Genomic DNA, 72,089 nt, shown 5'->3' with positions numbered 1-72,089 from the left:
ACTAATCCATCCAAGATTATCAACAAGCTTCCAAATATGTGCGGGGGACGGGAATTCTGCCTCATTATCTCCTTTCCTATAAGACATACAAAATGCACTAGGAAAGCAAAATAGGAAGGAATTGATGGATAAAATGGCCATCAAATGCTATATTAGTATGCAAAATAGGTTGAATTAAGGGACTAAATGTGTGCAATTAAGAGTCACATCAAACATCCCTAAACCGAACCTTTACTCGTCTCGAGTAAAGAGATGACTAGAACTAGACCTTTATTTAAACTATTCTAATAATATAACCGATGTGAGACAATTAGCGGGTCCCATTCCGCCCCTTCAACTCACAACAAGACATCTATGAGGTAAGATGCCTTCTTGCAAGGCAAGGTGGGGCTTGCCAAAATGGCGATACATCCAAGCATTAAGCACACAAAACAAGTAATGGATGCATCTACAAAAGAATAGGCACTTTCCTCATCTAAGTGGTGGAAATCATCTACAAGGGAAGCAATTTAAAGGTACACGCTCCATCATAGATATCATTTCTCTAAGCTACTAAGTCTAAGAGGATATCAACAAATCACCTCCAAGTTGTGTCAAACTAGGGTACTTTTATGCTCAATTGCTAAATGCTTTTGTTAAGAGTAGACTCCATATGGTGTTAAAAACATTGTAGGATCGTAGAATTCCCCCTCTTTCCTAGACAAGAAGAAGGGTCGTCCCCTCTCCACCATGCAACAAATAAGATCAATGGATAAAAGGGATCAAGATGTTTTTGAGTTTTACATTGGTAGTTTGCTTTTTGATTTGTTTTTCGCCCCTAATTTCTTGTGGTATTTGACTTTTGGGAACATTTCTTGCCATTTATTTTATGTTTGGCATTTTGATACTTGAAATTTTTTTTTCAATTTTGCATTTTTGAACATTTGTCAAAGTCACCCCAATGTGTAACGAGGGTGCTTTTATTGAAGCATAGGAGTTTATTTTTGTACTCCTCTTTTTCTTGATGCAATTTGTGCAAACTTTTTGACTTTCATTTTGGTACTTGAACTCAATTTGGAGATTTTTGTGCCCATTCCCTTTTTGTTAACAAAATATGATGATAGAAGTGTAAGAATGGTTTCATGGTTTCAAAGGTCACCTTGGAATAAACGGTAGCCAAGGAGTTATCACACCACAAGGTACTCTTGACTAGGCCTTAGTCCATGGGTCAAAAGATACTAGTATGACACATCCTAGGGTGTCTTGAGGGTATTCTAGCAAACAAAGTCTCAAGGAGAAAAATTATCTACAGGAGCCTTATATACACTTGTCAAGCTTCCCAAATAGGCATTTTCACAAAATTTTCTAACCATGCAACTACATGACATGATGCAACTAACATATATACAACTCTAATGCATATGATTCTATCAACTATTATGCTATATGAACTAAATGCAACTCCTAACAACACATAGGTACACAAACCGCAACAACAAAATACACCACATCCTCCTTGACATGTATGCCCATCCTCCTCATATGAATAATGAAAATAAATGGAAGGGAAATAGAGATTAGAGCGATCATACCAAGCGATCTTCACATTCCCTTGACAATGCCTCAAATGTAGTGTTGTATCTATATGAGAAGAGAACAAAAACACAAGTATATACAATTCTACACTACTAAATTAAAGAACATGTTTTTGGTTTTTGAAATTTTCAAATTTTTATAGATTTTGTTTTAATGAAATTAAAGAACATATTTTTGGGATTTTTCAAAATTTTTAAATTTTTATGTATTTTGGAATATAAATTCTCATCCCCCACTTTATTTTGGACATTGTCCTCAATGTACATATAAGAGTAGGAATGAAAAAGAAATTACATGTTTTTTGGATTTTTGAATTTATGGAAATAAATGCAATGATATGAATGAATGCATGCTCTAACTAAATGCAATTCTATATGACATATATAACAAATGAATGCAATCTAAACTATGCTATATGATGCATGTTTAAGTAACCTATGATCAAACCTCCCCAAACCGATTTAAGCACTATTTCTAGTGTAGAAAGAAATAGATTTGGTCATTAGTGGCTATGCATGAATGCAACTATACTATATAAGCTAACTAATGTGGATGCAATATAATACAAATTCAAGTGGGGTGTAAGCTAAATGCAAGATAATTTAAAATGCAATGCAACTATACATGAGAGAAAGGAAAAGAGAGAGTATCATACAAATGGAGGTGGTGTGGTAGACACCTCTTGCCCTTTCACTCGTCATCATCATCATCATTGCGGTATCCACGCCTACTAGAACCTCCTTGGTCATATCCTCATCCTTGGCCAAAGAATCCTCCACCTTGGCCGCCAAAGTTCTCGTCTTGGTTCCCTTGATTAGGGAATAAAAGGTGCGGTTGAGCCCAAGATGGGTGAGGGCCTCTAGGGTCGATGTACCCTTGTTGAGCCATGTTGTAGTAAGAGGGATATTGAGCCAAGTAGTTGTCAATCCTCCCATCGTAAACTCCAAGATCGACACATTGCATGAGCTTCATTAAATCGTTCATGTTTGGAGCTCTTGGATCTTGGGGAGCGAATGGCACATGTTGTGTTGGGTAGGGCGGAATGGGTACATAGGATGGTGGTGCATTACCCCGTTCCGGCAACTCACGAGGTTGATGAGGTTGACGAGGTGATTCTTCTCTTTGTGGTGGGTTGGGGTGAATCTCAATGGGGAGGAGGTAGTTCGGTGTAGGTGAGTACCGACTCAACCGTGGCTCGGTAGGTGGTACGTTCCACCCCATGGGACAATTGAAGAGCATCCCTTTGTGAACCACTCCATACTTCCGGCTTAATTATAAGTGCACCACTGGTGGTGGTTGAAGATATCATCTTTGTCAATCAAGGTGCTCCCTTGGAGTTTTTCATAGGCCCCATGAAGGTTAAACCCGGGCAAAGTTCATTAGCCATTATTATGATTATGCCTCCCATCACAAAGGTCTTAATGTTAGAATTCCCTTGAGCATAATCAAAGAGCCTTGTAAGCATCTTAAGGGGCATGTTGAAATTGTAAGCCCTCATTCCATGTACATTCAAGTAAGACTCTAAGAAGGTCAAGTCAAGAAGGGTGCACCTATCTTGTTCTAGCCTCCCATTGACGGTTCCAGCTATAAAGCACTCGGTGATCCGAATCACCGAATGTTGGATGACAAAGGTGTAGCATTGTTTGAAGGAATGAAGTTCCCTCCCGGAGATGGCTCTCAAAATGTGGTTAACGGTGAAGTCGGAGGGCTTATCGTTGTTTTCCCTCGGCTCTTCAAGACCAAAAATGTTTGCAAATTGGTCAAGGGTTAACCTATGGTCTTGATTACAAAGTAGGAACTCCAAACAAACATTTCTCCATGTATTAGTAACAATGCGGAGACTACACAAAAACTCGAGGGTAAGACTCAAATAGGTATCCTCATGAGCATAGAATAACTTCCCAAGACCCAAAACATCGAAGAACATTTCGGTTTGATACCTTATGACTAAAACTTCTAAAACTTCGATATCAATAAATTGAGTGGGCTCGTAATGCTTACCTAGCAAATGTTCAAATTTTTGGCGGTGTTCATCGCTAGTGAAGATTACCTCGGGAAAGTGTTCGAGTTGTGTGTGGACAGCGGGCCGCCCACGGGGGCGCTTGGTGAGTAGCGAAGACAAGCGTTTGCATTTTGTATGGAGTCGCCACCAATTTTTATGGGAAATTGGAACCGTTCGAGTACCTCGTGTCATGTCAAGACACAAAGTAGAGACATGAACACTAAGCGATCGTTACCCTTAGAATTCTATGTCTAGAATGACTCTCGTGGATGCCAATGAACACGGGTGTTCACAGATATCTGGAGTAAGGGGTGAGGGTACGTATTAGGAAACTCTTTTGATCGAACACCTAATCCCGCCCGCCTCGATAGCGGCCTCTACTAATGATTAGGGAAGTTATTTATACTCGATATATCGTCGGCTATATGCATGCAATGCAACATCCAATATATTAATCCTAGCATGTGAGAATTAATACTAAGTCGGTTGACAATTAATTTAGCAAACAATTGGGTCGAAATAGGATTTAATATTGATTTACATGTGAAAACATACAAACGATAAAAAAAACACAATAATTATAAATTACAATAATGAAAATTACATTAATTACATTGGATTAGGCGATTTATGTCGAAAATACCTTTAAAACGTATAATTTGATAAAAAGGAATAAAAGAATAAAAGGATAAAATTAAATAAACCAAACGAACAGGAATTAGCGTGATAATACGAATAATAGTCAGTTAATTACGAAAGCTAATTAATTAGGTCAAGGCAGAAACGGAGTTCAGGGACAGAACTCAGCCAGGAACAGGCGCAGCAGAGCTGCGTCCTTTGGAATAGGCGCAGCAGACGCTGCGTCTATTCCCTGGCTCAGTTCTGGCTGTGAAGCCGTAATTGCAAGCCGTTAATGTCGATTGGTGATTTTAATGATGGATTCAATTATTTACTCGGATGGAAGTGATTTAATGTAGTATTTAAATATGAAGGTGTCATAAAAGCAGTAAAACATGGATGAGACGGATGCAAACAGATTAATTACGTGATGGAATAATGACAAAAGTGAAAAATATTAATGAGTCCTCTGTTGAAATAAATCAATTAGGCTAAATACGACGGATATACAACGAATATACAAACAAACAGATGAAAATTATATCAATGGCGAATTCCAGAAACTCAATATTGACGAATTGAACCTCTAAAACCCGGGTTTGAATTTAATGACGAAAAACCCGCAAATATTGATTACTTGGGATTTAAGTCGAATTTATGATGAATTATATGAATTAAACATATTAATGAATGATGAATTATATATGCATGTGAATTATATGCTATGATGACGAGTTAACAAACAAACATATGAAAACAAATAAGAAAGACGGAATACAGAGGACGAAGAAGAAGAAAAGAAGCAGGAACTGCGGCAGCCTCACGAAGAGGCGCAGCAGGAACTGCGCTCCTTCGAAGAGGCGCAGCAGTTGCTGCGTCTTTTCTCGACGTCTGTCTACTGGAAATCCGCAAAAACAGAGTTTTAAAGCACGGTTTTAGAAATCAGTTTTAATGGTGTTTTCGACATAAATCTTACAATGGTGATACGATAAATAAAATACAGTAAATAAATAAGCAATTAACACCCTCAGACTTACATGTTGACGAAACGAGATGAACTAAGATATCGACTAGTGAATGCTCGACGCGAATGCAAAGAGAGTGCCCTCGTAAGAGGAAAACGATTGAAACAAATTGATTAATTAGATTGATTATTGGTGTAGTTGGTCAAATTGGTCGGTCATGCAACGGAGAGGCTGGTACCCGGAAGGATCCGAGCTTACGTGGTCGAAAGTTCAAGCACGTAGGCGCCAATTAGTAAGAACAAAGTCTAGAATGCAAAGGGAGAAGAGAAGGGCGGACACTCGCGTGAGAAATATGAGGAGCGAAGGCTCCTATTTATACTAATCACGTGAAGGAATAGGGTTTCGGAGACTCTTTGGAAGTGAATCTCGGAAAGATATGAAAAAGATACGTGGAACATGCAGAGAAGGGCCTGGGAAGAGGCGCAGCAGCCACTGCGTCTCTTGGAAGAGGCGCAGCACCTGCTGCGTCTATTCCCAGGAGGTTTCCTCCTGCTGAAGAAAGATTTCCGCGTTTGAGTTATGGTAGGACGGAAATAATTCGATTATCTTATGAATATTACGGGATATTATTTGCCAAAAGATAAAATTTGTAAAATATGGAATAGAAATATCCGAAACATTCCAGAACATTCCGACTCGGGATTTAACAGTTATCAGAAAATGGTTTTTGACCCGGACTCCGAATGTACTCTAATTACTGCCAAAACGACCGTATCGGAACGTAGATGACAACTATGAGGTCGACATTAATATTTGAGCAATCACTTGACGATAATCTTACGAACTGTCACAAATCATTCCGCGAATCAAACATGCGGCCCAATCATCACCGGGTGGTTTGCGGGAGGTGCAGAAATGAGGTGTCTACAGAGCCCCCACTTTGACTGAGGCTTGGACAAGGCGAAAGTCAAAGTATAGCCATCAGGTCAATCGAAGATTACAACCTGACGACTATGGCGACGCGAGGCGGCTCAAAGGGGTCTGAACCAAGGACCTGTCGTCGGGAACATTTTAGAGTCTGTCGACTATCGGGGAGGGTCGTTTAAAGTCCATTAGACTACGTAAGGAAGCTCGCCAGCTATAAGAAGAGACCATACCTGAGACTTCTTCTCGAGAACGACACCCTGGTCGATCTCCGCGGGGAAACAAGAAATATTGAAAGGGAGCAGGACGTCGGTAGAAACTGCTGGGGAATCCGCTTGCGTTAGTCTCAAGCGAACTCTGGCAAAACTTGAGGTTGAATCTGCTTCCGTCGGTCTCAAACAAACTCTTGTTGGGGAATATTTTGACGACTAGGAACATCTAGATCGCCATGGAGAAGTCTTGAGTGAGCAATACTACAAAATATCTTCTGCTTTTGGATATAAGGATTTGAGCAATCGCAAAATTTCGCGCGCTAGATAAAAGGATTTGAGCAATACTGCAAAATACTGCTGCGCTAGATAAAACGCGGGCCGGAACGAAAGAGAATCGTCGAAACGGACCAAAAGAATATAACAGCGTCAAGGAAGAGGCGCACCAAAGATGGGCCCACAAATAACGAACTTATAACGAATTTTTGAAAATCCGTATGGATGGAACACAAGGAAGAGGCGCAGCAAGAGCTGCGTCTCTTGGAAGAGGCGCAGCGCCTGCTGCGTCTTTTCCCCAATTTGGCTTTTCTGCGTAAAAACGCGAAATCAGACGGATTGTATTTCATTATTTCGAAACACAATTCTTGCGATTTCTCTCTCAAATCTTCACCATTTCCGTCGAGGTTTGATCCAAAAGCTTGCCTTAAACATGACTAATCGAGGTATGTGTTCCAATCTTGCATTAATCATCTATATTTGTTGAATTTTGAGCCGCGAAATTTAGGGTTTTCGACCCTTTTGATCGAAAATTTGGGGCTTTTCCCCCAAATGGATTTGCCTTGCCAAATTGATGCTAGAAATGGATAGTAGGTGATGTTAGAAACATAACCATGTATTTGTTTCGAATTTTCATCGAGTTTTGAGCCTTTGAATGAATTTTGAGACGGTTTTACAGCTAAACCGTAAATTGCTTCGAAAATAGCCTTAGGATTGCCCATTGGCGATGAAACTTGATATTTGGGATCCTTGGATGATGGGTAAACTTTCTACCATCTCGGATTTTTGGTTTGTGACAACTTTTTCAGGACACCTTTCTAGGGCATAATCGCCGTTATGGCGGAATGCTGCCGAATTTTTGACTCGAACCTGGAACTAGGCTTCGACTTGGACTTGACTTGACCCAATTTATCACATGAGTTATTGGGTTGGCGGGAATATGGCCAAAGATGGCATGGAAAGGGCGTTTTCAGGGCTTTGAAGGCTTGAAAACTCCTTAACAAAGGCTTGTCGTCATGTGACGCGGCCTGAATTTACTTTAACGTTGCAGGTGATGATGCTTCCACTTCTGGGAGGACTCCCATGGAGATAGACGCTACTACTGTTGAGGAGGCTTTAGAGCAGGCCTTCACCGCTGCGATGATGGCTGCTGAGGTTCACGAGGAGGAGGCTGTCGAAGAGGAGGAGATCCCGAGACGAGCCAACGTTGGGCGAGGAGGTCGTCAGCTGAGGGGAGCTCCTGCGTGGGCCGAGACCTGGGAGAGTAGGCACCTCGTGTGGGCTGCAGAGGGTCACCTGTCCTACAGGACGGTGAAGAGTCTAGTAAATAGGAATTCACTACTCACTACCTGTCCTCTTTCATTCTTTTAGTTCAAATTTCTTTCAAATTTCAGCCAAAACTAAATATAGCTTTGTTTCAAACCATTATAGGAGGCCGGGAACATCAGGTCGTTCTCGGGTTACACGACAGCGATAGAGCATTACGAGCGGCTGTCGGCGGAGGAGAGGGCCATGATCGAGCGTGGAGCGTTCGGTCCTCTGGTTCAGGTCTGGAGGGATATCGTGAAGAGGAAGTTGCGGGCTAACCTTAGCCTGGTCCGCGCTTTCTTGGATCGATCTGGGATACGACTCCCACGTTTCACCTACCTTTTGGTGAGGTGGGAGTCACTTTGGAGGATTACGGCATGATTTCTGGTCTGCTGTGTAGGACCGAGGAGGTGGTGTGGCCGGAGACTGCTATGAGGGCGGACTCGGCCGAGGCGAGGAGATTGATCGGCTGGAACTTGTCGCCGAAGGCTGTTGCAGTGCCGGGTTTGGTACCCAGTACTTACGTTCGAGACTACTTTGCGGGGAAGACCCCGGCGCTGGTGACGATCGATGGGAGGGAGACAGCTCCTCCTCCTTGTACAGCTGAGCAGAGGGCTCGTCTGTGGCTTTGGTGGTTTCTGTCTTCGATTTATCTCGGAGACAAGGGCGAGAGGCTGTCGACGAAGCTTCTTCCCTTCCTTTCTGACCTGAGTTCCCTAGGGCGCTGGGACTGGGTTACTGCTGGTTTTGCGGTCCTCATCCGCTTCATGAGGGCCATGGTTCGTCCAGAGCTGATGGAGAAGGGGACTTCTCCAGGTGCTGTCGGACCTGGACTACTGTTGGAGGTATGAACCTTCCTTTTAATAGCAAATTCCTTTCTTTATCGAATTACGAAGGATCGTTCTTGATTATTCTGTTTTACAGGCGTGGGTGTACTCCTACTTCCCGAGTCTCGCGCCGAAGAGGACGGAGCCGCTGGAGAAGGCCTATCCCGTGGTGAGGGATTGGGTGATGTGCCCGACGAAGAGCAAGCGTTCTTCGCACAATGTCTATCGGCGGGACGTGAACGCCCTTCAGCTGAGCAGCGTGAGTATCCCTACTCGTATTCGTTTATATTTCTTATCCTTTGCCTTTACTTGATCATAGGAATGATCTTTGCTTTATCTTGTCGCAGTGGGTGCCCAGACCTTGGGCGGAGTACGCTGGAGCGCCTCCTTTTGTTGTTGAGGTCCTCCGACCTAGAAGCCCGAGTCGGCTGCTGTTGTGGACGTCGATGGGTCCTGTGTGGTATCTGGGCGAGCGTTTGGCTCGTCAGTGCTCTCGGGACGCGTTGACGGTTCCCGTTGATCCTCCGAGGACGATGTTCAGGGAGCCTACTGAGGCTGAGAGGGAGGCGGACCTGGCTGGTGACAGTGGCGACGACCTTCTCCTCCCTGGCGAGGACTACTCGGTGTTCCTTTACGGGAGGTTGGCGTACTGGCCAGTAGTGGTGAGTATCTTTTACTTTTCCTTGATTTGATTTTGAGAATTACGACGAAAGATCATCGATTAATGAGAGCTATTTGTCCTTGCAGGAGGTCGAGGCGGCGGGCATCGAGCCCCCAGTGTACCCCGAGACTCTTGAGTACACCGACGCGACCGGGAGGACGACGATCTCCGAGCTGCGTGACTTTGACGTAGCTGTGACGGATGCTGGCCTAGACGATTGGCAACATCTGATTCGGAGGGTGAGCCTCCAGCTTATATACCTTTCGTGTAAGAACACATTTGATTGAACTTGTTCAATTTACTGAGAATTTCTTTTGAAATGCAGGTCGCGCCGTCTCGGTTTGTGGCACTATGGAGGGTGGCCAACCGGCTACGAGCTACCGCCATCGAGGCACTCGTCGGTGGTCGAGGTCGTCAGGTATGAACCTCATTTGATTTCTTTTGATTTTTGATTTTCCAGTTTTGTTTGAATTGATTGACATGAGCCAATTTACTTCTGTTTACAGGTTGGCCGTGAGTCAGAGCGAGAGTTGGCCCAGTCTCGGGAGGAGACAGCTCGCTTGTTGAGGGAGCTCGAGTTTCGGGATGCCGAGATCGCCGCTCTTACGGCAAGAGTTGCTGAGTTGGAGGGTGCCCAGTAGTAGTTTTGTGTAGTTTTGTAGATTTGTACATTTGGACATCTGATTTTGAACATTTTTTGGACTTTGTTTGGGGCGCAAGCCCCCAGTTTGCTTGTACATTTGCTTCATTTGGTGTATATACGACGGCCTGAGTGCCTTTGTTGTTGGGGTTGTGTTGCTTGTACCTGCAGGTTAGTTCTTGAACAGGTTTGGTAGATAACGGTTTATGCCGTCATGCTGCCGAAATTTATATGGAAATCACGCAAAACACACATTTTATACATATGGCCTTAATTAGCGCAAAAAGACTCAAAAGAACAAAAAAAGCAAAAATTTTGCCGGGAAATGACCTGACGGTAGGGAGGGTTACCCCCTTAAAAAAAGAAAAAAGAGAAATTTATAAGTGTAGAAATGAAATGTTGAAAACAAAAGAGAATTATTTCCCAAAAAGAAGATGAAATTTATTTCCTAAAAAGAAAAGGGATTAAGTGTGACGAAATGGCGAAGGTGTCGATGTCGCCTCGAAATGCGTGCCCGCGAATTTAGGAAACTCGAAACATGGCAATCTTCCCGTATTTACCAAAATAAAACCTCGCAGGAATAGGAAATCATGCGTTATAGAATTAGGAAAGATCCAACGCGGAAATCACAGAAGTGAGACTGGGGAAGAGGCGCAGCATGAGCTGCGTCCCTTTGAAGAGGCGCAGCAGGTGCTGCGCCTGTTCCCAAGCTGGTTCGTTCTGGCGGATTTTTGGAAACAGCAATTATTATAAATAGAAGCGTCGATGGAGTTTTAATTCACATAAATCTTCCGTCTTTTCTACGTCTATTCACAAAAAATTCCCAAAATAAATTTTCAAAAGAAAATTATCATCATGAATACTTTGGAGATCCGCTTGAAGGAATGGACTAATGAAGTTTCGAATATGGAGAAGCATGACATGAGTGCTTATAACCTTGGGTCTTTGTTGAGTTTGAAACTCATTAAGATTGTAAAACCATTCTTGGATGCTTGCCTTGACTATTGGGACCCGAATTATCATGTTTTCGCGTTCCCAGGAGGTGACATTTGCCCATTTCCTGAAGAAATAGCTGCTATTGGTGGATGGGATCCTGAACATTTACCTGCCATTCCTTCTACTTCACAAGGGTATAAGAGCAAATTCAGAGACTTGCTTGGACTGACCAGACTTGAGGTGGATCGTCTAGTTACCCCGAAAGGCGTGAGAATGTTGGACTTTATTGATCGGTTCATCAACAGGGCTGACCCTACTGTCTCTCATGTTGCTAGGAGGAGAGCATTTGGCTTTTGTTTGTTGCATGTGTATGTCTTCCAAGGGCATGTTGATGAAGACTTGAGAGGTGGTCCTCGTCTCTTGTGCCTTATCGAGCAAATGGAGCTGCGCAGGAGCCCAGCTTGCTTATGCTTAGGAGAGATTATTTTGGGTTTGGATAATAGGAAATCCAACCGCGATCTGCCGTTTTTGGGGAGTCCCGTCATTCTACAGGTAAAAGACACCTTTTTGTCTTTTTTTTTCTTTTCGTTTTTTTTTTTTTTTTTTTTTTTTTTTTTTTTTGGTGTCTAATACCTGCTTTTGGTAGGTTTGGCTTATGGAACGGCTCCGATTGATCGAGCCCCCAGTTCATGCACTTTCCTATCATTCCCGTATGATTGCGATGAGGACGCGGTTGTACATGGTGGACTTCACCCGGGTCTGCGATTATTGGAAGAACAAGCTGAAAAGTGATGATGGCCCGTTGATTAGGTGGGTCGTACCGTGGTGGCACCTCAAGTCATCCACCGGAGTGTCTTCTTTGGATCCTACTAGGTCCGTGCGCATTCCGGGATTGGAGTTCATGGTATGCATCTTTCCGGAAAGGTTGATGAGGCAAGTTGGGCTGAAGCAGACGATCCCGAGGCTTGACACCGTCCCGCAGACTGCTGTGGCGCTTGCTACAGAGAGCCGAAGAGAGTGGGCTATCAAATGGGCCCAAAGAAACATGTGGTTCTTGAGTTTCTCCGCCAATGCTTTGTGGGTGTCGGACTCTTATCTGAGGTGGAGAAAGGCTGCGACTTCGGAAGAGCGCGAGAGACTAAGGAAACGCGAACCTGTTGACTACAAGGTGCGCGAGGGAGAGAAAGAGAAGGAGAAGCATCTGACAGAGGGAGAAGAAGAAGCCGGGCTTCAGGTCATTCGTCCTTCAAAGAAATCAAAGACTACTCCTGTCGCAGAGATGGTGGTTGGCAAGAATGGAAGAGTCAGGCCTCGAGAAAGACCGTTGGTGATTAGGTCTGAAGTGGTGCACGAGCGCCCAGCTCGAGGTCGTGACAAGAAGTATAAGAAGAATGACAAGGGCAAAGGGAAGATGGAAGAATAGCCCGAGTCTTTATTTATTATTTGATTATTATTATTGTTGTAATAAAAAGGAGGGATTTTTAGAATCCTAGCCTATTCTATTTTTATTATGTGACGTACTATTATTATTAGAAAGCGAATGGAATAAAAAAGGTCAAACGGTTATGAAACCGTTGTGATTTTCTTTTATTATTCTTGTCGAATTTCAAATGCAATGCAAATGTCCTTCTATTTACATTTTAGGTATAATGGGTTGAATCCTGTGAAGGATTGCCTACGTATTCACTTAAAAAAAGCGAAATCAAACCCTTGCGCGTAGTTCGAGTAAATGTAAAAGAATAACTGTTCTAAGCAAGAGCTTGTAATGAACATAGAAAATAAGCATGAGCTTTTGCTTGTTCTCAAGGTGCGAATTTAGTTTATTTGATGATATGAGGATGACAAATTTGTCAAAATACAAGAGCACAGTGACACTTAGCTTATTTCAGCTTGGCCAGGGGCCGTTTATTTAGTGCCACAAGAGCGACACATGGGTTTACGCGAGGCGCGTGTTTGGTCCTATTCTAGGCATAGTATCGTTTCAGTTGGTCAAGGTTTGTGGGGTTTGAAAACTCATTCCCATCTAGGGTCGTGATTCTAACCGCACCCACCGGGAGTATGGATTTGACTAGATATGGTCCGGCCCAATTAGGTTTGAATTTTCCCCTTGGGTCGACAGGTAAAAGAGCTCTAACCGATTTGAGTACTAAGTCTCCTTCTTTGATGTTTCTTGGCCTAACCCTTTTGTTGAAAGCTCGTTTGATACGTGCTTGATATGTTTGGACATTATGCAAGGCGCGTAGCTGACGTTCATCCAGGAGGATGAGTTCTTCATATCTATCCCTCTTCCAATCGGCTTCAGGGATTTGGCTTTCGAGTAGAATACGCAAGGATGGTATTTCTAGTTCGACTGGTTGTACGGCTTCCATGCCGTAGGTCAAATAGAAAGGAGTAGCCCCAGTGGGCGTCCTAACTGATGTACGATACCCCCATAAAGCAAAGGGTATCTTGCTTGGCCAATCTCTATAGTTATCAGTCATTTTCTTGAGGATTGTGACAACATTCTTGTTTGCTGCCTCTACCGCGCCGTTAGTCTGCGGTCTATAGGGCGAAGAGTGGTGATGCTTAATCTTATATTTGACTAGAAATTGCTCGGTTTCAGCTTGGAAGTGTGACCCATTATCGCTAATGATCTCATGTGGGCAACCATATCGATAGATGATGTTGTTTTGTATGAACTTTGCCACATTTTTAGCTGTAAGACCAGTGTAGGAAGCCGCTTCTACCCATTTGGTGAAATAGTCAATTGCCACTAGAATGAAACAGTGACCTCTGTTAAATTTTGGGGTTATTTTCCCGATTATGTCAATTCCCCATGCGGAAAATGGCCAAGGAGACGTCATCGTGTATATCAACGAAGGAGGGACATGTTGTACATTCCCGAAGATTTGGCAATTGTGGCAATGTCTCACGTATTTGATGCAATCGGACTTCATGGTGGTCCAATAATATCCCAAACGTGTGATTTGCTTTGCCATCATAGGCCCACTCATGTGGGGACCGCATTCTCCATCATGGACTTCTTCCATCACCTTTCGTGCCTGTGAATGATCAAGGCAACGTAGGACTACACCAAGAGGTGTTCGTTTGTATAATTCTCCTTGCATCAGAATGTATTGGGAAGCTAGTAGGCGTATAGCGCGTTGTCCCCTCTTGTCCATATCTGGTGGGTAGGTACCATTGAGCTTAAAATTCAAAATTGCTTGGAACCAGGGTTCCTGCGCGATTTCCTCTTCATCGGTGATTTGGTGGACATAAGCCGGTTCTGACCGTCGTTCGATGCACAAGGGCATTTCCACCATGTGATCTGGCATATTTATTAGAGATGCAAGTTTTGCAAGAGCGTCTACAAATTGATTTTCCTCCCGAGGTAGGTGTAGGTATGTTACATGATCAAAGAATTGAGCGACTTGGTCTATCCTAGCCTGATAGGGCGCAAGGCTTTCACTTCGGATTTTCCAAGATCCTGTAACTTGGTTGATGATCAGTGATGAATCCCCATGTACTCGGAGGTTTTTGATGCCTAAGCTTACTGCCGCTTGTAGTCCAATGAGACAAGCTTCATATTCTGCAGCGTTGTTTGTCACCTCGAAGTCGAGTTTGACAAAGATTGGTGTATGCTCACCTTCAGGAGAAATGAGCAACACTCCTATTCCGAATCCTCTTAAGTTTGATGCTCCGTCAAAGTATAGATCCCAGGAGTCTACATCTGTCTGAAGTATATCCTCGTCGGGAAATGACAAAGTATCTATGGTTTGTACGTCGTTGATAGGATTTTCTGCAAAGAATTCGGCGACGGCGCGACCTTTTATGACTTTCAGTGGTACGTATTTAAGGTCGAATTCTGAGATCATCATGGTCCATCTTGCCAGACGTCCGTTGAGGACGGGTTTCTCGAAGAGGTATTTGACTGGATCCATTTTGGAGTATATCTTGACGGAATAGCTAAGCATGTAGTGACGTAGCTTCTTCGTTGCCCACACAAGAGCGAGGCATGTCTTTTCGAGTTGTGAGTATTTGCACTCATATTCCAAGAACTTCTTACTTAGATAGTAAATAGCTCTTTCTTCACTTCCTACAGATTTGAGCCAAAGATAGCACCCATGGCGATTTTGATTCTTGTGAGATATAAACCAAGAGGTTGATCTCGTTGTGGCGGCATGAGCACTGGTGGTTTAGCCAATATATCCTTAATTCGGTCAAACGCCTTTTGGCAGTCATCATCCCACATGGTGTGGTCTGTTTTCTTGAGTTTCTTGAAGATAGGCTCACAAATCATTGTAAGTTTCGATATGAATCGACTTATGTATTGTACCTTTCCTAGGAATCCTCTGACTTCTTTTTCTGTTTGGGGTTGTGGCATTTCGATCAGAGCTTTGATTTTAGAAGTATCTATTTCTATTCCTCTTTGACTAACCACGTATCCCAGGAGTTTGCCAGATGTTACCCCAAATGTGCATTTCTGAGGATTGAGCCTCATGTTGTACTTTCGTAGCCTTGCGAAGAATTTGCGAAGGTTCGCAATATGTCCCTCTCTTTCTTTGGATTTGACGATCATGTCATCTACGTATACCTCAACTTCTTTGTGCATCATGTCATGTAAGAGTGTAGTTGCGGTGCGTTGGTATGTAGCTCCAGCGTTGATTAATCCAAACGGCATTACTGTATAGCAATAGGTTCCCCATTGGGTGACGAATGCGGTCTTATGCATATCTTCCATGGCCATCTTGATTTGGTTATAACCCGCATATCCATCCATGAAGGATAGTAATGCGTGGTCTGCAGTATTGTCCACTAATATGTCGATGTGAGGTAGAGGAAAGTCGTCTTTTGGACTCGCTTTGTTCAAATCCCTAAAGTCAACACAAACACGGATTCTCCCATCCTTTTTGGGTACGGGTACTATGTTAGCTACCCAGTCAGAATACTCGGAAACTTTGATGAACCCGGCTTTGAATTGCTTATCAACTTTTTCCGTAATCTTTAGAGCCCATTCTGTTCTCATTCGTCGAAGCTTCATTTCACAGTTTGAAACTGGCTTAATCGGAATCCTATGTTCGGCAATATCCCCTGTCGATCCTGGCATGTCTTTGTAGGACCAAGCGAAAACGTCTTTGAATTCATTTAGGAGGTCTATGAAATCGGCCCTTTCGGTAGAGCTCAAGGTAGTCCCTATCCTAAGTTCTTGGGGTTCTAGTTCGGTTCCTACGTTGATGGGTTCGGTATCTTCTATTACTGGTCCCCCTTCCCCTTCCTGTAATATTTCCTTGGCTACGTAGGGAGGTATTTCGGTTAAGTTTGGGTCTTGGTCATCCTCAGTATCATCATAAACAGAATTGCACTCGAAAGAACACAGAGAGTAAGCAGAACCTGATTTATTCATATTAAAATTTGAGTAAAGTTGAAACAAAGAAGCCAACTGATCCATGGTCAGTGGCGGCAAAGGGACAGTGGTCGGGGCATTTCCCGAACTACTGTGACTACTCGAGGCTAAGCTAGGAGAAACGAAGGGAGTGGGGATGATAACAGGAGTAGATTCTCTAATGACTTCTCTAGACTCCGACTCCGACTCGAACTCATCGTCTTCTGGTTCTCCTTTGAACATCTCTCCTTCTCCAGTAGTGAGCTTGAAGAGTCTTCCTTGGTTGTTGGTCCATTTGATTGACTTTCTCCATCCTTTCTGCTGCTTTGTGTCGATTTCTGTGATCAACGCGGTGGGGTTGAAGCGATCGTCCTGAAGTATCATAGTAATGATCTCATCCTGCGCGGCCCTAATGAATCGATCTTCTCCAAACAATAGGCTAACAGCTTGTTCGTCAAAGCAAGGTGCTTGACGGGTTTTGACGGTAGGAACCGCTTCGGGAGGAATGAAGTAGCAATCGTGAAAGATCTCGATTCCGGCTAGCTTCCTCTCAAGGTAATGCCAAGGTTCGGGAAATCCGTGAAAGAGTTCCGAACTTCCTTCTTGAACGAAGTACCCATTTAGAGTGGGGAGATATGGCCTCATTTGGACTCCCACGTGCTTGCGATTTTGGACTTGGGCGAGCATTTCGAGAACTTCTTCTTTTGTGGGTTTGTACCCTAGTCCAAGTGGTATCCTTATCGAGTTGCCTTCCTTGTATGGTGCGAAGGTGTTCTTCCGAATTGGGTTTAAAGGCATTCCAGGGAAGTATCCCTGAGATTTGAGTATGTGGTTGACCACCAAGTTGGAGTAGGGATTATAGTATAAGGGTGCCAGCTCACTTTCTATGACATTTACACTTTGGAAGCCCCCAAATTCGTATACGGGATCCGCAAGGACTTGATTGTTTGATTGCTTCTCGATTATTGCCTTGATGGGTGACAAAGTGATCGTCACAACTTTGCCATTTAGTGGGATCTTGATCTTTTGATGAAGGGTGGATGTTACCGCTTTGGAAGCGTGAATCCAAGGCCTCCCTAGAAGTATGTTGAATGAAGCTTCGATGTCCACTATTTGGAAGTTAACCTTTCGTTCAATCGGCCCCGTGGCTATGGTTAGGTTAACAAGTCCTACCACTTTTCGTCGCGTACCGTCATATGCACGAACACCTTGATTTGTAGGAGTCCAATCCGACTCCTTCATGCCTAGTTTGTATGCCGTTTTGAGGGGTATGACGTTGACCGCGGAGCCATCGTCTACCAAGGTCATTGGCACATTTTTCTTTAGACAAATGACAGTGATGTATAGAGCAAGGTTGTGACTAGCGCCAAAAGGTGGCAAGTCTTCATCCGAGAAAGTAATAGGATTACTTAGCTTAGGTGATTCTTGGAAGACCAAGTTGACTACATCTTCAGGAGTGGAGTTATGTGCCACATTCAATTTGGCCAAAGCTTGCAGTAAAGCTTGGCGATGTGGAAATGAGCTTGCCACTAGTTGCCAGACTGAAAGATCAGCCTTGGTTTTCTGTAATTGCTTGAGCAAATGATCAGTGGGGTCATCTTCGTTGTCATTTGGTGTAATGACGTTGGTTGGACCGTTTTGAGTCGTGCTTTGATATGGGCGACCCGAACGAGTTAGGTGATCCACATCTTGGTCTTCACCATTTTGGACTATTTCCTTGACTAAGGAGTTTTCAATGAGATATTCGTCTTCATCATCATCGGCCCAAACCCCATTGACTGCAGCTAGTTCCTTCATTCTCATGATATCACTTTCTAGTCGTATGATTTGATCGACTAGTTTATCGACCACGGTGACTACTTCTTGCATAGTGGCATTTTGAGAGAAGATCAATGGTACGCGTTCTTTAGGTATTGCATTGGGATTGCGCAAGGCCGTTACCATGTTTTCTAGTTCCCTCACTTGTCTATCTACATTCCTTGCCCATGTGATGAAGTCGGAAATGGTAAGGGAGATAGTGGAGTAGAGCCTTTCTTTCTCAATTGTATGAATTTCATTTTCGGTGGGAGAAATGAGGTGTGAGCAATCTAAGGTAGATTCGTCACTTGTAATCACTAGAACTCCAAGAGGATTCTGAGTGTTGTTAGGCTTACCTCCTGGTGGAATTGGAAGTCGACCATCTTCAATCATATCTTGAAGTACGTGTTTCAACTTGTAGCATTTTTCTGTGTCGTGCCCTTTGCCCCTATGGTATTCACAGTACGAATTTTCATCCCAAAACTTGGACTTCTTTTCGGGTTCGGGAGTAGGTCCAATGGGTTGGAGTTTACCTTGCTACATTAACCTTTTTAGAGCGTTGGAGTAAGTATCCCCAAGGTTGGTGAACTTCCTTGGTGGGGTAGTTTTCTTGGATGGCTCGAGAAGGTTAACCTCATCGGTCTTGCTAGTAGTGCTGTATGAACGACTTGTGGACCCTTGATATCCTCTACCTACCGTTTTGGACAAGAGTCCTTTACGGATGTCATCTTCAATTCGTGTCCCTAGTACAGTTAAGTCCTTGAAAGTCTTGATGTTTTGATATCTCAAATGGTTGGCATATATGGGCTTGAGATTATCCACAAACTTTTCCACAAGAGTAGCCTCATCCGGGCGTTCAACTAGTTGAGTGCTAGTCTTCCTCCACCTACTTAGAAAGTCGGTGAATCCTTCTTTGTCATTTTGGGTAAGAACCTCTAGAGTACGCATGTTGACTTGGATCTCGGCATTATCCGCATATTGTTTCGAGAATTCGATTGCGGCGTCTTCCCAAGTAGCGACCTTCTTGTGATCTAAAGTGTAGAACCATTGCTTCGGGATGGTGTCAAGAGATGAAGGAAAGATCCTTAAGAACATCTCGGGTTTGATGCCTTTGATAGACATGTAATCCTTGAAGGCACGGATGTGGTTCAAAGGGTTCTCATGTCCCTTGAATTTAGGGATATCCGTCATGCTGAAGTTAGTTGGTAATTTGGAATTGACGGCTTCATACTTGCGATTGTTTTCCCTATAAATGTCATCCCCCTTAAGGTACATCAATTACTCCTCTAGGTATTGGAGTCTTTTCTCAGCTGCAGTCGTCCCTATGATAGGATTCTCATCTTTAGACTCGTCATCGGAAAAACGTAGTACTTCACCTTTGAGGGGAGGCAACCTTCCCTCTACATCAAAGATACGGCCTTCGATAAGTTCAAGGCGGTCATAGGTTTGTTCTTGAGTGATTTGCATTTGGGCGGTAGCGGCTAGGATTCGATCATTACTCTCTTGAATTTTTTGGAGGTTTGTTTCATCACTTGATCGGGCATCTTGGAAACTGGATAAGAGATCGGCGACGAATCAAAACACGATCGACCATTCTATCACACTTGCTAAAAGAAGAAAAGTTTTGACTCGTGAAGTGGGTGTGTGCCACTTGTGTTGAGTGAGTTTTGAAGAAAGACAAGGTCTTTGAAAATGTGTGTCCTAGTCAACTGTAGTGTAGTTGTAGGAGTGGACTCGAAGTGAGGTTTTGAAATGGGCTTGTGGCGCGAATTTTGACGCGACAAACGGACGGAGTTTTGACCGGATTTTGCGCTAATTAAAGGCCTTATTTTCGAAATTCTTGTTTGAAAAAAGGATTTTGATTTTTTGAAAATTCGTCATGGTTTTGTTTAGAAGTTGTGATCACGTAGGGTTTACACATTTATACAGGCATTATAACGGGATGCTGAGTGCATTTAGAAGGGTTTTGGTTTAAAGGGTAGGTTGCCATACCGAACCATCAAACCCGAAGTCTGTGGAGAGGCTCGTGCCAAACAAGAGTAAGGTCGATTCCTAGTCCATTTCCTCAAGTAGTGAAGGCCCTTGACACAAACAAGAGTAAGCATCATGGTATGGATGACGTCAATCGCTATCCATCCTTAGGCCCAAATAAGAATTAGGACCGTTTAGACGGGACGATTGGTCGAATGGGTTGGGTTGGGCCTAGGAAGGCCGAATTAAACGATCTAGGAAGACCGAGTTATGAAAACCGACAATTGTCTTGTACAAACTATTCCCTAACCTTGTTCGAGTTTCACCCTAGCTACACGTAAGTGTATTATCCCCAGCGGAGTCGCCAAACTGTGGACAGCGGGCCGCCCACGGGGGCGCTTGGTGAGGAGCGAAGACAAGCGTTTGCATTTTGTATGGAGTCGCCACCAATTTTTATGGGAAATTGGAACCGTTCGAGTACCTCGTGTCATGTCAAGACACAAAGTAGAGACATGAACACTAAGCGATCGTTACCCTTAGCATTCTATGTCTAGAATGACTCTCGTGGATGCCAATGAACACGGGTGTTCACAGATATCTGGAGTAAGGGGTGAGGGTACGTATTAGGAAGCTCTTTTGATCGAACACCTAATCCCGCCCGCCTCGATAGCGGCCTCTACTAATGATTAGGGAAGTTATTTATACTCGATATATCGTCGGCTATATGCATGCAATGCAACATCCAATAGATTAATCCTAGCATGTGAGAATTAATACTAAGTCGGTTGACAATTAATTTAGCAAACAATTGGGTCGAAATAGGATTTAATATTGATTTACATGTGAAAACATACAAACGATAAAAAAAACACAATAATTATAAATTACAATAATGAAAATTACATTAATTACATTGGATTAGGCGATTTATGTCGAAAATACCTTTAAAACGGATAATTTGATAAAAAGGAATAAAAGAATAAAAGGATAAAATTAAATAAACCAAACGAACAGGAATTAGCGTGATAATACGAATAATAGTCAGTTAATTACGAAAGCTAATTAATTAGGTCAAGGCAGAAATGGAGTTCAGGGACAGAACTCAGCCAGGAACAGGCGCATCAGAGCTGCGTCCTTTGGAATAGGCGCAGCAAACGCTGCGTCTGTTCCCTGGCTCAGTTCTGGCTGTGAAGCCGTAATTGCAAGCCGTTAATGTCGATTGGTGATTTTAATGATGGATTCAATTATTTACTCGGATGGAAGTGATTTAATGTACTATTTACATATGAAGGTGTCATAAAAGCAGTAAAACATGGATGAGACGGATGCAAACGGATTAATTACGTGATGGAATAATGACAGAAGCGAAAAATATTAATGAGTCCTCTGTTGAAATAAATCAATTAGGCTAAATACGACGGATATACAACGAATATACAAACAAACAGATGAAAATTATATCAATGGCGAATTCGTAAACTCAATATTGACGAATTGAACCTCTAAAATCCGGGTTTGAATTTAATGACGAAAAACCCGCAAATATTGATTACTTGGGATTTAAGTCGAATTTATGATGAATTATATGAATTAAACATATTAATGAATGATGAATTATATATGCATGTGAATTATATGCTATGATGACGAGTTAACAAACAAACATATGAAAACAAATAAGAAAGACGGAATACAGAGGACGAAGAAGAAGAAAAGAAGCAGGAACTGCGGCAGCCTCACGAAGAGGCGCAGCAGGAATTGCGCTCCTTCGAAGAGGCGCAGCAGTTGCTGCGTCTTTTCTCGACGTCTGTCTACTGGAAATCCGCAAAAACAGAGTTTTAAAGCACGGTTTTAGAAATCAGTTTTAATGGTGTTTTCGACATAAATCTTACAATGGTGATACGATAAATAAAATACAGTAAATAAATAAGCAATTAACACCCTCAGACTTACATGTTGACGAAACGAGATGAACTAAGATATCGACTAGTGAATGCTCGACGCGAATGCAAAGAGAGTGCCCTCGTAAGAGGAAAACGATTGAAACAAATTGATTAATTAGATTGATTATTGGTGTAGTTGGTCAAATTGGTCGGTCATGCAACGGAGAGGCTGGTACCCGGAAGGATCCGAGCTTACGTGGTCGAAAGTTCAAGCACGTAGGCGCCAATTAGTAAGAACAAAGTCTAGAATGCAAAGGGAGAAGAGAAGGGCGGACACTCGCGTGAGAAATATGAGGAGCGAAGGCTCCTATTTATACTAATCACGTGAAGGAATAGGGTTTCGGAGACTCTTTGGAAGTGAATCTCGGAAAGATATGAAAAAGATACGTGGAACATGCGAGAGAAGGGCTGGGAAGAGGCGCAGCAGCCCATCTGCGTCTCTTGGAAGAGGCGCAAAGACTGCGTTGCGTCTATTCCCAGGAGGTTTCCTCTGTGAAGAAAGATTTCGCGTTTGAGTTATGGTAGGACGGAAATAATTCGATTATCTTATGAATATTACGGGATATTATTTGCCAAAAGATAAAATTTGTAAAATATGGAATAGAAATATCCGGAACATTCCAGAACATTCCGACTCGGGATTTAACAGTTATCAGAAAATGGTTTTTGACCCGGACTCCGAATGTACTCTAATTACTGCCAAAATGACCGTATCGGGACGTAGATGACAACTATGAGGTCGACATTAATATTTGAGCAATCACTTGACGATAATCTTACGAACTGTCACAAATCGTTCCGCGAATCAAACATGCGGCCCAATCATCACCGGGTGGTTTGCGGGAGGTGCAGAAATGAGGTGTCTACATTGTGTAACACCTTGTATCACCAAATTTTGACCGCCGCTTGTCTCCCTTTGGGCAGATGAAGAAGTATCCTTTCGCCTTTTCGGTGCGGCATCGGCGGATTTCTTGCCCTTGCCTCTTAGGTTCATCATTTTGTAGGTGGAAAAGTTAGGGTTTTGGGTGTTTTTATGATGGGGATTGTTGAGAGATGATGATATGAGATTTTTAGAAGATAAGATAAGGAAAATGAGGGATGGTGGGGGTGTTTATAACAAGGAAACGGGTGGAAGACGAGCGGTCTAGGGCCGAGCTCGGGCGGATAAATCGACGATCCAGCCAAAAAGCCGTGCCAATCCGAGCTTTCTGTGTGTGATCCAGGCGTCTTGAAGATGCAATCCGAGCGTCTTCCTGAGAGGACGCACAAATTCTAAGTTAGTGAGCTTTCGTATTTTAAATCCAGTTGGGGACGAGCGGATTTTGGGAGAGACGAACGTCTCTGCTGGGATGAGCAGATTGTTGAGAATCCGAGCAGATCCTCTTACAGTACAAAAATGTTCCCATAGTGCTGTCCAGGACGAACGTCCTAGGGCCAATCCGATCAGATTCATCTTGAGACGAGCATCTCCTCTACAATCCAGGCGGATCCTTAGACAGTGCTGATTTTTGCTTGTACCAAGGCTCATGACGAGCGTCTTACTACCAGGACGGGCATCTCGTGCCATTCTTTGTCAATCCCTTGTTTCTTTCATTCGAATTCTTTCCCTTGCACCCTTGTGTGATTCCTTCTTATCTTTTTCTGAAAATATACTCAATGAATGGGTAAGCAACCCTCTCTCACTACTCTCATGTAAGAAAATGCAAGAAAAATAAAGGTATATACAATATTATACAATGCAAAGATTATGGGGAGGAATATATTACAAATGGTGGCTTGAGATAGGACTCCACTATGGACACGGGCCACGTCTCGGTCTGCGGATTTAGGCCGCCTACCAGTCTGTAGTCACGGGCCACCTGCACGCCAAGCCAATCTGTTGACATGCAACGGTCTTTTGAAAGCCACGCTCGGCGGCGTAAAAATGCTTTCGACCGGATCGTTTTAGAACGGTCGGTTTCGTCTCGATAAGGGTCTCGAAACGATTAGAGATGTTCGGAGTTGCCACCAAGCATTTATGGGATGCCTGGAACCCGTTTGAAATCCACTTTATACCTCGGTCAAATCGAAGCACAAAGCAGCGTTTGACATAGGTACTAAAAATAAGGAAATCGTCCCTCTTTAGCATCCTATCTCTAGAATGACTCTCGTACGCCCTGGATAAGGTCATCCACTACCTAAAGTTTCTGAGTAAGAGGTGAAGGTACGTATTGGGAAGCCCTTTAATCAGACACCCAATCCCGCCTGCGTTAGCGGCCTCTACTGATCGATCTTGGTTGGTTGAATGCAAAAGTTGATAAAACGGTTTAAATGCATGAATGCGCATCCAATAATTTAAACGTAACATGTGAGAGCTTTCTAAGTCGGTTGATTTAATCCAAGTATCAAGTATAAGATGTCGAGTTGGATTAATGATTGATTTGCATGCAAGACGGAAGTCGTTTACCGTATTACGTTTAGGGTGAATAACATGATCTATTTGTCTTAGTAAGGCATTTTGCAAATATGGTTTTGAATAATCAAATAGTCATCTGATCCGTCCTATATCCGGGCTAACCGGAGTTGGGATCGTCCTAGACTAATGCTGGAAAGGAACATGCCCTGTACCAGGCAGCTATATGAGGCGCGAGCCAGCCGGCGGTGTAAGGGGCCTCCCTCTGGTTTTGTAAGTGAGAAATGGAGGGCCTGTTTAGGCGCGGGTTAGCCCACGGTTTATGTGCCGTGTTCTGACCTTTTAGAAAACGTTATAAAACGTGTTGAAAATGGGTACTTGAACCCGATTTGATTAAAAGGGGGTCGTTTAGCCCGCATTTGTTGATTTGAAGAACTAGACTCGAATAATCATCATTATTTTGATAATATTCGGTGTCGGGTTCGATTTGACAAACTTGACAGAATAGTTTTGAAAATAAATATGGACTAATTGTTTTAAGTCCATTTGGATGTCATTAGTCGATGCTCATCATCGTACCCGGGTTAAAATCCGGCATGGTATGTAGAACCAAGGATGACTTTGTGTTGGTGACTAATATGTTTGTTTGAAAATGTAAAGAAATGAAATAAAAGGCTTTAAAATACCTTTTAAATGTCATTAACCAAATATTATCACCGAAACATGGATTTAACCGTCATGGTATGAGGAACCAAGGGTGATAAATGTTTTATGGTTAAAACAAATGAAATAAAAAGGGTTCAAAAGTATTTGGAATGGTAAAAACCGATTACAAATATGAAAGTGGATTAAAGGGAAATGACGAGAACAAACACGGTTGATCTCTAGTCTGAACACCCCATTTAGGCGCGGGTAAACTGGCGACCTAAGGGGCTTCTGCCTCATACCAAAAATCAGTTTTGGCTCGTTTATTCCATGTTTTGGTTCATGTTATGCACGTTTTAGCATATTATAGTCATGAAACAAATGAAAACATAATAAAAGAGGATTTTTACACCCTCATACTTACATGTTTGGTTATGGCGAGTGACCGACGTAAGTGTAACAACTCGTTTGATCGGAAAAAACTCGGTTTAAAACCGTTTTGGTAAGTAAAAAGAGTGTTTTAATGTTAGTGATGGTGTAGTGGTCGAAATGGTCGGTCAAGTGATTTAATGTACGATGACGGTACCAAGCAATGTGTAAGGCTCGTGTTTACGATCGGTAGGTCGTAAATACGCGTCGGGTTGTGACTTAAGAAGTCGAGTCGAGAATTTTAAGGGAGAAAAGAGGGGGCGGACACTCGAGTCACTCTCAAATGGGTGGCATTTGAGGGGTATTTATAGGAGAATGAGTGGTTGTGTGAGTTTTGAGCGACGTGGCCACTTGGACTGCTCAAAGAGGCGTGAGCCACGTCGCGGTTCTTCGAGTTGTGTTGTCACTTTCACAACAAACGCAATCATGATTTGTTCTATCCTAGGTTTTGTAGTCACATGTTTGGTACTTGACCAACATGAATCCAGGAAAACTTAAAGTAGAAGGTTTGAAATGTTTTGGTTTTTGGTGGTTGACTCGGTTTGACTCGTTGTTGGAGTCGGGATTTGAATTTTTGAGTCGGTTTTTGGTCCGGTGTCAATTTTGACTCTAGTTAGTGTCATTGCGACCCTGTCGTCGTGCATTAAACACTCCAGGTATTTTTGAAATGTTTTGAGATGTTTTATTTTCGAAATCGTTTTAAGTTTCCCGACGTAAAGTTGGACACAAATTGTTGATCAAACGCCGCGATTTCAAAACATGTTGTAGTCCGATAATCATCGGGTGTTTGTTGGAGTCTCAGCAGATACCGGGTATCTACAGAGCCCCCACTTTGACTGAGGCTTGGACAGGGCAAAAGTCAAAGTAGAGCCCCCCATGTCAATCGAAGATTACAACGTGGAGACCCAAGCGACGTCGAGGCGGCTCGAAAGGATTCGGGCCAAGGACCTGCCGTCGGGAAGGGCGACGTCAAGGCGACTCGAGGGTACTAGTCAAGGACCTGCCGTCGGGAACAGTTTAGAGTCTATCGACTATCCGTGTGGGTCGTTTAAAGTCCGTTAGACTACGTACAAAGGCTCGCCAGCCATAGGAAGGAGTCATACCTGAGGCATCTTCGGATATGTCCTTGCACTTTTGCGGACAAAGGCTCTCCAGCTGTGGTAAGAAAATATACCCGAGGCATCTTTGGGATCTGTCCTTGAGAGGTTGCGGACAAAGGCTCGCCAGCCAATGGTAAGGAAATGTACCCGAGGCATCTTCGGGATCTGTCCTTGAGAGGTTGCGGACAAAGGCTCGCCAACTAATGGTAAGGAAATGTACCCGAGGCATCTCCGGGATCTGTCCTTGAATGTTTGCGGACAAAGGCTCACCAGCCATGACAAGGAAATGTACCCGAGGCATCTTCGGGATGTGTCCTTGAAAGGTTGCGGACAAAGGCTCGCCAGCCAATGGTAAGGAAATGTACTCGAGGCATCTTCGAGATCTGTCCTTGAAAGGTTGCGGACAAAGGCTCGCCAGCCAACGGTAAGGAAATGTACCGGGGGCATCTTCGGGATCTGTCCTTGAAAGGTTGCGGACAAAGGCTCGCCAGCCACGGTACAGTCGATTAATGGATCAAGGGAATAGCCGCGTCAAAAGGGCTCGTTTGAACGTAGCGAACTCGTGATGCAGCCGGTGAACTTGAATAAGAATAGCCGCGTCAAAAGGGCTTGTCTTGAAAGTAGCGAACTCATGATGCCGCCGTGGAAACAGTGAATTTGGATTTTCACTATTACTGTTTTTGGAATGAGCGGGTTCCGCGAGGAAGCCCCCTGCTGGTAGTGAATTTGGAATTTTCACTATTTAATTGAAGTGACGGTTTATGTGCCGCCGTTGACATTTGATGGAAATAGTGAATTTGGAATCTTCACTATTATTGAAGTGACGGTTTATGTTGGGGTTGGTGTCCTTAACAGTTAGTGCAAGGACTTATAAACCTCTAAAAGGATCAAAGGGCATACTTTGGTATTATTATCAGTTGATCCACGTTTATCAATAACGGTTGGCTTGCTAGATAAGTTTGACGTTATTGTCATACAGATGGCGGTGATCAACTGGTCCCTAAAAGTCACACCTATAGGATACGTTCGAGAGATGTGACTGTATGAAAATACTGTCATGTAGATGCCAAAATTGACTAACCAGTTAGTCCGAGTTATTTGACTAGTAATTAGTCAAATATGTGATGTTGAGATATTATATTTAATACGGATTAAATATCATGGGCTAAGGCGAATTAACCAGTTAATTCGTAAAATTAAATATACGTGATTTATATTTAATTAAATGTATATTAAAAATAATTATACAATACTGTTTTGTCGGACACGTATTAATAATTCAGCTAACCCGTATTATTAGCTGATGCCTTAATTTCCGATAACCGATAACAGTTTATAATACAAACCCGTCATATACATTTTAGTATTTAACGAACCGGACCTCGAGTTAAAACCAAGAGGAAGTGGAAGCCCACTTCCCCTTGTGGGTCACGGTTTTGGCCGAAATAGGAGAACAAAAGGAGACCTCCTCCTTCTGTTAAACCTAATCATCATTTGAAACAAAAATTAGGGTTTTGAAGAGTATTCTCCTCTGAAAAACCTGAGATCTCTCATCTCAAAAAAACTCACATCAGTTCTCCCTATATTGCAAGGCAATCGGAGAACACTGTTCTAGCACAAGGGCATATCTCGGACAAAGTCTTGGGTGCAACGATTAGGAGGAAATCTGCTTTGATTTCTGTTCTTTACGCCGCAATTTAAAGGACCCGAGGTTATTTCTATACATTAATCATTTCATTGTGTTTATCGTTTTATGACTATAAATTGCATGTTTAAATTTACGTTATAGTCCTGCAATTAAAGGGTAGTATACGGATATTAACCCACAAGTGGTATCAGAGCGAGGCCACGTAAATTTTTATATGTGTTTTTCATCAAACGATTGTTGAAACGATGAATTTTGGTTAAAATTTTGTCTCGGCAGCCTTTTGTTTTACTCGGCAGAAATTTTTTTTATTTGCTGCGTTTTTTGGTTGCATTGGGAACCGTGTCTTGTTTACACGGTTGCTCTTGTTGTTGTTTTGTCTCGAAAACCAAACCGTGCCATGTTTTACACGGCTGTTTTGTTTCAAATTTCATGTTGTTTTTACATGTTGTTATTTTATACAGAGATTATAGCAACATGTCAAGTTTTTGTCAATTGTTAAATTTGTTTTGATGCGTTTTTGATCAAAATTACAATTGATTTTGTCTCGACAAACTGTTTTCACGAGGGTTTTGAAGTTTCAGCCACATAAGCATTCGATCGAGCGTATTTCTACTCGATCGAGTGCTGTTTCTGTCTTGTTTTTGATCGATCGAGTCCCTGTTGTACTCGATCGACCCTGTTTCAAAAACCTTTTGCTCGATCGAGTCCCTGTTGTACTCGATCGACCCCTTTCTAAACCTCTTTGCTCGATCGAGTTGTCCTCGTACTCGATCGAGTAGTTTTCTTGATATAGGTACTCGATCGACCACCAGTTTAGTCGATCGAGCACCTCCTGATTAGCATACCTCTCGATCGACTTGCAGATTGATCGATCGAGCCCTCTGTCCCTCGATCGAGCACTTATGTCCCTGGATCGAGGGATTTAAATCTTTAACAAACATTGAAAATTTGTTTCTTTTGATTTAAATTTTCTTATGGCTTCAATATGTACTTTATACGGATATAGTACACTCGCTTAATAGTGAATCGATTCACTCACGTACCATATAGTTGTTTTAAAGCGTCTTTAAAATGACGGATTATAATGGATTAAAATTAAATGATAGAAGCGGTTTTATCACATGAATTTTAATCATTAAAAGGTGGTTTGGATAAATTTAACATAATTACGGAATTATGTCACGAATGATTTTGTTTTTAGTTGATGCATTTTTATTTATCGTTAATTTATGAATGCCGTGAATGCCCTTTTATTACGTATTTAATTTTACAAACGGTTGTAACTTAGTGTGGCCTTAGTAGAACGTGTTACCGTAATGATGGAACACGGTCTTGGTTGTATTTTGAGATCTTGTATCTCCGTTTTGGATTTTTCACTTGTAATTACAGTTTTAATTAGAATGTAAATAGGTTTATATTTTGTAATTTTAAATTGTAATTTTTGAGAAGACCAAAGATGGAGACCAAATGCTCACTCCCGCTACTTGGATCAAGATGGAACATCAAGACAAGCTTTTCGGGTCCAACGGTGGATTCCAAAGTTGTATTATGTTCTTTTACTAGGATAGGCCACACTAGGAAATTTTTATTTACGTATTGCATTACTTTATTTATTTATTGTTACGATAATTTGCATCATTTTCCGCCTAAAAACCAAACCACCTAATTATTGCATGAAAACTGACACATATAGAGGTCACGAGTTAGTTTTCATTGACATTCTCATGTCACACGATTTTAAGCCATCATCTAAATTAATTCATTCACGACAGACGCTAGTTATTCGTTCACTTAAAATGAATTAAAACTTAGTTGATGGGATCTTCCTCGTATAAACCAAAATTGAGAACGGTCTTTATAGGTCAAACTCCAATGAGTCCCTTCTTCGTCGGTAGGCATACTATGACCCCTTCTACGTCGGGTAAGTTGGAACTGATTGACCTATTTTATCTCAACACTATGGTCACTCGTACGATCCTGTGACTATGGTGGACTATAGATAGGATTTCTAGAAATCTATCGACCAAGAGTTTTTACGGAAGAATTAGCTAAACAGTTGGCTTATCAATTTACAGAAATTGAGTCTTGGGATCACTTGTATCATTCTTGAGGGAGATCAATTATGCAAGTGCGAGAGTCTACATGTTTAAAATAAATTTTAAAATAGACTTAAATCACCTCGATGAGTTGCTTATTTCGTTTTGTTTTTCTTTCTTTTTCAAAGTGTAGATCACGTTTTAAATCGCTAAACAACAAATGGCTGGTTCAAGTGATAACCCAATGCCAAGTGCCACATTGGACCGTGAGTCCTGGCTTAGGATCTTCATGAGTCGGATGAATCGGTCTACTCGATCGAAGAATGACGGATCCAACTTCGCGGACCGGGAGGCAAGATTACGGAATCTTGCCGCTGCGACGGAAAGCTCAAATATCCGCTTGAGCCCATGCCGTTAAACCCAGGCCCCACGGCTGGAATAAACGAGATCGACAAGTATAACGATTTCGCTTTAGAAGCGGGTGCGGTAAAGAACGTACTTATTTTTGCAATGGAACCCAATTTGCAGAAACGCTTCATAGCCCAAGGTGCAAACAAGATTTTCACCACGCTCACTAAGGAATTCTCGAAAGCACCGAGAATCGTGACCTATGAGCATACCACTCGCTTCTTTGATGCGAGACTCCAGAAGGGCCAACCGGTTAGCCCACACATTCTCAGCATGATTGAGAATGTCGAGAAGCTGGAGACCTTTAACTGTAACATCAGCGAGAACATTGTTATCGATCGCATGCTTCATTCACTCCACGATGGTTTTTCGCAATTCAGAGCGAATTACTATATGAATGATTTGAAGAAAACTCCCCATGAACTGCACTCCCTCCTCGTACAGACCGAGAAGGACATGAAGTTCAGTGGGAGCTCGAAACAGGATGTTCTCGTTGTGTCAAACAAAGGGAAAGGTAAGGGCAAAGCTCCGTGCAAACCTAACGATGAGGTAAGGCGAAGTTCAAGAAGTCGGGTTCGGGGAAGAGTGGTCCTGGTGAGGCGAGTAACTCATCAGGCATGACAAAGAGCAAGAGTGAAAACATGGAATGCCACCATTGCCACATGATTTGGGCATTGGAGACGCACATGTCCTGTTTATCATGAGGACTTAAAGGCAGGTCGTGTTAAACCTTTTGGTATGTCTTCTCTCTCTTCTACTTTTATTCATATGATTGAGATTAACCACGCAAGTTACGGAACTTGGGTACTTGATACTGGTTGTGGTTCTCATCTGTGTAATCATGTGCGGGGGCTCCGAAACATCGAACCCCTCGTAAAGGGTGAGGTGGACTGCGTGTTGGGAATGGAGCAAGAGTAGTTTGCCATCTCCAAGGGGACATATGTAATCCAGCTTCCAAGCGGATTTGAGTTGTCATTATATGACTGCTATTATGTACCTAGTCTTTCCAAAAACATTATTTCAGTTTCTGCGCTTGATAAACTTGGTTTTTCATTTGTAATAGAAAACAATGCTTGCATTTTCTCATTACACGATATGATTTACGGCAAGGCAGTTTCCATGAACGGAATTTATGTTTTAGATCAGACCACGGAAATATTACACGTAATGAATAAAAAGTTAAAGGTTGGTGACAAAGATCAAACGTATCTATGGCACTGCCGTATGGGACACATTAATGAGAAACGCGTAAAACAGCTCATCGAACATGGAGCTATCTCGGCCTTTGATTTTCAATCATTTGGTACGTGTGAATCATGTCTCATCGGTAAAATGACTCGGATTTCCTTCAAAGGTGTTGGAATGCGCGCTGCTGACCTATTAGGGCTCATACACACGGATGTATGTGGTCCTATGTCAATCACCGCACGAGAAGGCTATAGGTATTTCATCACTTTCACGGACGATTTGAGTAGATATGGTTATGTCTACTTAATGAAGCACAAAAGTGAATCCTTTGAGAAATTCAAAGAATACCAAAATAGGGTACAGAACCTATTAGGTAGAAAGATTAAAACACTACGTTCAGATCGTGGTGGCGAGTATCTTTCTCACGAGTTTGATCAACACCTAAAGGACTGTGGGATTGCCCTACAGTTAACTCCACCTGGAACACCTCAGTTGAATGGTGTGTCCGAACGGAGAAATCGAACACTACTTGATATGGTTCGATCCATGATGAGTCACGGTTTTACCTGATTCATTATGGGGTTATGCTCTTATGTCAGCCGCTCTAATACTCAACCGAAGTCCGTCTAAAGCTGTTGACAAGACTCCATATGAACTATGGAAGGGAACGGTCCCTAACTTGTCCTTTATACGGGTTTGGGGCTGCGAGGCTTATGTCAAGTGGAGACACGAGGATAAGCTCGGCCCGCGATCGGTCAAGACATACTTTATAGGTTATCTTAAAGGAACACTTGGTCATTACTTCTATTCGCCAACCGAACAACGCGTTTTTGTTGCGGCTAGTGCGACATTCTTAGAGAAGGAATTTCTCGAGAATGCAAAGAATGATAGAACCTTCGACCTGTCGGAGATTCCAGAACCAAACACCGAGCAACCATTAGAGGAACCTGTTCCTTCAATCCCGGCTGCGGTGAATATTCCTGAGGAACCTAGGAGGTCGGGAAGAGTCTCTATTCCTCCGGACAGATACATTGGTATGGTCGAGGAACATGACATAGATGACGTTCTACTCTTAACGAGTAGTGAACCCGCAACCTATAAAGGTGCCATGACAAGTTCTGACTCAAAGCTATGGCTTGAGGCCATGCAATCCGAGATGGACTCCATGTATGAGAACAACGTGTGGGATCTTGTTGACTTACCTGCTAAGGTTCGTCCCCTTCAATGCAAATGGCTTTACAAGATAAAGCATTCTGTGGAAGGTCAGCAAGATATCTATAAGGCACGACTAGTTGCTAAAGGTTTCACCCAAGTGCCAGGTTTGCACTACGATGAGATTTTTGCACCCGTAGTCATGCTGCGTTCCATTCGGATTATCTTAGCGATTGCCGCTTTTCATGACTATGAAATTTTGCAAATGGATGTGAAAACCGCCTTCTTAAACGGCTTTTTGGAGGAAGAGTTGTACATGGTACAACCCGAAGGTTTCATTGATCCAGTACATCCTAAGAAAGTGTGCAAACTTAAGCGTTCCATTTATGGACTTAAGCAAGCATCAAGGAGTTGGAATCATCGCTTCGACCAAGTGATAAAAGACAATGGATTTACTCGATCTGTTGAGGAACCATGTCTATATATCAAGTCGAGTGGGAGCAAGATTGTCTTCCTAATATTGTATGTTGACGACATACTCCTGATTGGGAATGACATACCTCTCTTAACTTCGGTGAAAGTATGGTTGAAAAACCATTTCCAGATGAAAGATCTGGGAGAGGCACAGAGAATTCTTGGCATCCGTATCTATCGAGATAGATCACGACGGATGTTATCTCTCAGTCAGGAGTCTTACATAGACAAAGTCCTAGAGAGATTTAGCATGACTAACTCCAAGAAGGGGTTCCTTCCTATGGCTCCAGGGGTGCATTTGAGCAAGTCTCAGGCACCAGAGACACCGGAAGAGAAAGAGCGCATGACACGGTTTCCTTATGCTTCGGCTATAGGATCAATCATGTATGCCATGATATGCACACGTCCGGACGTGGCATATGCATTGAGTATGACAAGTCGATTCCAACAAAGAACCAGGTGAACCACATTGGTTGGTGTCAAGAACATTCTTAAGTACCTACGGAGGACTAAAGATTGGGCATTGACTTATGGAGGCTCTCAAACGCTATGCGCAACCGATTCTGTGAGATGCTAGTTTCCAAACGGATCGAGTGACTCGAAATCTCGACCGGATTCGTTTTTACTCTTAATGGCGCTGATCGGTGGAAGAGTTCGAAACAAAATTACAAGCAGATTCTACGATCGAGTCCGAGTACTATGCCCGCGTCGAAGCAACAAAGGAAGCGATATGGATGCGTCAATTCTTACATGGACTATCGGTAGTGCCTAGTTCGAATGACCCGATCACCATCTATTGCGACAATAGTGGTGCCATCTTCCAAGCTAAGGAGCCAAAGTCTAGTAACAAATCTAGACATGTACAACGGAAAGCTCATCTAATCCGGGATTACGTGGAGCAAAAAAGACAAGAGTGATAGAAAAGATTGCTACTGAGATGATAACATAGCGAGATCCTCTCACTAAAGCATTACGACAAGATAAGCATGAAGGGCACGTAAATTCCATGGGAATCAAACGTGTCCCTGAGTTGTAGTACTCTTTTATGGATCAGATTCATTCTCCTTTGTACTCTATACGACATCATCGTTTTGATATTTTATATATATATTTTGTTTTTTCATGTGGAATTGTACGACAATTTTGAACACCACAAAGTGAACTGAACAAACATCATATCTTTTTCAGTCCTTAATTGCCCACATGAGTGATAACTCGGCAATTATTCTCGTGACGTTGGTTGATGGTGGGTTCAACGAGCCATAAGTCAACCGGTTGACTGACCAATCACAGAGGCGATTTATACGGATATTTCGTAGGACACAATTGTGACATCGACGTGGAGTCCTAAATGTTTTACAACATTCGTTGCCCGGTCGTGGATAGGACTTCCATGGTGATCCTAAGAGTCGATTCTTTGACTATCGATTGTCTCTTGAGACTACGGCAGATTTTGGGTGACTTTGGTTTCTTTCTCACGGTCATCCGTAACAGGGGCCAAGTAGATTTTTTTTCGGGTCATTTCATGCTTTGTGCTTAGATCGGAAGGAGTCGAGTTGAAGGAAATATTCAGCCTTTATCGGGTACTCGATATTTCTCAGGGCCACTCGAGGAGTCAGAATCGAAATGCATGGCCATGCTCGGATACGGATTCGTTTTATCGGTTAAGTTACTCTCTAGTCGGGGAAACCACTCTAGATACAGATCGATTGTAAAATACGACCTTTGTGGATCCAGATCGGCAAATTGTTTTACATTGAGTGGGAGAAATTTTAAATGAATATGAGAATCGGTTATCGCACCTACACTTGTTCGGACAAGTGGGAGTTTGTTGGAGCTTGTGTCCTCCAGTTAGTGCGGATAACGTCATTGCACATACACTTGTACGGACAAGTGGAAGCTTGTTGGGGTTGGTGTCCTTAACAATTAGTGCAAGGACTTATAAACCTCTAAAAGGATCAAAGGGCATACTTTGGTATTATTATCAGTTGATCCACGTTTATCAATAACGGTTGGCTTGCTAGATAAGTTTGACGTTATTGTCATACAGATGGCGGTGATCAACTGGTCCCTAAAAGTCACACCTATAGGATACGTTCGAGAGATGTGATGTATGAAAATACTTGTCATGTAGATGCCAAAATTGACTAACCGATTAGTCGAGTTATTTGACTAGTAATTAGTCAAATATGTGATGTTGAGATATTATATTTAATACGGATTAAATATCATGGGCTAAGGCGAATTAACGAGTTAATTCGTAAAATTAAATATACGTGATTTATATTTAATTAAATGTATATTAAAAATAATTATACAATTTTGTTTTGTCGGACACGTATTAATAATTCACTAACCCGTATTATTAGCGATGCCTTAATTTCCGATAACCGATAATGTGATTTATAATACAAACCCGTCATATACATTTTAGTATTTAACGAACCGGACCTCGAGTTAAAACCAAGAGGAAGTGGAAGCCCACTTCCCCTTGTGGGTCACGGTTTTGGCCGAAATAGGAGAACAAAAGGAGACCTCCTCCTTCTGTTAAACCTAATCATCATTTGAAACAAAAATTAGGGTTTTGAAGAGTATTCTCCTCTGAAAAACCTGAGATCTCTCATCTCAAAAAACCTCACATCAGTTCTCCCTATATTGCAAGGCAATCGGAGAACACTGTTCTAGCACAAGGGCATATCTCGGACAAAGTCTTGGGTGCAACGATTAGGAGGAAATCTGCTTTGATTTCTGTTCTTTACGCCGCAATTTAAAGGACCCGAGGTTATTTCTATACATTAATCATTTCATTGTGTTTATCGTTTTATGACTATAAATTGCATGTTTAAATTTACGTTATAGTCCTGCAATTAAAGGGTAGTATACGGATATTAACCCACAGTTTATGTGCCGCCGTTGACATTTGATGGAAATAGTGAATTTAGAATCTTCACTATTGATTGAAGTGACGGTTTATGTGCCGCCGTTGACATGCGTGGTGAGAATAGTGGAATTCAATTTCCAAGTATTATTTTGAGCATGACGGTTTTAATTGCCGTCGCTTAAAATTTGAAGAAATAGCGGTTTTTGAATCTTTGCTATTATTTTTGAAATTGAAGGAAAATAGTGAATTTGATTTCACTATTATTTTTGAAATTGGCGGTTTTGATCGCCGTTTGCTTGAAATTTTTGAAAATAGTGAATTTAAATTTTCACTATTTGCTTTTCTTTGTCTTTGAGGAAATGACGATTTTCAATATCGTCAATGAAAATCCGAATTTTGTTATGTGGAAATTGGGCTAAAGCCCAAAATTCGCTGAAAAAGCAAGTGGACACACCTGATTGAGGCGCGGGCCATCTTGCGAATCAAAAGGGCTTCCCTTTTTTCTGTAAAAGACGCGAGTTCAGGCTGCATACCATTCATCATCTCGTCTTCTTCATTCGACCTAAAAACCCGCAAAAATCGCCATTGAAGGACCTTCGCTAGCTTCCACTCGTGCCATAATGAACAATGTCATCTCAAGGTATGTATTTCCTCTTGAATCCATTTAAATTTGTTGATCTTTAGCTTGATTGAATTAGGGCGAATTTTACCCTAAAAAATCGAATTAGGGTTTTTTGATTGAGCCCATTTCGAGTGAAATTGATGCTTGCATTAGGTTAGAAACCTGTTTAGGAGTATAGGGGGGGTTTTTGTTTGCATTTTGGTCCCCGTTCCCGCTCCCTAAGCTCGAAAAACGCGAGTGAGGTGAGACACCGTCTCACTTCGCAATGCCAAGTTTATTTGCTTGGGTAGTGGGTCCCACTAGGTTGCATTGTAGTTGGGAAAACCCGTATTCGCCATTTATGGACCTTCGTTAGACATTGTGGGCAAAATTGGATTTTTGCCTTTTGTGACGGTCTTATGTCTGGAAAAATAAGCGTCTGTTTGGGCTTGAATTGAGTCAGTTTGCCTTGAAATGGACCTTATCGGTAATTTAGGTCACCTTGAGGCGTGATAAAATCACGTTTGCCTTTTCGCTTTTGAATTTTTGACCGGTTTGGGCTCAAATTAGCGTATGAATTGCCTTTTTGAGCCGTAGAAAAATACCCCATTGTGTCGGGAATGTATTTTGGTTTGTTGGCGGACCTTGTATGGGTCTTGAAATGCCGTTTTTTTGGTTTTGACTCGTCTTTTGCTTGAAAAGAGGGGCGAGTCGTTTTTGTTTGTTTGTTGTGAATGGTTTTGTTTGGTTGGATTTTGGGCGGGATTGCCCTTGTTTTGCATTATAGGTTGTTGTTTTTTTTGTTTGGATTTATCCATTTCATGCCGTCGTAATGCAGAAATTTCGGCTGACGTTTTTTGTTTGTAGGAGAGTGTTCGGGACAGACCGGGTCCGTTGCTGCGACTCTAGAGGAGTTGTTCGGGGTGGGGCCGGTTAGCACTCCGGCTAGTACACTCGCCGTGGTTGTGGAGGACGTTACCGAGGAGGAGAGACCTCTGAGCGGATCTTTGGGGCCACGGGGGCCGTCGAGGAGCGTGAGGTGCCCGTTGTTGGGGCTCATCCATCGGGAGAGCTCGGGACCGGGTCGAGGGCCGGTACCTCCGGGAGGAGGGTTTCTTCGAGGGAGCGTCGTCCTCGGGCGACCAGACGGTCGTTGCGGGGACGTCACCGGGGTCGTTGAGCCGGGCCCCGCCCACCACGTTGAGTCCCGCGGCCATAAAGAGACGGAGAGCGGAGAGCGATTGAGGGCGACGTCGGCGTTGCGAGTTGGAGAGCAGACGGGCCCGGCCCGCGGGGTTGCTTTTACGGGCGGCGCCTGCCTGGGCCGAGGGTTTTGACGGCAGCCAGTTGTTGCTTCGACTAGACAGACACCTCTCCTACCATGCTCACAAGGGCTTGGTGAGTCGAGTTCCTCGATTGAATTTTATCACATTTGAAGTGTCGGGCCTGAATAGGCATTCGGACGTTGCTTGTTTTTTATTTCAGGAGATTGGCACCATGTGGACTTTCTCGGGCTTCTCTAACTGCTTGGGTTTCTACGACGTTCTCCGACCCGAGACGAGGGCGTTGATAGAGAGGTCGGCTTTTGGGCCGTTGGTGGCCGCCTGGCGGGACATTCACAGGTCCTCGATTAGGGCAAACCTGTGTCTGATCCGCGCCATGTTGGATCGGTATTGGGATACGACGTCGTCGTTCCACATGGAGTTTGAGGAGGTCGGCGTGACCTTAGAGGACTTTGCCATGGTATCCGGCCTTCTGTGTGGCGAGTTGCCCATTGAGTTTACCGAGACGTCGGAGAGAGTGTCCTCTCCTGCGGTCACTACTTTGATCGGTACTGCTTTGCCGGAGCCTTCCGACGTCACTCCGTACTTTATCGCGAGTTCGTACGTGAAGGACCACTTCACTGGGAGGGTGGCAGGTGTTACTCCGGCGCCGTTGGAGAATCCGGAGGCAGAGGTTGAGTCCGACACGAAGGAGGCGCGACTGTGGTTGTGGTACTTCTTGGGTGCCACGTACTTTGGTGACAAGGGTGAGCGCTTGTCGACCAAGGTGCTTCCTCTCCTCACCGACCTTGACACTTTGGGTCGGTATGACTGGGTTACGCCAGCTTTGGCGAGTTTCACCCGGTACTTACATGCGGCAGTGCGTCCGGAGACAGTGGGAGCGGGTAGTGCTCCTGCTTTGGTTGGTCCCGGCCTCATCTTTGAGGTACGAGTTTTTTGTGATAGTTTTTTTTTTGAGTTTGATTTTGATTTTGATTTTGGCAATTTTTGAGAAATTGGCTGATTTGTGTTTGCTGTGTTTTATTAAAGACTTGGTTGTATGCTTACTTCACTCCTCTGCGTCCGGGGACTACAGACGGTGTTCCCTCAACTTACCCTGCTGTGAGGGGTTGGACGGTGGCTCGGAAGAAGTCGATTATGTCGACTTACGAGGACTGTAGGAGTCGGGTTGCTGATGTAAGTTCTTGCTCTCTTCCCCTTCTCCTTTATAGAAATAGATAGAGATAGGATGATTAGGTAGCTTATGAAGCCCCCAGTTAGCTGAATAACTTTGTTTTGAATGCAGTTTGTTGGGCAGCCTTGGGAGCACTACACGGGTGTACCGGCTGCCATCAGGGAGCGTTTGCGGCCTCGCAGCTCCCTGCGTCTATACTTGGAGACGGCGATTAAGCCGGTTTGGTATCTGGGCGAGCGTTTAGTTCGCCAGTGCTTTACCGAGACATTTGTCGTGCCGGTTGACCCGCCTAGGGTGTTGTTCCAGGAGTCGACCCCTAATGAGGTTGAGGAGAACCTTCATGGTCAGGGAGGTGAGGAGCTGTTGCTACGGGACGTTGACTACGACACCTTCCGGTTGTCGAGGCTTGCTTGGTACCCGATCGAGGTATGTGTTCCTCTTTTTTGTTTTCATTGCCTCTCTTAACAGGAGGGTTTGTCATCTTTGATGTGGATCCAAATGGTAGGGAGTCGACCTGCTGATGAGGACTCAGCCCCTAGCTTTCCCGACGGAGACCACTTTTCAGGGGCCGGGTAGCGAGGAGCTTCAGTTGCGCTTACCGGAGCCCGCGGCGGCCGAGGTGACCGATGCTGGCATGGAGTGGAGGTTGATCGTTCTGAGGGTGAGTTCCTGACTTGAACACTTTCCTCAATTACACCCTGCCTAACATTGGATTGAAGGACATTTTGTTTTGTAGGTGACGACTGTTAGTCACCAGGACTTGTGGCGGATGGCTAACCGCTGGAGGGCGCTTGCTGGTGACCTGGCTGCGAGGGAGGCTTGGCTTTCTCAGGTACGTTTTGTGTGCTGTTTTTGTGTGTTTTGTGTTGTATTTCGTGTTTTTAGATCTTGAGGATCTGTTATTGTGTTGTGTAGGGCACTGCGGATCCGGCGGAGCTTGCTCGGGTCCGTGCTGAGTTGGAGGCAGCTAGGTCGATGATCGAGGCCCAAGGGTTGGTGATCACTCGTCGGGACCAGGAGTTGAGGCGTCGTGAGGACGAGCTGCGGAGCCGAGATGCGGAGATTGCTTCTCTCAGGGCCCAGTTGGCTGCGGCGGAGGAGCTTCGCGTCGTGATGGAGCAGGAGACGCTGGAGGGTTCTCCGGAGAGGGAGTCTGAGCAGGTGGTGGTGTCTGCGTTGGCGGCGACTCCTAGTGAGACCAGGACTGGTCCGACGGGAGACGTCGAGCAGTTGTCGTAGTTTGTTCGTGTCTTGGACTCTTGTCCGTACATATTTACATTTTGCGTGAGGCGGTTTGTATATATGTGTTCTTGGATTGTGGTTCATTTGTGAATTTTGGCTTTTTGTGTTTCGGAGGAGCGCTGTCGGCTGTTGATTCTCCTTTTGCTTTGCACTAGTTCCTGCATCGTTAGTGTCGAAAACAAGCAACAAATAGCACATACGCATAAACGTAAACACGTAAAAGCATTTCATTGAAAACCAAAATTAACCAAGATGACTTGAAGTTAAAATTGAAATTTTGAAAATTCCGTGACAAATCGTCACGTTCGGAATTCAAAAGGAATTGATTTGAAAATTTGAGCAATTAACTCGTGTCGTGAATTAAATTGCATCGAAATTATTGAAATTGACTCGAAAAATTCAAACTCAAACCGTCGGGAAAGAATTTTTGAAAAGGATTTTTGCGAGTATATTTGATTTTTGATTTTTGAGGTCAAGACTCGAATTTGTGAGTGCTTGAATTTTTGAGGAAAATTGATGTCGTGTTATCAATCTTCGATTTTGATTTTTGATGGAAAATTGCGAAAAAGCGAAAAATTTTCGGAATTTCGACTGACATGGAAAGGATCCATCGCGGATCGGGGCGACTAGCCCTTCCCACCTTAAAAAAAGAAATAAAAATCTGTATGTTTAAAGCTGCGTCATGGAAACCGTGTCGGATTTCGTAAAACGCGAAAACAAGGAAATGTGAGTGTGAGGAAACCCAAAGTATCCTGAATCATCCCGAAGAGGCGCGAGCTTCCTGGCGGAAGGTTTGAGGTGTCTGGGGAACACACAAGTTGAAAGAGACAAGTCAACAGCGGGTATCCTGGAGAAGCCTCAAAGAGGCGCGAGCAGCCTGGCGATGGAAGCCGGCTCTCCCCTTTTTCTGAAAAATGCGCTGATCATTTTGTATAAATAGAGATGTTTGCGCTTCATTGTTTCATCATCCGAAACACGAAATCATCTCTAAAAAACCTCTTCTTCTTCTTCCACAAAAATATTTTATGGATACTTTTGAGAACGCATTGCGACAATGGTGCCGGGATTTGTCGCCTCCCGAAAAGTATCAACTCATTTTCATGGGAGTTGGGCAATTGGTGGTGCTTCGTCAAGTCAAGGTGCAACGTTCATTTCTTGAAGCATGTTCTCGGTTTTGGGATTCGAAACACCATGTTTTCGTTTTCCCGAAAGGTGAGCTTTGCCATCTTGCCGAAGAAATTGGAGCCATTGGTGGGTGGTCGGGTTGTGTTCCGGTGCTTCCTCCGACTCGGTTGTACTACAAGGAGAAATTCCATTCCATGTTGGGCTTATCAACAAGCCAAATCAACTTTCTTCTTGCTCCACATGGTGTGGATATGTTGGCTCTTATCAACATCTTTTCAAACCGATTAGATGTTAATGTCTCGGAGGTGGCTGGAAGAAGGGCTCTTGCATTTTGCCTTGTCCATGTGTACCTCTTTGTTGATGTCTTGAAGAAGGAGGGGCCAAGATGCCATGGTAGCATGACCCTTATCCATGTGATTGAGCAAATGGAGCATGGTAGAGATCCATCATAGTTAGTGCTTGGAGAGATTCTCCAAGCTTTGGACAAGGAAGGCTCTTGTGGAGAAGCTCCCTCTTTCGGATTCCCAAGGATCCTCCATGTGTGGCTATTGGAGAGGCTAAGGTATGTAGAGCCTCCGGTTGATTCTTCTTCTTATTCCTTCCGTCACCTTATCATGAGGAAGAAGTTGTACCCGGATAGTTTCGCTTCCACCGAGGCCTATTGGGCCGCAAGATTGGCTGAGGAGGGTGGTCCTCATATCCGTTGGGTGGTGCCGTGGTGGCAGTTGAGGTCCTTCACGGGGTTGCCCGCTTCGGGTGCTAGTCCTCGTTCTTTGATGGTGGTGGGTTTGAAGGTTGTTTCCTTCATATATCCCGAAAGGCTCATGAGGCAAATGGGGCGTCAACAAAAAGTGCCCGCTCAAGATACTCTTGTCCAAGAGAATATTTTCCGGAATTCCGAGCTTGTGGAGTTCTTCGAAAGATGGTGGGCCACTCGGCCGCTTTGGGAGGTGCCAAACCCCGTTGCCACGACCTGGGTGACTCCCGCTTATGTCAAGTGGTCACGTGCTCCATCCTTGGAAGAGAGGTCCAAATTCCGTAAGGACGAGGTTGTCGACTTGAAGTACCGAGAGGTTGGCAAGGCCAACCATGCCTTCTTTGAGGAGTATTTTGATGGAGCTACCTCCGATGTAATGAGACCACCGAAGAGGAGGAGTTCCGGCCCCAAGAATATGGTGGGCCGTGCCTTGGCTCGTCTCGGGACGAACATGGGGTCTTGTGCTAGATCGGAGGCCGTCGCCGTCTTATATCCGTTTAGGATCCGTTCCGAGGAAGAAGTCCATGCTAGGCGGGCCAACAAGAAGAACAAGGGGATGATGTACCCCGAAGGAAAAGGCAAGGGTAGAATGGAAGAGTGAAGACCTCCATTATCCACTCTATTATTATATTGTATTATTGTTGCTAGTTTTTATTATGTTGTACTAGCTAGTTATTGTGTGTTTTGTGCTAGTTTTATTATGTGAGGTGTGTTAGTTGACACCTTAGCTTTGACAAGTTGTAGACTCGTCGAGCTTTATTTATTGTTGAAATTGTAATCCCTCCCATTAATAATTAAATAAGAGGATTGCTTGTGTCGAAAATTGTGAACGCTTGTTTCTTCCATCCATTTGGTGAAGGCAATTCAATTTGAATCGTCCTAAACATTTTCACTTGGAAAAGTGGTATTTTGTGGAAAGGGAGAAAGGCTTATTTTGTATTTTTGTGGGACAAAGGGAATGGTTTTCCCTTTTCTCTTTTTTTTGGGATGTTTTTGTACGTGGGGATTTTTTGTATGGGGATGGTTGTTTTTGATTGTGGGAATGGTTGTATCCTTCTTGTGTAAGAAAGGATTGCCTACGTATTCACCTGGAGAGGTGAAATCAAACCATGATCGTAGTTCGAAACGTTTTGTAAATTTGATTGGGTTTTGTGGTTGTATCCCTCATGCATAAGAGGGACTGCTTACGTATCCACCTGAAGAGGTGAAATCAAACCATACTCGTAGTTCAGGGGGTTGTTTTGATTTAGTGCAAATGGACGTTGCCTTTGACAGATCAAAGGCCATTCGAAACGGGCAAGGTGCCGTAGCTTAGACTCGATAAAACATGCAATTTCAAATCAGAACACGTTGAGGAACTTAACTTGAAAAGGGTTGAGGTCGTTGCTAGTTGTAAAACTAGGCTAGGTCGTTGATTGTTATGGTTCAAGGGTAGTACTTCTTGAGTTGGTCTAGGTTGGTCGGGTTTGTAAAGTGCTCCCCATCTAGGTCACTCAGTCTCACTGTGCCCCCCGAATGTATTTTCTTGACCAGGTATGGCCCGGCCCAGTTGGGTTTGAATTTCCCCCTCGGATCGACGGGTCATGGTGCTCGAATTGACTTGAGGACCAAGTTGCCCTCTTGGATGCTTCTGGGTTTGACCTTCTTGTTAAATGCCCGTTGTATACGTCGTTGGTATAGCTGGACGTTGTGCAAGGCGTTGAGTCGCCGTTCGTCTAGAAGAGTGAGTTGTTCGTACCTTCGACGGGTCCATTCCGCCTCAAGGACTTGACTCTCCAGTAGGATGCGTAGAGAAGGGACCTCTAACTCTACCGGTTGAACCGCCTCCATACCGTATGCTAGGTAGAAGGGTGTGGCGCCTGTCGGTGTTCGAATGGAGGTTCGGTATCCCAGAGTGCGAATGGGAGTTTGCTCGGCCAATCGCGGTAGTTTTCTTGCATTTTCTTGATAATGGTGACAAGAGTTTTGTTCGCTGCCTCCACCGCTCCGTTGGTTTTGGGATGGTAGGGGGATGATCGATGTCGTTTGATCTTGTATTTGTCAAGCAAAGCTTGAGTTTCCGCCCGGAAGTGAGAGCCTTGATCGCTGATGATTTCATGGGGTACCCCATATCGGCAGATGATGTTGATTTGAATGAACTTGGCCACTTGTTTGGCGGTCAAGACTGCATATGACTGCGCTTCTACCCATTTGGTGAAGTAGTCGATGGCGACGAGAATGAAGCAATGCCCCTTGGTGCCTATCGGGTTGACTTTCCCGATGATATCAATGCCCTAGGTTGAGAAAGGCCAGGGTGATGCCATGGTGTATAAAAGGGATGTGGTATGTGTTGTATGTTGGCGAAGATTTGGCAATTGTGGCAATGTTTGACGTAGTTACGGCAATCGGCTTCCATGGTGGTCTAGTAGTAACCTAGCCGCATGATTTTCCGTGTAAGCATCATTGCACTCATGTGAGGGCCACATTCTCCGTCGTGAACCTCTCCCATGACTTTTTTGGCTTTGTGATGGTCAATGCAAAGGAGGAGAATTCCTTGGGGTGTTCTTTTGTAGAGTTGATTCTGGTTTATCACGAATTGAGATGCAATTAAACGGATGGCTCTTTGTCCTCTTTGATCAGAGTTGGGAGGGAATTCGTTTTTGGTTTTGTAATTGAGGATGGCTTGGTACCAAGGTTCATCATGGCTTTCATCGTCGTTGATAATAGCACAAATGTGGGCTGGCTCGCTCCTTCTCTCGACACATAGGGGCATTGATGTCATATTGTCAGGTATGTTGACGAGCGCGGCAAGTTTTGCCAGGGCATCAGCAAATTGATTTTCCTCTCATGGCAGATGGAAGTAGTCGACTTGGTCGAAGAATTCGGCCTCTTGACTGATCTTCGCTTGGTAGGGAGCTAAGCTGTCAGATCGGATTTTCCATGATCCGGACACCTGATTGATGATGAGCGAGGATTCGCCATGGACCCTCAATCTCTTGATGCCAAGTGTGATGGCTGCTTGTAGGCCGATGAGACATGCTTCATATTCAGCGGCATTGTTGGTGATGACAAAGTCCAGCTTGACCGAGATCGGAACGTGTTCTCCCTCTGGTGATATTAGAAGGATTCCTACCCCGAAGCCTCTGAGATTAGATGCACCATCGAAGTATAGGTCCCATGCGTTGGAGTCGGCACAAAGGATATCCTCGTCAGGAAGTGACCATGTGTCGGTCGTTAGATCCTCGTTGACGGGATTTTCTGCTAGGAAATCGGCAACTGCTCTTCCCTTGATAACCTTGAGGGGTACAAACTTGAGGTCAAATTCGGGCAGCATGAGCGTCCATCTAGACAGCCTTCCGTTTAGTACGGGTTTTTCGAAGATGTATTTAACCGGGTCCATCTTGGAGTAGATGTGGACCGTGTAGCTGAGCATGTAATGCCGCAGCTTTTTTGTTGACCATACTAGGGCAAGGCAGGTCTTTTCCAGTTGGGTATACCTCGTCTCGTACTCAATGAACTTTTTGCTGATGTAGTAGATGGCTCGTTCTTCGTTGCCAACTGTTTGTGCTAACATTGCTCCCATGGCTAGGGATAGAGGAATCCCCGGTTGAGGTGGCATGAGGACAGGAGGTTTGGATAGGATTTCCCTTATCCTGTCGAAGGCCTTCTGACAGTCGTCGTCCCAATCGGTGTGATCGGTGGCACGAAGCTTTTTGAATATTGGTTCACAAATCATAGTGAGCTTGGCAACGAAGCGGCTGATGTATTGGACCTGACCGAGAAATCCCCGAATCTCCTTCTCGTTCCTAGGCCGAGGCATTTGTTGAAGGGCTTTGATTTTGGTTGGATCAATCTCTATGCCTCTTTTGCTGACGACATGTCCCAAGAGTTTTTCGGAGGTGACCCCGAATGCACACTTCTGAGGATTTAGTCTCATGTTATATTTCCGCAGACGAGCGAAGAATTTCCGGAGGGCATTGATGTGGCCGTCCCGTTCTTTTGATTTGACAATCATGTCATCGACATATACCTCTACCTCCTTGTGCATCATGTCATGTAGGAGAGTAGTAGCCGTTCTTTGATAGGTTGCCCCGGCGTTGATGAGGCCGAAAGGCATGACCGTGTAGCAATATGTACCCCACTGTGTAGTGGACACAGTCTTGTGCATGTCTTCCTCAGCTATTTTAATCTGGTTGTACCCAGCATACCCGTCCATGAATGATAGGAGAGCATGCTCGGCAGTGTTGTCCACCAGAATGTCAACATGTGGCAAAGGGAAGTCGTCCTTTGGACTCGCCTTGTTCAGATCCCTGAAGTCGACGCAAACCCGAATTCTTCCGTCTTTCTTTGGTACTGGCCCATTCAGGACGCATCCGGCGTAGCTTCTGCTTAACAGGTTTAGCCCCGGGTTTAATGGGTATCCGGTGCTCTGCAATTTCTCTGTCAATCCCAGGCATGTCTCTGTAAGACCAGGAGAATATGTCCTTGTATTCGTGGAGGAGGTCAATGAACTGTTGTCTTTCCGAGGGGTCCAGGGTTGTCCCTATCCTAAGTTCTTGAGGTGTATTGTCGGTTCCTACGTTAATAGGTTCGGTCTCCTCAATAATGGGGTTCTTGTTTCCCGCTTGTCATGTTCTTTGGCTAGGTGAGGTGGGTAGTCACTCAAGTCAAATTTCTCGTAGTCATTCAGAATTGCATTGCAGTTAAAATGAGACGAGTCATAAGCAAACTTAGCGTTCATTAAGTTGACACGAGCGAAAAGCTCGGAAAGGACAGACATCTCGTGGTCAGTCAGAGGCGACACAACATAGGAAGCGGCCCCTGGAACAGGCTCCAGGTTGTCACCTTTTATGGGAGTGGGGGTGACCCTAGTAGACTCAGCCTCTGAATCAGCCACGACTTTGTGATAAAACAGTGAGAAGGGGACCTTGACCGGGACATTAGGAGCGTTAGGAGCTATGATACACTCTAACTCCGACTCAGACTCAGACTCAGATCCTTCTTCACTTCCCTCCTTGAACATAGGACCTTCTCCAGTTGTTATCTTGATAATGCGGCCTTGGCGATCGGTCCACTTGACGGTCTTCCTCCAGCCTTGGGTAGCCTTCTCCGGGTCAGTATCGGAGATCAAGGCGGTTGGATCAAATTGATTGTCTTTCAGGGCGATGTTGATGATGTCCTCATAGTCGAGGTGTTTGACGTTATCTTCCCCAAAGAGGAGTGTGACAACTTATCCGACAAGGCACGGTGACGGCTTGGACTCAGTTGATGCAGCTTCGATGTTGTCGGGAATAAAGTAGCAGTCCTAGAAGACTTCCACTCCCGGGTACCTAGCCTTCACCACAGAGCTATAGATTGGCTCCGGAAAGCCGTGGTAGAGCTCAGACTCTCCCTCGGGGACAAAGTATCCATTGAGAGTCAGATGGTAGGGACGGAGGATAACCCCGTGCTTCTTGCATTTTCGGACTAGGAGGTTCATCTCCTGGATATCTTCGTCGGTAGGTTCGTATCCCAGCCCAAAAGGAATGTTGGGGACCTTGGCCTGTTTCAAGGGAGGCAATGGGTCCTTTAGTGGATTGCGCGGCAAACCCAGGAAATAACCATGACGCATCATAATACGGTTGATCGTGAGGTTGGTGAACGGGTCGCAATCAGAGGGCGTCGATTCATCAGTTATGGCGTTCACGTCTTGGAAACCCCACATTTCGTTGTCATCCTCTTCAATGGCTTGGGAGGCTATCCCCTTTCTCATAATAGCTTTGATTGGGGAAGCGGGAATTGTGATCGTTTTCCCGTTGAAGGGGACCCTGATCTTCTGGTGGAGAGTTGAGGTGAGCGCCTTGACGGCGTGAATCCTGGGACGTCCCAGAAGCATGTTGAAAGAAGCGTCGATGTCGACCACTTGAAAAATAATTTGTCTTTCCAGTGGCCCGGTTGCGACGGTCAAAGTGATAAGCCCAGCGACCTTGGGACGAGTGCTGTCGTAGGCGCGTACTCCTTGATTCGTTGGGATCAAATCATCTTCCTTAATCCCCAGCTTGTTGGCAGTCTTAAGAGGAATGACATTCACCGCGGAGCCGTCATCCACGAGGACCATGGGTACATTTTTCTGGAGGCATTGTACGGTGATATACAGGGCCTGGTTATGATTGGCTCCGAACGGAGGGATATCCCCGTCGGAGTAGACGACTGGGTTGTTTAGATCAGGGGCGTCCCTTGTCATGTGTGCCACTATTTCTTCTGGGGAAGAGGTGGAGGGCACGGTTAATTTTCCCAAGGCCTGCAGCAAGGCATGTCGATGCTCAAAAGACGTTGCGATCAGTTGCCAAATTGAGATTTCGGCTTTTGCTTTCTGAAGTTGTTTCAGGATTGAGTTCTCAGGAGCCTTTGGTTGAGCGTCCACCTCTGGGACGACGTGGTCATTCGTTGTTGGAACGACCGTTGGACTGTTCGGATTCTGATAGGGACGTCCGGACCGTGTGAGATGTCCGATTTCTTTCGCCCGTTTCTCCTTCCCTGGGATGATATAGACATCCTCAACATCATCTCTCCATATGCCGTTAATTTCGGAGTCTCGAGGATACCTTGGAGGGGTATTCCTCGGTGGGTAGTTCTTGTGAGGGATATTTTTGTGAGGATGGTTTTTGTGAGGGTGATTTTTATGAGGGTAGTTATTTTGAGGGTGATTTTTGTGAGGTCTATGCCAGAATGGTCGCGGGAGCAATACATCCCGGGGTGTGTAGTTTTGAATGCTTGGGGAATTCTCCCTCGGGCGCGGTGGTGGAGGATTGAAAATGAGTCGACGGTAGGCGTCGTCGAGTCGGGTGATTCTCTCAGAGAGGCTGGCTATGGCCTCCTCAACTTGTTGAAACATAGTGAGCATAGTGGCAGCACTAAACACAAACACTCCTTCTGAAGGATCCTTTTCCAAAGCATTCACCTCGTCGTCAATTGGCAGGATGAGGTGAGAGGAGTCTAGGGTCGGCTCATCGTCAGAGATGGCGTGGATTCCCAGAGGATTCGTCTTGTTGTTCGGCTTAGTTGGTGGGGGTAATGGCAAATCTCCTATCTCAATCATGTCTTGAATAAGGTGCTTGAGTTTGAAGCAAGTTTCGATGTCATGCTCTTTCCCTCGATGATACTGACAGTAGGCGTTGGGGTTCCAGAATCGGGACTTCTTGGCATCGGTCGGATCCGGGGTGAGTCCGATCGGTTGTAACTTCCCCTGGTCCATGAGCCTTTTCAGGGCACTTGCATAAGTCGACCTTATGTTGGTAAACACTCTATGGGGGCGCTCAGTTCTCTTAGCAGATGGTTCAATGAGGTTAACCTCATCAATCTTGTTCGTCTGGCCGTAAGGGCGAGATCTGGTTGAGGTGGATCCCTGGTAACCTCTGCCAGTGGTCTTGGCTAAGACACCCTTTCGGAGGTCGTCCTCAATGCGCGTCCCAAGAATCTGAAGATCTTGGAAGGTCTTGATGTTCTGATATCTCAGTAGGGTGGCATAGACTGGGCGGAGATTGTTGACAAACTTTTCCACCAAAGTTGACTCACTTGGATTACTGACCAATTGAGTACTCACCCTCCTCCAACGGGTTAGGAACTCAGTGAACCCCTCCTTGTCGTTCTGGGTTAGCACTTCGAGAGTACGGGTATTGGCATGGATCTCGACATTGTCGGCATACTGTTTGGCAAACTCAACTGCGATCTCATCCCAAGTAGTAAGATTTTTCGGATCAAGGGAGTAGTACCATTGGCGAGGAATCGGCTCCAAAGAGGATGGGAAGATCCGGGTTAAAAGTTCTTGTTTGACCCCTTTAATGGCTATGTAGTCCTTGAAAGCACGGATATGGTTGAGTGGGTCCTCCACTCCTATGAACTTAGGCACATCAGTCAGGGTGAAGTTATCACGTAACTGGTCCTTAACAGGTTCGAACCTTCGGTTGTTCTCAAGATGGATATTGTTACCCCGGGCTAGGAGCTGTTCTTCCAAGAGCTTTAGCCTCTTCTCAGTTTCAGTCAGAGGTGGAGTATTATGTTCCCCAGTTTCCTTGTTCTCCAGGGCGTCGATACGGTTCTCGACGTGATCCAGGGTGACCTTAAGAGCGGTAAGCAGACTGGCTAGTTGATCAGTTGTGACATCTCTATTGTTATCATTGTTGTTGGACGAAGCTGAAGATGGGGCCATGGCTCTGAGGCAGAAAAACGGCTCACATTACAACTCAATCCGACATGGTTCCAAGACTGAACACATACAACGCAAAGGATGAGACAAAGATCAGACTCAACAAGACGGGGGTGACCGTGTGTGGTCCCCCGGTGCTGACTCGATTTATGACGTGACGGTGTTGACCGAACTTTTGACGCGAGTCCAACATGACGGTGTGACGCCATTGGACGGGTCTCACGGTGAGACGACTCATAAGTAAAGACCCATAAGTACGTTTGCTTCGACTCGATAGACACGAGGCGGAATTGGAATGGTGGACTGAAGTTTTCGAAAATAGAAATTTTCAAAAAGATTCATTTGTCGCTTAAATGGACGGCTTCTGAAGATAGAAATCTCCGCAAGTCGATCAGTTGAAAGGGTTGTCTTAAGTTTATTTGCAAAAGACGGCTTGAGTTTGAATCGGCTCGGAAAACAGTGCATCGTTACCCTAGACGGTTTTGAAATTCAAAATCGTATGTTTTGAAAATCGGGTTTGAAATGTTTGAAGAGGTCTCGGGGATGTTGCATGGTCCTCGGGATCTCGAAAGTGTCTCGAGAAAAAGGGTGTGTGCTTTTCTTGGGTTTTGAAAGAGCCATTGTCGGCGCGAAACGGGTTAAAATCCGTGTCTAGATGTGGCGATTATAACGGCGTAAAAAGGTGATTTGAAATGGTTGTAGAAAACCGGGTTTGAAAATCGTCATTATGACGGCCTAGAAAGGCGTGTTGAAATGGTTATACAAAACTAGGTTTGAAAATCGTCATTACGACGGCCTAGAAAGGCATGTTACGGTCGGCGAAAGACCGAGTTTTGAAATGGCTATTATAACGGCGCAAAAAGGGTGATTTTGAAAGTTTGAAAATGACACGGAAGGACTTATGATCAAGTAGCACATAAGCACTCGCAGTTCATTATATTATGCCTTATGCTGACGTGGGTTTTGGCTTAAAAGGGTGGGTTACACACCAAGCAATCAAACCCCGATTTGCGAGAGGGATACCAATCCAAACAAAATGTGTAAGGAGGGTGCCCTAGCCTCGTGCTCGAAAGTGATGAAAGCTCTTTGACGAAACATAAATGTGTAACGTCAACGGTATGCTTGACTCAATCGGGATTCGAAACGCGGGGATGAGAAAACTCACTCCAACGAGACGAGCTAATTGGTCGAAAAGGGTTAGGTTGTGGGCCCGGACAAGGAACCCGACTGTGACCGTAATATCAATTAATGCATTCCAACCAAGACCTCGTTCGAGTCTCTCCATCTAGGGATCACAAAGACGTAAGTGTCCTAGTTATCCCCAGCGGAGTCGCTAATCTGTGGACATGGGCTACGTCTCGGTCTGCGGATTTAGGCCGCCTACCGGTTGTTGGAGTTGTGTCCTCCAGTTAGTGCGGATAACGTTATTACACATACACTTGTACGGACAAGTGGGAGCTTGTTGGTGCTGGTGTCCTCTACAGTTAGTGCAATAACATCTAAATCTCTAAAAGGATCAAAGGGTATACTTTTGTATTATTATCAGTTGGTCCACGTTTATCAATAACGGTTGGCTTGCTAGATAAGTTTGACGTTATTGTCATACTGATGGAGGTGATCAACTGGTCCCTAAAAGTCACACATATAGGATACGTTTGAGAGATGTGACGGTATGAAAATACAGTCATGTTGATGCCTAATATGACTAAGCAGTTAGTCAGAGTTATTGACTAATAATTAGTCAAATGCGATGTTGAGATAATTATTTAATACGGATTAAATAATAATGGCTAAGACGAATTAAGCGGTTAATTCGTAAATTGAATATAAACGATTATATTTAATTGATGTATATTGAATTAATTACACAATATTGTCTTTGTCGGACATGTATTAATATATCGACTGAGTCATGTTACTAGTTGATATTTTAATAACCGATAACCGATGACGATTTATAATAAAATCCCGTCATATACATTTAGCGAAAATGGTGTCGGACCACGAGTTAAAAAAATAAGGACAAAGTGGAAAGCCCACTCCCTCCTTCTATAACCCACGGCCGAATGGAACAAAAGGAAGGGGACTCTCCTTTTGTGACCTAATCATCTCATTTGCAAACAAATTAGGGTTTCGGGGCAATTTCCTCTGAAATTCTAGATCTCACATCGAAAAACCTCACAACAACTCTCTCAATATTGCAAGTCAATTAGAGAATATTTCTAGCACAAGGGGCATAGTCTCAGACGGTCTTGGGTGCAACGATTAGGAGGAAATCTACTTTGATTTCTGTTCTTAGGCCGCATTTCAAAGGACCCGAGGTTGATTCTTGTTCTTTGTCGTTTCTCTATTGTTTTTCGTTTATGACCATAAATCGCATGTTAAATTTACGTTATAGTCCTAAATTTTAAGGGTTTTATACGGATATTACCCCTCAAGTGGTATCAGAGCGAGGCCACGTAAATTTTTCTATGTGATTTTCATCAAACGAATTTGAATCGATAAATTTGTTTGCATAAAATTTCGTGCGGCAGAAATTTTTTTCTCGGCTATTTTGTTTTTTAAAAAAAAAAAAAAAAATTTATGGTTTGTCACGGTTCAGCCGTGAAAAGAAAAAAAAAATAAAAATTTTCGTTTTTTGTTTTTTTTTTGCCATAACATGTGCACAATACGGATTTTGTGCATTCGCTTGATAGTGAAACGGTTCACTCACGTACCATTTAGTTATTTTAAATCAATTTAAAGTAACGAATTATCATGGATTAAAATTAAGTTGATTATAGCGGTTTTGTCACATAATTTTAATCATTAAAGGTGGTTTGGATAAATTTAACATAATTTCGGAATTATGTCACGAATAATTTTTATTTTAGTTGATGCATTTTTATTTATCGTTATTTTGAATGCCTTGAATGTTTCATTACGTATTTAATTTTTACAAACAGTTGTAACTTAGTGTGGCCTTAGTAGAACGTGTTACCGTAATGATGGAACACGGTCTTGGTTGTATTTTGAGATCTCGCATCTCCATTTTGATTTTTCCTTGTAATTACAGTTTTTATTTAGAATGTAAATAGGTTTATTTTTGTAAATTTTAATTGTAATTTTGAGAAGACCAAAGATGGAGATCGGATGCTCACTCCCGCTGCATGGACAAAGATGGAACATCAGGACAAGCTTCTCGGGTCCAACGGTGGATTCCAAAGTTGTATTATGTTCTTTTCACTAGGATAGGCCACACTAGGAATTTTTATTTACGTTTTGCATTCTTTTATTTATTTTATCGTAACGATAGATTGCATCATATTCCGCCTAAAACCAAACCACCTAATAATTGCATGAAAACTGACTCATATAGAGGTCACGCGTTAGTTTTCTTTGATATACAGATATCACACGTTTTTATAAGCCATCACCTAAATTAATTCATTCACGCAATGCTTGTTTTTTCGTTCACTTAAAATGAATTAAAACTAAGTTGATGGGATCTTCCTCGTATAACCAAAAATTGAGAATAGTCTTTATAGGTCAAACTCCAATGAATCCCTTCTTCGTCGGTAGGCATAATATGACCCCTTCTACGTCGGGTAAGTTGGAACTGATTGACCTATTTTATCTCAACACTATGGTCACTCGTACGATCCTGTGATTATGGTGGACTATAGATAGGATTTACGGAAATCTATCGACCAAGAGTTCTAAAGATAGAACTAGCTAAACAGTTGGCTTATCAATTTACGGAAATTGAGTCTTGGGATCACTTGTATTATTCTTGAGGGAGATCAATTATGCAAGTGCAATGAGTCTACACGATTAAAATGAATTTTAAATAAACTTAAATCACATCGATGAGTTGCTTATTTCGTTTTGTTTTTCCTTTCTTTTTCAGTGTAGATCACGATCACTTAAACTGCTAATAACAAAATGGCTGGCCGTGCTGACGACCCAAGGCCAAGTGCCACATTGGACCGTGAGTCCTGGCTTCGGATCTTCATGAATCAGATGAATCACTCTACTCGACTGAAGAATGATGGATCAAACTTCGCGGACTAGGAGGCGGCATTACGGAATCTTTGCCGTTGACGACGGAAGCTCAAATATCCGACAGAGCCCATCCCGTCAAACCCAGGCCCCACGGCTGGAGCTAACGAGATCGCCAAGTATATCGATTTCGTCATGGAAGCGGGTGCGATTAAAAACGTACTCATTTTTGCAATGGAATCCAATTTGCAGAAACGCTTCATAGCCCAAGGTGCAAACAAGATTTTCACCACGCTCACTAAGGAATTCTCGAAAGCACCGAGAATCGTGACCTATGAGCATACCACTCGCTTCTTTGATGCGAGACTCGTAAGGGCCAACCGGTTAGCCCACACATTCTCAAAGCATGATTGAGAATGTCGTCGAGAGACTGGAGGCGCTTGATTGTAAAATCAGCGAGAACATCGTGATTGACCGCATGCTTCATTCACTCCACGATGGTTTTGCGCTCTTTAGAGCGAATTACTATATGAATGATTTGAAGAAAAGTCCTCATGAACTACACTCCCTTCTCGTACGGACCGAGAAGGACATGAAGTTTAGTGGGAGCTTGAAACAGGATGTTCTCGTTGTGTCAAACAAGGGCAAGGGTAAGGGCAAAGCTCGGGCAGACCTAGCGGTAGGTAAACCGAAGTTTAAGAAGTCGGGATCAGGTAAGAGTGGGCCTGGTGAGTCGAGCAACTCATCGGGCGCGACAAAGAGCAAGACCGATAACATGGAATGCCATCACTGCCACAAGACTGGGCATTGGAGGCGTACATGTCTGTTTACCATAAGGACATAAAAGCGTGTCGCGGTAAACCCTTTGTTGGTATGTCTTCTTCCTCTTCTACTTTTATTCATATGATTGAGATTAACCACGCAAGTTACGGAACTTGGGTACTAGATACTTGTTGTGGTTCTCATCTCGTGTAATCTATGCGGGGCTCAAACATCGAACCCATCGTAAAGGGTGAGGTGGACTGCGTGTCGGGAATGGAGCACGAGTGGCTGCCGTCTCGAGAGGAACATACGTGATCCAGCTTCCTAGCGGATTTGAGTTATTTTTATATAACTGCTATTATGTACCCAGTCTTTCTAAAAACATTATTTCAGTTTCTGCACTTGACAAACTTGGTTTTTCATTTGTAATAGAGAATAATACTTGCATTTTCTCATTACACGATATGATTTATGGCAAGGCGGTCTCCATGAACGGAATTTATGTTTTAGATCGGACCACCGAAATATTACACGTAATGAATAAAAAGTTAAAGGTTGGTGACAAAGATCAAACGTATCTATGGCACTGCCGTATGGGACACATTAATGAGAAACGCGTAAAACAGCTCATAAAGAATGGAGCTATCTTGGCCTTTGATTTTCAATCATTTGGCACGTGTGAATCATGTCTCATTGGTAAGATGACTCAAATTTCCTTCAAAGGTGTTGGAATGCGCGCTGCTGACCTATTAGGACTCATACATACGGATGTGTGTGGACCTATGTCAATCACCGCACGAGAAGGCTATAGGTATTTCATCACTTTCACGTATGATTTAAGTAGATATGGCTATGTCTACTTGATGAAGCACAAAAGTGAATCCTTTGAGAAATTCAAGGAATACCGAGAATCGGTAGAACCTCTTTGGGTAGAAAGATTAAAACACTGCGATCGGACCGTGGTGGCGAGTATCTTTCTCACGAGTTTGATCAACACCTCAAAGATTGTGGGATTGCCTTGCGATTAACTCCACCGGAACACCTCGGTTGAATGGTGTGTCCGAACGGAGGAATCGAACACTACTTGATATGGTTCGATCCATGATGAGTCACACCGTGTTGCCTGACTCATTGTGGGCTTATGCTCTCTGTCATTTTGCTCTAATACTTAACCGAAGTCCGTCTAAAGCTGTTGACAAGACTCCATATGAACTATGGAAGGGAACGGTCCCTAACTTGTCCTTTATACGGGTTTGGGGCTGCGAGGCTTATGTCAAGTGGAGACACGAGGATAAGCTCGGCCCGCGATCGGTCAAGACATACTTTATAGGTTATCCTAAAGGAACGCTTGGTCATTACTTTTATTCGCCAACCGAACAACGTGTATTTGTTGCGGCTAGTGCGACATTCTTAGAGAAGGAATTTCTCGAGAATGCAAAGAGTAATAGAACCTTCGAACGTCGGAGATTCGGAACCAAATACCGAGCAACCATTGGAGGAACCAATTCCTTCAATCCCGGCTGCGGTTAATATTCCTGAGGAACCTAGGAGGTCGGGAAGAGTCTTTATTCCTCCAGACAGATACATTGGTATGGTCGAGGAACATGACATAGATGACATTCTACTCTTAACGAGTAGTGAACACGCAACCTATAAAGGTGCCATGACTAGTTCCGACTCAAAGCTATGGCTTGAGGCCATGCAATCCGAGATGGACTCTATGTATGAGAACAACGTATGGGATCTTGTTGACTTACCTGCTAAGGCTCGTCCCCTTCAATACAAATGGCTTTACAAGATAAAGCATTTTGTGGAAGGTCAACAAGATATCTATAAAGCACGACTAGTTGCTAAAGGTTTCACCCAAGTGCCAGGTTTGCACTACGATGAAATATTTGCACACGTAGTCATGCTGCGTTCCATTCGGATTATCTTAGCGATTGCCGCTTTTCATGACTATGAAATTTGGCAGATGGATGTGAAAACCGCCTTCTTAAACGGTTTTTTGGAGGAAGAGTTGTACATGGTACAACCCGAAGGTTTCATCGATCCTGAACATCCTAAGAAAGTATGCAAGCTTAAGCGTTCCATTTATGGACTTAAGCAAGCTTCTAGGAGTTGGAATCATCGTTTCGACCAAGTGATAAAAGAAAATGGATTTACTCGATCGGTCGAGTAACCATGTCTATTTATCAAGTCGAGTGGGAGTAAGATTGTCTTCCTAATATTGTATGTTGATGACATACTCCTGATTGGGAATGACATACCTCTCTTAACTTCGGTAAAAGTATGGTTGAAGAACCATTTCCAGATGAAAGATCTGGGTGAGGCACAAAGAATTTTGGGCATCCGTATCTATCGAGATAGATCACGTCGGATGTTATCTCTCGATCAGAGTCTTATATAGACAAGATACTAGAGAGATTCAAAGCATGACTAACTCCAAAAGGGGTTTCTTCCTATGGCTCCAGGGGTGCATTTGAGCAAGTCTCAGGCACCAGAGACACCGGAAGAGAAAGAGCGCATGACACGGATTCCTTATGCTTCGGCTATAGGATCAATCATGTATGCCATGATATGCACACGTCTGGACGTGGCATATGCATTGAGTATGACAAGTCGATTCCAACAGCATCCAGGTGAATCACATTGGATGGCTGTCAAGAACATTCTTAAGTACCTACGGAGGACTAAAGATTGGGCATTGACTTATGGAGGCGATCAAAAGCTATGCGCAACCCGATTCGCAGATGCTAGCTTCCAAACGGATCGAGATGACTCGAAATCTCGGTCTGGATTCGTTTTTACTCTTAATGGCACTATGATCACGGTGGAAGAGTTCCAAACAAAGTGTTACAAAGAGATTCTACGACCGAGTCCGAGTACTATGCCGCGTCGAAGCCGCAAAGGAAGGAAGAGATATGGATGCGTCAATTCTTACAAGGACTATCTGTAGTGCCTAGTTCGAATGACCCGATCACCATCTATTGCGACAATAGAGGTGCCATCTTCCAAGCTAAGGAGCCAAAGTCTAGCAACAAGTCTAGACATGTACAACGGAAAGCTCATCTAATCCGAGATTACGTGGAGCAAAAGGAAGTAGTGATAGAAAAGATTGCTACAGATGATAATATAGCAGATCCTCTCACTAAACCATTACGACAGGATAAGCATGAAGGGCATGTTAATTCCATGGGAATTTAACGTGTTCCTGAGTTGTAGTACTCTTTTATGGATTAGATTCATTCTCTTTTGTACTTTATATGACATCATCGTTTTGATATTTATATATTCTGGTTTTCATGTGGATTTGTACGACAATTTTGAACACCACAAAGTGAACTGAACAAACATTATATTTTTGGTCCTTAATTGCCCACGTGAGCTGATAACTCTGGCACTTATTTTGTGACGTTGGTTGATGGTGGGTTCAACGAGCCATAAGTCAAAAGGTTGACTGACCAATCACAGAGCGATTTATACGGATATCTCGTAGGACGCAATTGTGACATCGACGTGGAGTCCTAAATGTTTTATAACATTCGGTGCCAGGCCGTGGATAGGACCTCCATGGTGATCCTAAGAGTCGATTCTTTTGACTATCGACTGTCTCTTGAGACTAAGGCAGATTTTGGGTGACTTTGGTTTCTTTCTCACGGTCATCCGTAACAGGGGGCCAAGTAGATTTTTTCTCGGGTCATTTCATCTTCGTGCTTAGATTGGAAGGAGTCGAGTTGAAGGAAATATTCAGCCCTTATCGGTACTCGATATTTCTCGGGGGCCACTCGAGGAGTCAGAATCGAAATGCATGGCCATGCTCGAATACGAATTCGTTTTATCAGTTAAGTTACTCTCTAGCCGGGGAAACCACTCATGATACAGATCGATTGTAAAATACGACCTTTGCAGATCCGGATATGCAAATTGTTTTACATTGAGTGGGAGAAATTTTAAATGGATATGAGAATCGGTTATCGCACATACACTTGTACGGACAAGTGGGAGTTTGTTGGAGCTGTGTCCTCCAGTTAGCGCGGATAACGTTATTACACATACACTTGTACGGACAAGTGGGAGCTTGTTGGGGCTGGTGTCCTCTACAGTTAGTGCAATAACATCTAAATCTCTAAAAGGATCAAAGGGTATACTTTTGTATTATTATCAGTTGGTCCATGTTTATCAATAACGGTTGGCTTGCTAGATAAGTTTGACGTTATTGTCATACTGATGGCGGTGATCAACTGGTCCCTAAAAGTCACACCTATAGGATACGTTTGAGAGATGTGACGGTATGAAAATACAGTCATGTTGATGCCTAATATGACTAAGCAGTTAGTCGGAGTTATTGACTAATAATTAGTCAAATGCGATGTTGAGATAATTATTTAATACGGATTAAATAATAATGGCTAAGACGAATTAAGCGGTTAATTCGTAAATTGAATATAAACGATTATATTTAATTGATGTATATTGAATTAATTTCACAATATTGTCTTTGTCGGACATGTATTAATATATCGACTGAGTCATGTTACTAGTAGATATTTTAATAACCGATAACCGATGACGATTTATAATAAAATCCCGCCATATACATTTCGCGAAAATGGTGTCGGACCACGAGTTAAAAAAATAAGGAGAAAGTGGAAAGCCCACTCCCTCCTTCTATAACCCACGGCCGAATGGAACAAAAGGAAGGGGACTCTCCTTTTGTGACCTAATCATCTCATTTGCAAACAAAGTAGGGTTTTGGGGCAATTTCCTCTGAAATTCTAGATCTCACATCGAAAAACCTCACAACAACTCTCTCAATATTGCAAGTCAATTAGAGAGTATTTCTAGCACAAGAGGCATAGTCTCAGACGGTCTTGGGTGCAACGATTAGGAGGAAATCTACTTTGATTTCTGTTCTTGAGCCGCATTTCAAAGGACCCGAGGTTGATTCTTGTTCTTTATCGTTTCTCTATTGTTTTTCGTTTATGACCATAAATCGCATGTTAAATTTATGTTATAGTCCTAAATTTTAAGGGTTTTATACGGATATTACCCCTCACCGGTCCGTAGTCACGGGCCACCTGCACGCCAAGCCAATATGTTGACATGCAGCGGTCTTTTGAAAGCCACGCTCGGCGGCGTAAAAATGCTTTCGACCGGATCGTTTTAGATCGGTCGGTTTCGTCTCGATAAGGGTCTCGAAACAATTAGAGATGTTCGGAGTCGCCACTAAGCATTTATGGGATGCCTGGAACCCGTTCGAAATCCACTTTATACCTCGGTCAAATCGAACCACAAAGCAGCGTTTGACATAGGTACTAAAGATAAGGAAATCGTCCCTCTTTAGCATCCTATCTCTAGAATGACTCTCGTACGCCCGGGATAAGGTCGTCCACTATCTAAAGTTTCTGAGTAAGAGGTGACGGTACGTATTGGGAAGCCCTTTAATCAGACACCCAATCCCGCCCGCGTTAGCGGCCTTTACTGACCGATCTTGGTTGGCTGAATACAAAAGTTGATAAAACGGTTTAAATGCATGAATGCGCATCCAATAATTTAAACCTAACATGTGAGAGCTTTCTAAGTCGGTTGATTTAATCCAAGTATCAAGTATAAGATATCGAGTTGGATTAATAATTGATTTGCATGCAAGACGTAAATTAAACATCCATTTACCGTATTAGGTTTAGGGTGTATAACATGATCCATTTGTCTTAGTAAGGCATTTTGCAAATATGGTTCTGAATAATCAAATAGTCATCTGATCCGTCCTATATCCGGGCTAACCGGAGTTGGGATCGTCCTAGACTAATGCTGGAAAGGAACAGGCCCTGTACCAGACGGCTATATGAGGCGCGAGCCAGCCGGCGGTGTAAGGGGCCTCCCTCTGGTTTTGAAAGTGAGAAATGGAGGGCCTGTTTAGGTGCGGGTTAGCCCACGGTTTATGTGTCGTGTTCTGACCTTTTAGAAAACGTTATAAAACGTGTTGAAAATGGGTACTTGAACCCGGTTTGATTTAAAGGGGGTCGTTTAGCCCGTATTTGTTGATTTGAATAACTAGACTCGAATAATCATCATTATTTTGATAATATTCGGTGTCGGGTTCGATTTGACAAACTTGACATGAATAGTTTTGAAAATATTTATGGACTAATTGTTTTAAGTCCATTTGGATGTCATTAGTCGATGCTCATCATCGTACCCGGGTTAAAATCCGGCATGGTATGTAGAACCAAGGATGACTTTGTGTTGGTGACTAATATGTCCTTGAATGTTTGCGGACAAAGGCTCGCAAGCCATGACAAGGAAATGTACCCGAGGCATCTTCGGGATGTGTCCTTGAAAGGTTGCGGACAAAGGCTCGCCAGCCAATGGTAAGGAAATATACCCGAGGCATCTTCGGGATCTGTCCTTGAAAGGTCGCGGACAAAGGCTCGCCAGCCACGGTACAGTCGATTAATGGATCAAGGGAATAGCCGCGTCAAATGGGCTCGTTTGAACGTAGCGAACTCGTGATGCCGCCGGTGAACTTGAATGAGAATACCCGCGTCAAAAGGGCTCGTTTGAACGTAGCGAACTCGTGATGCCGCCGGTGAACTTGAATGAGAATAGCCACGTCAAAAGGGCTTGTCTTGAAAGTAGCGAACTCATGATGCCGCCGTGGAAACAGTGAATTTGGATTTTCACTATTACTGTTTTTGGAATAAGCGGGTTCCGCGAGGAAGCCCTCTGCTGGTAGTGAATTTGGAATTTTCACTATTTAACTGAAGTGACGATTTATGTGCCGCCGTTGACATTTGATGGAAATAGTGAATTTGGAATCTTCACTATTGATTGAAGTGATGGTTTATGTGCCGCCGTTGACATTTGATGGAAATAGTGAATTTGGAATCTTCACTATTGATTGAAGTGACGGTTTATGTGCCGCCGTTGACATGTGTGGTGAGAATAGTGGAATTCAATATCCTGTTGGGGTTGGTGTCCTTAACAGTTAGTGCAAGGACTTATAAACCTCTAAAAGGATCAAAGGGCATACTTTGGTATTATTATCAGTTGATCCACGTTTATCAATAACGGTTGGCTTGCTAGATAAGTTTGACGTTATTGTCATACAGATGGCGGTGATCAACTGGTCCCTAAAAGTCACACCTATAAGATACGTTCGAGAGATGTGACAAGATGAAAAATCTTGTCATGTAGATGCAAAATTGACTAACCGGTTAGTCGAGTTATTTGACTAAGTAATTAGTCAAATATGTGATGTTGAGATATTATATTTAATACGGATTAAATATCATGGGCTAAGGCGAATTAACCAGTTAATTCGTAAAATTAAATATACGTGATTTATATTTAATTAAATGTATATTAAAATAAATTATACAATACTGTTTTGTCGGACACGTATTAATAATTCAGCTAACTCGTATTATTAGCTGATGCCTTAATTTCCGATAACCGATAACAGTTTATAATATAAACCCGTCATATACATTTTAGCGATTTTGCGAACCAGACCATGAGCCAAGACTAAAAGGAAGTGGAAGCCCACTTCCCTAGGTAGCCCCTGGCCGGCCGAGTGAGAGGGAACAAAAGGGAGGGTTTCTCCTCCCTTCTAACCTAATCAAAACATTTGTAAAAAAACTAGGGTTTCGAGAGAGCATTTTTCTCTGTAGAAACCGAGATCTCACATCTCAAGCAAAACACACATCAGTTCTCCCTATATTGCAAGGCAATCGGAGAACACTGTTCTAGCACAAGGGCATATCTCGGACAAGGTCTTGGGTGCAACAATTAGGAGGGAATCTCATTTGATTTACATTCTTTACGCCGCACTATAAGGACCCGAGGTTGATTCTAATTCCTTATCGTTTCCATATTGTTTTTATCGTTTTATGACTATAAATTGCATGTATAAATTTACGTTATAGTCCTGCAATTAAAGGGTAGTATACGGATATTAACCAACAAGTGGTATCAGAGCGAGGCCACGTAAATTTTTCTATGTGTTTTTCATAAAACGATTTTGAAACGGTTGTTTTTGTCTCAAAAACCGTGCGGCATCAACCAATTTTTCTCACGGCAGAATTTTTTTTATTTGGTTGTTGCGTTTTTGAAACCGTGTCATGTCTATACACGGTTCACAAGTTTTGTCTATTGCATATTGTTATTTTACCCGATCATTATAGCAATATGCTCATGTTTTGCAATTTATAGAATTGATTTTAATCAGTTTTGATCTAAATTGCATTTGTTTTGTTTTTAACAAATTGTTTCACGAGGGTTTTGGATTTTCCAGAAATTTTGCACTCGATCGACCATGTTTTTAATCGATCGAGTGGCCTTTCTGTATAATTTTTGCTCGATCGAGTCCCTGCTGTACTCGATCGACCCTGTTCCAAAATTTTTTGCTCGATCGAGTCCTTCTTTGTACTCGATCGACGCTTCAAAACCCCTCTCGCTCGATCGAGTTGTCCTCGTACTCGATCGAGTAGTTTTTCTGATATAGGTACTCGATCGACCTCGGTTTAGTCGATCGAGCACCTCTGATTTGTATACCTCTCGATCGACTTGCGGTTGATCGATCGAGCCCTCTGTCCCTCGATCGAGCACTCGTGTCCCTGGATCGAGGGATTTAAATCTTTTGACTTTGAAAATTTGTTTCTTTTGATTTAAATTTTCTTTTGGCTTCAATATGTACTTTATCCGGATATAGTACACTCGCTATGATTGTGAAACGGTTCACACACGTACCATTAAGTTATTTTAAATTATATTTAAAGTAACGGATTATAATAGATTAAAATTAAATGATAGAAGCGGTTTTATCACACGAATTTTAATCATTAAAAGGTGGTTTGGATAAACTTAACATAATTACGGAATTATGTCACGAATGAATTTGTTTTTAGTTGATGCATTTTTATTTATCGTTAATTTATGAATGCCGTGAATGCCTTTTAATTACGTATTTAATTATTACAAGCGGTTGTAACTTAGTGTGGCCTTAGTAGAACGTGTTACCGTAATGATGGAACACGGTCTTGGTTGTATTTTGAGATCTTGTATCTCCGTTTTGGATTTTTCACTTGTAATTACAGTTTTAATTAGAATGTAAATAGGTTTATATTTTGTAATTTTAATTGTAATTTTTGAGAAGACCAAAGATGGAGACCGGATGCTCACTCCCGCTACTTGGATCAAGATGGAACATCAAGACAAGCTTTTCGGGTCCAACGGTGGATTCCAAAGTTGTATTATGTTCTTATACTAGGATAGGCCACACTAGGAAAATTTTATTTACGTTTTTGCATTCCTTTATTTATTTTTCGCAACGATAATTTGCATCATATTCCGCCTAAAAACCAAACCACCTAATTATTGCATGAAAACTGACACATATAGAGGTCACGAGTTAGTTTTCATTGACATTCTCTTGTCACACGTTTTAAGCCATCATCCAAATAAATTCATTCACGACAGACGCTAGTTATTCGTTCACTTAAAATGAATTATAATTTTGATTGATGGGATCTTCCTCGTATAAACCAAAATTGAGAACGGTCTTTATAGGTCAAACTCCAATGAGTCCCTTCTTCGTCGGTAGGCATACTATGACCCCTTCTACGTCGGGTAAGTTGGAACCGATTGACCTATTTTATCTCAACACTATGGTCACTAAATACGATCCTGTGATCATGGTGGACTATAAGATAGGATTTACGTAAATCTATCGACCAAGAGTTCTTCCGGAAGAATTAGCTAAACAGTTGGCTTATCAATTTACTGAAATTGAGTCTTGGGATCACTTGTATCTTTCTTGAGGGAGATCAATTATGCAAGTGCGAGAGTCTACATGTTTAAAATGATTTTTAAAATAGACTTAAATCACCTCGATGAGTTGCTTATTTCGTTTTGTTTTTCTTTCTTTTTCAGTGTAGATCACGTTTTAAACTGCTAAACATCAAATGGCTGGTTCAAGTGATAACCCAATGCCAAGTGCCACATTGGACCGTGAGTCCTGGCTTAGGATCTTCATGAGTCAGATGAATCAGTCCACTCGACTGAAGAATGACGGATCCAACTTCTCGCGGATCGGGAGGGATTACGGAATGCTGCCGCTGCTGACGGAAAGCTCAGATATCTGCTTGAGCCCATGCCGTTAAACCCAGGTCCCACGGCTGGAATTAACGAAATCAACAAGTATAATGATTTCGCTTTAGAAGCTGGTGCGGTAAAGAACGTACTTATTTTTGCAATGGAACCCAATTTGCAGAAACGCTTCATAGCCCAAGGTGCAAACAAGATTTTCACCACGCTCACTAAGGAATTCTCGAAAGCACCGAGAATCGTGACCTATGAGCATACCACTCGCTTCTTTGATGCGAGACTCCAGAAGGGCCAACCGGTTAGCCCACACATTCTCAGCATGATTGAGAATGTCGAGAAGCTGGAGACCTTTAACTGTAACATCAGCGAGAACATTGTTATCGACCGCATGCTTCACTCACTCCACGATGGTTTTTCGCAATTTAGAGCGAATTACTATATGAATGATTTGAAGAAAACTCCCCATGAACTGCACTCCCTCCTCGTACAGACCGAGAAGGACATGAAGTGCAGTGGGAGCTCGAAACAGGATGTTCTCGTTGTGTCAAACAAAGGGAAAGGTAAGGGCAAAGCTCCGGCAAACCTAACTAAGAGGTAAGGCGAAGTTCAAGAAGTCGGGTTCAGGGAAGAGTGGTCCTGGTGAGGCGAGTAACTCATCAGGCATGACAAAGAGCAAGAGTGAAAACATGGAATGCCATCATTGCCACAAGACTGGGCATTGGAGACGCACATGTCCTGTTTATCATGAGGACTTAAAGGCAGGTCGTGTTAAACCTGTTGGTATGTCTTCTCTCTCTTCTACTTTTATTCACATGATTGAGATTAACCACGCAAGTTACGGAACTTGGGTACTTGATATTGGTTGTGGTTCTCATCTGTGTAATCATGTGCGGGGGCTCCGAAACATCGAACCCCTCGTAAAGGGTGAGGTGGACTGCGTGTTGGGAATGGAGCAAGAGTAGTTTGCCATCTCCAAGGGGACATATGTGATCCAGCTTCCAAGCGGATTTGAGTTATCATTATATGATTGCTATTATGTACCCAGTCTTTCTAAAAACATTATTTCATTTTCTGCGCTTGATAAACTTGGTTTTTCATTTGTAATAGAGAATAATTCTTGCATTTTCTCATTACACAATATGATTTATGGCAAGGCGGTCTCCATGAATGGAATTTATGTTTTAGATCAGACCACCGAAATATTACACGTCATGAATAAAAAGTTAAAGGTTGGTGACAAAGATCAAACATATCTATGGCGCGCCGTATGGGACACATTAATGAGAAACGCGTAAAAAACGGCTCATCAAACATGGAGCTATCTCGGCCTTTTATTTTCAATCATTTGGCACGTGTGAATCATGTCTCATCGGTAAGATGACTCGGATTTCCTTCAAAGGTGTTGGAATGCGCTGCCGACCTATTAGGGCTCATACACACGGATGTATGTGGTCCTATGTCAATCACCGCACGAGAAGGCTATAGGTATTTCATCACTTTCACGGACGATTTGAGTAGATATGGCTATGTCTACTTAATGAAGCACAAAAGTGAATCCTTTGAGAAATTCAAGGAATACCAAAATAGGGTACAGAACCTGTTGGGTAGAAAGATAATAACACTGCGTTCGGATCGTGGTGGCGAGTATCTTTCTCACGAGTTTGATCAACACCTGAAGGATTTGTGGGATTGCCCTACGAGTTAACTCCACCTGGAACACCTCGGTTGAATGGTGTGTCCGAACGGAGAAATCGAACACTACTTGATATGGTTCGATCCATGATGAGTCACACGGTTTTACCCGATTCATTATGGGGTTATGCTCTTATGTCGCCGCTCTAATACTTAATCAAGTCCGTCTAAAGTGTTGACAAGACTCCATATGAACTATGGAAGGGAACGGTCCCTAACTTGTCCTTTATACGGGTTTGGGGCTGCGAGGCTTATGTCAAGTGGAGACCTGAAGATAAGCTCGGCCCGCGATCGGTCAAGACATACTTTATAGGTTATCCTAAAGGATCACGTGGTCATTACTTCTATTCGCCAACCGAACAACGTGTTTTTGTTGCGGCTAGTGCGACATTCTTAGAGAAGGAATTTCTCGAGAATGCAAAGAGTGATAGAACCTTCGACTTGTCGGAGATTCCAGAACCAAACACCGAGCAACCATTGGAGGAACCAATTCCTTCTATCCCGGCTGCGGTGAATATTCCTGAGGAACCTAGGAGGTCGGGTAGAGTCTCTATTCCTCCGGACAGATACATCGGTATGGTCGAGGAACATGACATAGATGACGTTCTACTCTTAACGAGTAGTGAACCCGCAACCTATAAAGGTGCCATGACAAGTTCTGACTCAAAGCTATGGCTTGAGGCCATGCAATCCGAGATGGACTCCATGTATGAGAACAACGTGTGGGATCTTGTTGACTTACCTGCTAAGGTTCGTCCCCTTCAATGCAAATGGCTTTACAAGATAAAGCATTCTGTGGAAGGTCAACAAGATATCTACAAAGCACGACTAGTTGCTAAAGGTTTCACCCAAGTGCCAGGTTTGCACTACGATGAGATTTTTGCACCCGTAGTTATCTTTGCGTTCCATTCGGATTATCTTAGCGATCGCCGCCTTTCATGACTATGAAATTTGGCAAATGGATGTGAAAACCGCCTTCTTAAATGGCTTTTTGGAGGAAGAGTTGTACATGGTACAACCCGAAGGTTTCATCGATCCAGTACATCCTAAGAAAGTGTGCAAGCTTAAGCGTTCCATTTATGGACTTAAGCAAGCATCAAGGAGTTGGAATCATCGCTTCGACCAAGTGATAAAAGAAGATGGATTTACTCGATCTGTCGAGGAACCATGTCTATATATCAAGTCGAGTGGGAGCAAGATTGTCTTCCTAATATTGTATGTTGACGACATACTCCTGATTGGGAATGACATACCTCTCTTAACTTCGGTGAAAGTATGGTTGAAAAACCATTTCCGGATGAAAGATCTGGGAGAGGCACAAAGAATTCTAGGCATCCGTATCTATCGAGATAGATCACGACGGATGTTATCTCTCGATCAGAGTCTTACATAGACAAAGTCCTAGAGAGATTCAAGTATGACTAACTCCAAGAAGGGGTTCCTTCCTATGGCTCCAGGGGTGCATTTGAGCAAGTCTCAGGCACCAGAGACACCGGAAGAGAAAGAGCGCATGACACGGATTCCTTATGCTTCGGCTATAGGATCAATCATGTATGCCATGATATGCACACGTCCGGACGTGGCATATGCATTGAGTATGACAAGTCGATTCCAACAAAGAACCAGGTGAACCACATTGGTTGGCTGTCAAGAACATTCTTAAGTACCTACGGAGGACTAAAGATTGGGCTTTGACTTATGGAGGCGAACAAAAGCTATGCGCAACCGGTTACGCAGATGCTAGCTTCCAAACGGATCGTGATGACTCGAAATCTCGGTCAGATTCGTTTTTACTCTTAATGGCGCTGATCGGTGGAAGAGTTCGAAACAAACTGTTAAAGCAGATTCTACGATCGAGTCCGAGTACTATGCCGCGTCGAAGCAACAAAGGAAGCGATATGGATGCGTCAATTCTTACATGGGCTCTCTGTAGTGCCTAGTTCGAATGACCCGATCACCATCTATTGCGACAATAGTGGTGCCATCTTCCAAGCTAAGGAGCCAAAGTCTAGCAACAAGTCTAGACATGTACAACGGAAAGCTCATCTAATCCGGGATTACGTGGAGCAAAAGGAAGTAGTGATAGAAAAGATTGCTAGAGATGATAACATAGCAGATCCTCTCACTAAAGCATTACGACAAGATAAGCATGAAGGGCACGTAAATTCCATGGGAATCAAACGTGTTCCTGAGTTGTAGTACTCTTTTATGGATCAGATTCATTCTCCTTTGTACTCTATACGACATCATCGTTTTGATATTTTATATATATATTTTGTTTTTCATGTGGAATTGTACGACAATTTTGAACACCACAAAGTGAATTGAACAAACATTATATCTTGTTAGTCCTTAATTGCCCACATGAGCCGATAACTCGCAATTATTCGTGACGTTGGTTGATGGTGGGTTCAACGAGCCATAAGTCAACAAGGTTGACCGACCAATCACAGAGGCGATTTATACGGATATTTCGTAGGACACAATTGTGACATCGACGTGGAGTCCTAAATGTTTTATAACATTCGTTGTCCGGTCGTGGATAGGACTTCCATGGTGATCCTAAGAGTCGATTCTTAGACTATCGACTGTCTCTTGAGACTACGGCAGATTTTGGGTGACTTTGGTTTCTTTCTCACGGTCATCCGTAACAGGGGCCAAGTAGATTTTTTTCTGGGTCATTTCATGTTGTGCTTAGATCGGAAGGAGTCGAGTTGAAGGAAATATTCAGCCTTTATCAGGTACTCGATATTTCTCGGGGCCACTCGAGGAGTCAGAATCGAAATGCATGGCCATGCTCGGATACGGATTCGTTTTATCAGTTAAGTTACTCTCTAGTCGGGGAAACCACTCTAGATACAGATCGATTGTAAAATACGACCTTTGTGGATCCAGATCTGCAAATTGTTTTACATTGAGTGGGAGAGATTTTAAATGAATATGAGAATCGGTTATCGCACCTACACTTGTTCGGACAAGTGGGAGTTTGTTGGAGCTTGTGTCCTCCAGTTAGTGCGGATAACGTCATTGCACATACACTTGTACGGACAAGTGGGAGCTTGTTGGGGTTGGTGTCCTTAACAGTTAGTGCAAGGACTTATAAACCTCTAAAAGGATCAAAGGGCATACTTTGGTATTATTATCAGTTGATCCACGTTTATCAATAACGGTTGGCTTGCTAGATAAGTTTGACGTTATTGTCATACAGATGGCGGTGATCAACTGGTCCCTAAAAGTCACACCTATAGGATACGTTCGAGAGATGTGACAAGATGAAAATACTTGTCATGTAGATGCCAAAATTGACTAACCAGTTAGTCCGAGTTATTTGACTAAGTAATTAGTCAAATATGTGATGTTGAGATATTATATTTAATACGGATTAAATATCATGGGCTAAGGCGAATTAACCAGTTAATTCGTAAAATTAAATATACGTGATTTATATTTAATTAAATGTATATTAAAATAAATTATACAATACTGTTTTGTCGGACACGTATTAATAATTCAGCTAACTCGTATTATTAGCTGATGCCTTAATTTCCGATAACCGATAACAGTTTATAATATAAACCCGTCATATACATTTTAGCGATTTTGCGAACCAGACCATGAGCCAAGACTAAAAGGAAGTGGAAGCCCACTTCCCTAGGTAGCCCATGGCCGGCCGAGTGAGAGGGAACAAAAGGGAGGGTTTCTCCTCCCTTCTAACCTAATCAAAACATTTGTAAAAAAACTAGGGTTTCGAGAGAGCATTTTTCTCTGTAGAAACCGAGATCTCACATCTCAAGCAAAACACACATCAGTTCTCCCTATATTGCAAGGCAATCGGAGAACACTGTTCTAGCACAAGGGCATATCTCGGACAAGGTCTTGGGTGCAACAATTAGGAGGGAATCTCATTTGATTTCTGTTCTTTACGCCGCACTATAAGGACCCGAGGTTGATTCTAATTCCTTATCGTTTCCATATTGTTTTTATCGTTTTATGACTATAAATTGCATGTATAAATTTACGTTATAGTCCTGCAATTAAAGGGTAGTATACGGATATTAACCAACATTTCCAACTATTATTTTGAGCATGACGGTTTTAATTGCCGTCGCTTAAAATTTGAAGAAATAACGGTTTTTGAATTTTCGCTATTATTTCTGAAATTTTCGGAATTTCGACTGACATGGAAACGATCCATCGCGGATCGGGGCGACTAGCCCTTCCCCCCTTAAAAAAAGAAAGAAAAATCCGTATGTTTAAAGCTGTGTCATGGAAACCGTGTTGGATTTCGTAAAACGCGAAAACAAGGAAATGTGAGTGTGAGGAAACCCAAAGTATCCTGAATCATCCCGAAGAGGCGCGAGCTTCCTGGCGGGAGGTTTAAGGTGTCAGGAGAAAACACAAGTTGAAAGAGACAAGTCAACAACGGGAATCCTGGAGAAGCCTCAAAGAGGCGCGAGCAGCCTGGCGATGGAAGCCGGCTCTCCCCTTTTGCTGAAAAATGTGTTGATCATTTTGTATAAATAGGGATGTTTGCGCTTCATTGTTTCATCATCCGAAACACGAAATCATCTCTACAAAACCTCTTCTTCTTCTTCCACAAAAATATTTCATGGATGCTTTTGAGAACGCATTGCGACAATGGTGTCGGGATTTGTCGCCTCCTGAAAAGTATCAACTCATTTGCATGGGAGTTGGGCAATTGTTGGTGCTTCGTCAAGTCAAGGTGCAACCTTCATTTCTTGAAGCATGTTCTCGGTTTTGGGATTCGAAATACCATGTTTTCGTTTTCCCGAAAGGTGAGCTTTGCCATCTTGCCGAAGAAGTTGGAGCCATT

Source organism: Silene latifolia, chromosome 9 (assembly GCF_048544455.1).
Source record: "Silene latifolia isolate original U9 population chromosome 9, ASM4854445v1, whole genome shotgun sequence".
Taxonomy (NCBI): domain Eukaryota; kingdom Viridiplantae; phylum Streptophyta; class Magnoliopsida; order Caryophyllales; family Caryophyllaceae; genus Silene; species Silene latifolia.
Note: the sequence above shows the minus strand (reverse complement) of the source record.